Here is a 72,089-nt window from a genome sequence, read left to right on the forward strand (position 1 = left end):
ACCATAATTGTGTTTTATCAAAGTGCGTTTATTGCAGTGCTCTGAAGAAGAGGGGGTAGTACAATGGGCTGGGGTGATGATGGAGGAAAGTCCAGGTTAGAGTACAGTCTATTTGTATCACATGTGCATTGTCCAAGGGGGCATAGGAAGGGGAGCAATGGCAGTTCAAGGTGGACAGGGTGGGACACAAGGACGACAGTCAGGAGAGTCTTATTTCCTGGCGGGGTCTTGGCAATAGTCTCTGGCTTCTGCCTGGATCGCAGGGAACATTTGCGGGGTGGTTCTCCTTCTGCAGGGGGAAGGGTGCTGTTGGCCTGTTAGTCCTGTGGTGGGGCCTCCTGTCCACTAGCGGCAGCGGAGGTTGAGGGCTGTTCAGTGGTTTGGCTAGTGTCAGGGGCCCAGTGGTGTGCCACTGCCTCCCTCATATTGTTGACCATGTCTGCCAGCACCCCTGCAATAGAGACCAGGGTGGTGTTGATGGCCTTCAAGTCCTCCCTGATCCCCAGGTACTGTCCCTCCTGCAGATGCATGTTCTCCTGCAACTTGTCCAGAATCTGGCCCAGTGTATCCTGGGAATGTTGGTGTGCTCCCAGGATCGCGATGAGTGCCTCCTGGAGGGTCGGTTCCTTGGCCCTGTCCTCCACCTGTTGCACAGCAGTCCTCCCACCTTCCCTGTTGCCCTGTGCCTCTGTCCCCTGAACCGTGTGCCCACTGCCACTGACCCCAGGTCCCTGAATGTCCTGTGTTTGTGGAGTGGCCTGGAATCCCTGTAGTGGGGGGCACACTGCTGATTGACGTGTCCTGGAGACAGAGGTATGGGCCCGCTGGATGGGTGCTGCAGTGGTGTTTCTTAATGGGGGAGGCCTTGTGGTGATGTGAGAGTGTGTCTGGATAACCGACTGTCCGGAGGTCCCACATGGGCCAGGTTTGTCATCCAGATCCTGGCGACCAGAGCTGCTGTCATCACTGTGGGACTCTTCTGTGGGGGAACTGGATGTTGCTGGAACCTCTTCGCTGGTGACACTGGCTGGGTTACCTGTGGGGATGTAAATGCAGTGTTATTGTTTCTGTGTGTGACATATTGTGCATGGGTGTGTTGCCCTCTTTGGTTGGATATGCCCTAGCAGCTTTTCCTTGTGTGAGTTGTTATTTGGTGGGCTAGGTGTTTCTCTCTAGTGTGCATGCTGTGGTGATAGGTGTCCATGCCGGTCTGTGAGGTGTGTCCATGCATTGGTGTTGCATGCAGTGCTTGGTATTGGGATGGGTGGGTTGTGATGGTGGGGTGTGTGGGAGGTGGTGGAGTGATGGTAGTGAGGGTGAGGGTAGGGTAGGGTACGTGATGGCATGCAGGTAGGAGGATGGTAGTAATAAGGAATTGACTTACCAGAGTCCAGTCCTCCTGCTACTACTGCCAGGCCCTCAGGATGCAGTATTGCCAAGACTTGCTCCTCCCATGTTGTTAGTTGTGGGGGAGGGGGTTAGGGACCACCGCCAGCCCTCTGTACAGCGAATTGGTGTCTTGCTGCTAAGGAACGTACCTGCCCCATATGCCGTTCCACCTCTTCCCAATGTCATCCCTTGTTCTGGGGTGCTATCCCACGGCGTTAACCCTGTCCTCGATTCTGCGCCATAGCTCCATCTTCCTAGCAATGGATATCTGCTGCACCTGTGATCCAAATAGCTGTGGCTCGACCCGGATGATTTCCTCCACCATGACCCTTAGCTCCTCCTCAGAGAACCTGGGGTGTCGTTGTGGTGCCATGAGTGTGGTGTGAGTGGTGTGTGTGAGGGTGTGTAGGGTGTTATGTTGGGGTGTGTGTTGTGAGGTGTGTGGGTCGTGTATAGGTGATGGTGGTATGTGGCTCTGGTTGTGTGGGTGCTCTTGCTGTCTCTCTCTCTCTCTCTGTTGGCAACGGTTTGTAGTCGTAAAGGGTCGTGGATAATGTGGGGTTGTTTTTTATAGTTGTGTGGATGTGTGGGTGTGGTATGTGTATAGGTGTCAGGTGTGTGTTATTTAAATTGACCAATGTGGTGTTGTTTTGTATGTGTGTGTGTATTTTGAGCGCGGCGGTATGTAACCCCAATGGTTTACTGCCAATTAATGTCCGCCGCAGTGAGTTGTGGGTCATAATGTTGTGGGCGTTGTTCTGTTGGTGTAACGTGTGGGTTTGGAGACCGCCAGTTTATCACTGACCTTTGGGCTGGCGGGCATGTGTGTGTGGCTGTATAGTGATGGATTGGTATGTGTGTGTCATAATATGGTTGGCGGATATCTGCCGCACCGGCGGTATGTTGGTGGCAGTCAGCATGGCAGTAAGTGGGATTTACCGCCAATGTCATAATGAGGGCCTAAATGAGAAGGTAATATTTGACCAGGACAAACCTTCTTAGTTTATCTGGCCTGTGCTCTATCGGATCTGCCTCAGATTGCACTCAGATCCCAGTCTTTCATGACCATTGATTATTATTGGTGTTTTCTGGCACTATGGTGGTCATTACAACACTGGCGGACGGTGTTAAAGCAGCGGAAATACCGCAAACAGGCCGGCAGACAAAAAAAGGGAATTATGACCCTGGCGGAAACTGCCAACAAAGACAGCCACTTTAGCACTTCGCCTGCCACGGCAGAACAGACAAGCAGCGCAGCGGTCACCGCCAACAGACAGGCGGAAGACAATGTACCGCCCACAGTATTACAACCTGCCAATCCGCCACCTTTTCCGGGGCGGATTCACCGTGGATAAAAACACGGCGGAAACAGCTTTTGCTATGGGAAAACGCTCACCTGAACATATCCCACGAGGAACGAGGAATCCATGGAGCCGGAACTCCAAATACTCCCTGCCCTTGTGTTTCTGCTCTTCTACGACCAACAGCTACGTAGGCGCCACAGACAACGGTGAGTACTGCACCTACGACATGGGGGAGAGGGGAGGCAAAAGTTAGGGGGACACACACCAAACACCCCCACCCCAACCCTCGCATATTACAACATACACACCAATGCATTCACAAAAATCACAGTAACAACCCACAATCCCCCCGGAAGAATGAATACACAAAGCGAAAATCGGTCAAACAATGTAATGTGCCAATATACATGTCATACAAAAATATACAGATATATATTTGAAAATCAGTCATAATTATATACAATACGAGAAGTAGTGCATTTATGTACATAACAATGTCCATGCACCATCAGTCCAAAAATGCATGGGCGAGGCCCACAAATGATACCTGACCACAATCGGAGAGAACACTGCCGGGGCATCAGATAGAAATACTACAGGCACCTCAGGGGGAAGGGAAGGCGGGGCACCTCAGCCGGATGACTACAAAGCCAGATCCACAATGGGGCTCCATGCCCATTTATGCCCTCCTGGGGAGTGCAAAGCCACAGTCTCTCAAATCTCTACACTGGGTGGTTTGCCCACTGTGCCATCCTGGGGAGTGCAAATCCACAGTCTCTCAAGTCTCTACAGTGGGTGGTTTGCCCAGTGTGCCATCCTGGGGAGTGCAAAGCCACAGTCTCTCAAGTCTCTGCAGTGGGTGGGTTGCCCACTGTGCCATCCTGGGGAGTGCAAAGCCACAGTCTCTCAAGTCTCTACAGTGGGTGGTTTGCCCACTGTGCCATCCTGGGGAGTGCAAAGCCACAGTCTCTCAAGTCTCTACAGTGGGTGGTTTGCCCACTGTGCCATCCTGGAGAGTGCAAAGCCACAGTCTCTCAAGTCTATACAGTGGGTGGTTTGCCCACTGTGCCATCCTGGGAAGTGCAAAGCCACAGTCTCTCAAGTCTCTACAGTGGGTGGTTTGCCCACTCTGCCATCCTGGGGAGTGCAAAGCCACAGTCTCTCAAGTTGATGCAGGTCTCTACTGGTACTGGGTGGGACTGGTGCCCAGACTGGATGAGTCTCTCCGTGAAAGGTCGTGTCCTGTCACTGTCCCAGCTGCACATGGGATAAGGATGCCTGATGTGGCGGGCCATTCATTCCTACCCGGTGCATTGCCCTGTTCAGCGGTGCTTTGCCATGGCGGTCTTTGCCCTGTTCAGCGGTGCTTTGCCATGGCGGTCTTTGCCCTGTTCAGCGGTGCTTTGCCATGGCGGTCTTTGCCCTGTTCAGCGGTGCTTTGCCATGGCGGTCTTTGCCCTGTTCAGCGGTGCTTTGACATGGCGGTTCAGGACTGTTCAGTGGTGCTTTGCCATGGCGGTCTTTGCCCTGTTCAGCGGTGCTTTGCCATGGAGGTCTTTGCCCTGTTCAGCGGTGCTTTGCCATGGCGGTGCAGGACTGTTCAGCGGTGCTTTGACATGGCGGTCTGTGCCCTGTTCAGCGGTGCTTTGCCATGGCGGTCTTTGCCCTGTTCAGCGGTGCTTTGCCATGGCGGTCTTTGCCATGTTCAGCGGTGCTTTGCCATGGCGGTCTTTGCCCTGTTCAGCGGTGCTTTGACATGGCGGTCTTTGCTCTGTTCAGCGGTGCTTTGACAAGGCGGTCTTTGCCCTGTTCAGCGGTGCTTTGACATGGCGGTCTTTGCCCTGTTCAGCGGTGCTTTGCCATGGCGGTCTTTGCCATGTTCAGCGGTGCTTTGCCATGGCGGTCTTTGCCCTGTTCAGCGGTGCTTTGCCATGGCGGTATTTGCCCTGTTCAGCGGTGCTTTGACATGGCGGTCTTTGCCCTGTTCAGCGGTGCTTTGACATGGCGGTCTTTGCCCTGTTCAGCGGTGCTTTGACATGGCGGTTCAGCACTGTTCAGCAGTGCTTTGCCATGGCGGTCTTTGCCCTGTTCAGCGGTGCTTTGCCATGGCGGTCTTTGCCCTGTTCAGCGGTGCTTTACCATGGCGGTTCAGGACTGTTCAGCGGTGCTTTGCCATGGCGGTTCTGGACTGTTCAGCGGTGCTTTGCCATGGCGGTCTGTGCCCTGTTCAGCGGTGCTTTGCCATGGCGGTCTTTGCCCTGTTCAGCGGTGCTTTGACATGGCGGTCTTTGCCCTGTTCAGCGGTGCTTTGACATGGTGGTTCAGGACTGTTCAGCGGTGCTTTGACATGGTGGTTCTGATAAGGACATTGGTGTGTGGCATGACGTTTTCTATACACTGGACATTGGTGTGTGGCATGACGTCTTCTACACAGGACATTGGTGTGTGGCATGACGTTTCATCATTGCCCAGCGGGGCTGTGGCAGCCGGGGCCCTCCAGGGCACTGACTCCGGCGGTGGTGGTGGTCTCTGGACCAGTGACAATAGTGGGGCCCTCCAGGGCACTGACTCCGGCGGTGGTCTCCGGACCAGTGACAATAGTGGGGCCCTCCTGGGCTGTGACTATGGCGGTGGTCTCCTGACCAGTGAAGATACTTGGGCCCTCCTGGGCTGTGACTCTGGCGGTGGTATCCGGACCAGTGACGATAGTGGGGCCCTCCTGGGCTGTGACTCTGGCGGTGGTCTCCTGACCAGTGACAATACTTGGGCTCTCCTGGGCTGTGACTCTGGCGGTGGTCTCTGGACCAGTGACGATAGTGGGGCCCTCCTGGGCTGTGACTCTGGCGGTGGTCTCCTGACCAGTGAAGATAGTGGGGCCCTCCTGGGCACTGACTCCGGCGGTGGTCTCTGGACCAGTGACGATAGTGGGGCCCTCCTGGGCACTGACTCCGGCGGTGGTGGTGGTCTCTGGACCAGTGACGATAGTGGGGCCCTCCTGGGCTGTGACTCTGGCGGTGGTCTCCTGACCAGTGACGATAGTGGGGCCCTCCTGGGCACTGACTGCGGCGGTGGTGGTGGTCTCTGGACCAGTGACGACGGTGCTGGCGGTTGTGTCTCGACCGCCGGAAATGATGGCGTACTTCTCCGCCGTGACACTCACAACTGGCTGGGCAGACTTCCTCTGGCCCTTCCCCACCTTTGGTGGAGTCCCAGCTGACTCTCCAATCCCCTTGGAACCCATTTCAGTTGTTTTCCCACCAGGAGTCTTAACACGGTCCCGTAGTCCACTCTTCAATTTTAGAGCCTTTACAGGGGGTGGGCTGCCAGTGCCTTGGCTCCGGGTCCTACTGCCTGCCCTGGTGGCCGGTGCACTCCAAAAACCTTGAACAGGCACCATTGGTATTGGAGGCTTTCTGGCTGAGGCGCTACGACGGGACTGATGAATTGGAGGGGGTGGGGTGGGGGCAAAAATGTCAACTTTACAGAGGGACAGTTTCTGACGAACACTGGGATGGGTAGCTGGAAGGGGTCTGGGAGTGGAGGAAGAGGAGGTGGTTGTCGGAGGTGTCACTTTAGGTGTTTTGGGTGCAGGTGCAGGTACTAGAGGCTGTCGTGAGGTGGATGGATGTTGGGTGAGTGATTGCCGGCGTTTGTGTACTTTGGGAGGGGGCGTCACAGACACACTGGGAGAGGACACAGGGGACGTGTAAATGGCAGTGGAGGTGGTGAGTGCAGGTGAGCGGCTTGTGGTGCTGGGTGCCCTGGTGCGATTCATGGTGCCTGTAGATGTGGTGCATGCAGGTGTGTGTGTAGACGACACTGGGAGGGAGGAGGGAGAAGAGGAGGAGGGGGACACAGTGGAGGCAGTGGATGTTGTTGTGTTTGTATGTGGGTGAGGCTTGCGTGAGTGCTTGTGGGGTGTGCGGTGCCTATGTTTGCTTGAGCTACTTGTGTGTGTTGACTTGTGTGCATGCTGGTCTGTAGGTGTGCTTGGGATGGGCTGGGGTACAGGAGATTGGGTCTGGGTGGAGGAAGTTGGAGGGGGGAGGCTAGACACAGGGACAATTGCTGCCATCAGTGCTGAGGCCAAAGATTGCAGGGTTCGCTGAAGGACAGCCTGACCAGAATGAATGCCCTCCAGGAATGCATTACTGTGCTGCAACTCTCGTTCTACACCCTGGATGGCATTCACAATGGTAGACTGCCCAACAGTGAGTGACCTGAGGAGGTCAATGGCCTCCTCACTGAGGGCAGCAGGGGTGACTGGGGCAGGGCCTGAGGTGCCTGGGGCGAAGGTGATGCCCACCCTCCTGGGTGAGCGGGCACGGGCGAACGCTGAGGGGCTGCTTGGAGGGCGTTGCTGGTAGGGGAGGTGGCGGCTGTACCTGTAGAGGTGGGGGGCACAGATGGTGCTGCCGCCACAAGGGAGCCCACATCGTTGAATGAGTCCGTGTCGCTGCTTGGTGATCCGGTGGCCGACGTGAAGCTCCCCTCGCCCTCCGTCCCACTGGTGCATTCAGAGTCCGTGGTGTGGCCCTCCATGGCCATGTGGGATGCAGCTCCCTCGTGCTCCGGTGCCACTCTACCACCGCCTGTTGATGCTGATGTACAAAAGGACAGGGAGAGCAGACAAAGGGGGGGAGACAGAAGAAAGAGGGTTTTAGTGCATGGCATACCGCTACCGTTGGCGGACAAGACAAACGCAGATGCCCCCTGCATTACGCCGTGCTCCTGCCCTCTGCACATGCAATTTCTGGGATATGGCCTATATGGCAATGGTGGACATCGGCACACATGGATGCCACAGGGGCAACTATACCTCGACTTGGCACTCTGCTGAGGTGGGGTAGAGTGCCACATGGCCTACATTACGGAGGGGCCTTGCCTACCGAACTCACCCTGGCCTAGGGACACCCACAGCCCACCTCCACCACCCAGACACCTCCACTGCATGCAAAGTCTGCAGAATGAGGTTGTACTCACCCCCTTGTGTCTGCTGTGATGCCCTCAAGCGCCCATCCAACTCCGGGTAGGCCACCGCCAGGATCCGGAACATCAGGGGGGTCATAGTGTGACGGGCACCCCTCCCACATTGGGAGGCCATCCCCAGCTGAGCCTCCGCCGTCTTCTTGCTGCAGCGGCGAATGTCCTCCCATCTCTTACGGCAGTGGGTGCCCCGTCTCTGGTGGGCCCCCAGGGTCCGGATCTCCTTGGAGTTGGCACGCCAAATGTCCCTCTTCTGGTGGGCCCTGACCTACATGACATGCACAAGGAAAGAGGAACAGTCATTACCAACTGCACCGTCGTTGTGAGTGGCCCCCTCCCTACTCTGGCCATGTGGCCCATTCATTCCCATGCATTAATGTTCTATGAACTCTGCCCACTTCCCTCTCCACCCAGGCCTAGCCCATACAACGTGCTCCCTGTGTACTAATCTGTTGGTCTGGAGGACCGTAGAGTAGCGTGTACTGGGGGAGGACCCCGTCTACCAGTTTCTCCAACTCCTGTGCAGTGAAGGCAGGGGCCCTTTCCCCAGACGCAGCAGCCATCGTCGCTTCCAGACCGAGGTCACAGCAGCACTTGCAGTGTAGGTCCTCTCCTGTCGAAGGTCAGGTATCTAGTGATTGAACAGATAGAAAATGGCGGTGACGTCCGCGGTGGTGCGCATCATCACCGCCAGCGCACCTGTTCATTGGCTCCTGGGACCCATAGGGTCCAATGTTAACCAATGCAGCATTGCGCCGCGGTCTACGACCGCCTACCGCGATGGTGTGTAACGCCAGCGCTTTTACCCCACAATCCCATTGTCCCACTTTAGAGGTCAGGCAGCCGCCATTTCAGGGGCCCACATGGCTTCATTTACTACTGCGTCACACATAGCTAGGCCTACACTCAACACACATACAGGAAGGGTTTTGTGAGTGGTGTAGTCTTGTGTGTGACTGTGGGTACATACCTGGATGAATAATAACTGGTTCTTCGTTGTTGTCCTTCGTAGGCACCGTCTGCTGGGACATAAGATGGCGGAATCCTCCGGTGTACCGACCGCTGGTGGACCTGTTGACAATGGAAGATCGACATGTCATCGTAACCTACCGGTTTGACCGTGCCACAATCCAGGAACTATGTACCCAGTTGGAGCCAGACCTGATGTCACCAATCCGCCAACTGACTGGAATCCCCACTGACGTGCAGGTGCTGTCAGTGCTCCATTTCCTTGCAAGTGGGTCTTTTCAGACAACTGTGGCCATGGCATCAGGGATGTCCCAGCCTATGTTTTCCAACGTGTTGTCCAGAGTGTTGTCTGCCCTGCTGAAACACGTAAGGAGATACATCATTTTCCCTGAGGTGGAGGATTTGCCTACAGTGAAAGGTGACTTCTATGCCCTTGGACATATCCCCAACGTCATAGGTGCTATTGATGGTACCCATGTAGCTCTGGTCCCCCCCCACAGAAGTGAACAGGTGTACAGGAACAGGAAGAGTTATCATTCCATGAATGTCCAGATGGTCTGTTTGGCAGGCCAGTACATCTCGCAGGTAAATGTTATGTTCTCTGGCTCTGTGCATGACGCCTACATCCTGCGGAATAGCAGCATCGCTGATATGATGGGTCAACTCCAGAGGCACTGTGTATGGCTATTGGGGGACTCTGGTTACCCCAACCTTTTGTGGCTATTGACCCCAGTGAGGAATCCCAGGACCAGGGCAGAGGAACGGTACAATGAGGCCCATGGGCGGACTAGGGGGGTGATCGAACACACCTTCGGCCTCCTGAAGGCCAGGTTCAGGTGCCTCCATATGACAGGTGGATCCCTATTCTACTCACCGAAGAAGGTGTGCGACATCATCATCGCCTTCTCCATGCTCCATAATTTGGCTTTGCGACGCCAGGTGCCTTTTCTGCAGGAGGATGATCCAGATGTCGGTGTTGTAGCAGCTGTGGAGCCTGTGGAGCCTGTGGACAGTGATGAGGATGAAGCTGATGAAGAAGACAACGATAACAGGGAGTCAGTCATACAGCAATATTTCCAGTGAGACACAGGTGAGAACATTTTCTTTTTAGCATTACATTAACTTTCACACGTCTACCTCTTTCCTGTTTTTCGATTTAAGTCAACATTTGGTAACTGAGTTGTACCCTTCCATTACGGTTTCACAGGTGTGGTTACCTACGTGTCAACTGCTTGCATCCTTCAAGGGCTTGTGATGTGTGACGTAGGTATGTTAGCTTTAGAATGGTACACCCATTATGACACTGTCATTGATAATACATTTTTACTAAATCACAGACTGACTCCAGATTGTTTTGTGTTTCAAGGGTGTTTATTGAAGTGCTCAGAAATGGGAGGGGGTTGTAAAATGAGGATGGGTGATGATGGAGGAATGTCCATGGCAGTGTCCAGTCTATTAGTCTCACAGGTGCACTGCCTATCTGGGCATAGGAAGTGGAGCTGGGGCAGTTAAAGTATGGACAGGGTAACAAAGTGGGACGGTGGGGGGACAATCAGGGTGGTCTCATTTCCTGGCTGGGTCTTGCCATCTTGCTCTGTCCTGTTCCTGGATCTCAGGGACCGCTTGCGTGGTGGTTCTCAGTCTGCAGGGGGTGGGGTGCTGGTGTGTTGGTCCTGTGGCGGGGCGTCCTGTCCACTAGCGCCGGCGGAGGTGGTTGGCATTTCATCGTGCTGGCTAGTGTCAGGGGCCCCTTGGAGTGCCAAGGTGTCCCTCAAGGTCTGCTGTATGTCCTTCAGCACCTCTACGATGGTGCCCAGGGCGGAGCTGATGGTCCTGAGCTCCTCCCTGAACCCCAAATACAGTTCGTCCTGCAGGCGCAGGGTCTCCTGCAACTTGTCCAGGACCGTCGCCATCGTCTCCTGGGAGTGGTGGTATGCTCCCATGATGGAGGATAGGGCCTCGTGGAGAGTGAGTTCCCTTGGCCTGTCCGCCCCCTGTCGCACAGCAGCCCTCCCAGTTCCCCTGTGTTCCTGTGCCTCCGTCCCCTGGACCGTGTTCCCACTACCACTGCCCCCAGGTCCCTGTTGTTGTTGGGGTGGTGGGTTACCCTGGGTGCCCTGTAGTGGTGGACACACCGCTGATTGACCTGTCCTGGGTAGGGAGGCTGGGCCCGCTGGGTGGGTGCTGTGCTGGTGTTACCAGAGGGTGGAAGGTCGGTGTTGGGCTGTGCCTGTGCAAGGGGTACCGACTGTCCCGGGGCCCACAATGGTCCGGGCTGGTCATCAGGATCCAGTAGGGCAGAGCTGCTCTCGTCACTGTGGGCCTCTTCTGGGGGTAGAGTGGTGTTGTCTGGACCCTCTGGTGTGGTGACGGTCCTTCGGGTTCCTGCAGGGGCATAAGAGCATGATTATTGCATGTGTGTGTGTAATGGTGTGCAATGGGTGGGTGTTTGTGTACCCCAGTGCAAGCATTCCTGTGTGTGGGTTTGTGTGGTGATGGTTGGTGGGGGGTGTACTGGGTATGTGCAGTGGGCATGCTTTAGTGAGGGGTGTCCATGCTTAGTTGTGTCATGCAGGGCTTGGTGTTGGGATGGGTGGTTTGTGTCATGGGTACATTAGTGAGGAGTGTTAGTGATAGGGGAGGGGGTGAGGGAGGGGGAGTGTGGTAGCATGCAGGTAGGGTGGGGGATATGATAGTTAAGAATTGACTTACCAGTGTCCCATCCTCCACCGACTCCTGCGAGGCCCTCAGGATGCAAGATGGTCAAGACTTGTTCCTCCCATGTTGTTAGTTGTGGGGGAGGAGGTGGGGGTCCGCCGCCAGTCCGTTGTACCGCGATGTTGTGCCTGGAGACCGTTGAACGCACCTTCCCCCGTAGGTCGTTCCACCTCTTCCTGATGTCCTCCCTATTTCTTGGGTGCTGTCCCACGGCGTTGACCCTGTCCATTATTCTGCGCCATAACTCCATCTTCCTGGCTATTGATGTGTGCTGTACCTGTGAGCCAAATAGCTGTGGCTCTACCCGGACGATTTCCTCCACCATGACCCTGAGCTCCTCCTCGGAGAAGCGGGGGTGTCTTTGGCGTGCCATGGGGTGGTGTGGGTGATGTGTGGGGTGGTGTATGTGGTGATGGTTGTGGTGAGTGTAGTGGTGTGTGGTGTTTTGTGTGTGGATGTTGTGTGGGTGATGGTATTGTGTGCCTCTGTGTAGTGGGGTTGTCTATTCTGTGCTCTCTCTCTGTCCCCTTTGTGTCTAATTTTTGGTCTTAGGGGTTTGTGGGTGATGTGGGTGTGTGTTTTATATTGTATTGGGTGTGTGGGAGTGTTGTTTGTATGTGCATCAGGTGTGTGTATTTTGAATTGTCCAATGTGGCGGTGTTTTGGAGATGTGTGTGTATTTTGAGCGCAGCGGTGTGTACCGCCAATGGAATACCGCGTTTGAAAGACCGCCACGTGGATTCGTGGGTCGTAATATCATGGGCGTGTTTCTGTTGGCGTGGAGGTGGAGGATTTGTTTCCGCTAGTTTATCACTGACCTTTGGTGTGGCGGTGTTGTGTGGGTGTCTGAATTTAGGCGGATTCCAAGATGTGTGTCATAATAGCTGTGGCGGAATGCCGCGGCGGCGGCGGTGTATTGGGGGTCTTCTGCACGGCGGTAAGCGCCTTTTACCGCCAATGTTGTAATGACCCCCTATTTCTACTTAAAACTATAAGAATTCATATCTCTGGTTCCCCTTACTGTATTTTTGTCATTGTGGTGTAATTTTGTTTATAAAATGTTATTCTATTTTACTAATTCAGTTTGGGATTTTTGTATTTTGACTTTAATATTACACAAATACTTTACACAATATCCTAAGTTAAACCTGTCTGCTCTGTGCCATAGCTACCAGGTCATTGAAATCAGATTCATTTAGTGACTTTTAGGGTTCACTGTGACAAGGGTTGTGATTATACCTTGTGGTGAGTAGCTGGCCACACCAAATAATAGTCCGATTTCTTACAGATACTATAGTACCAAACTACTCATTTTGATATCTCAAAACTGCTCATTTAGATTTGCATATCTTATTCATCTGAATAATAACTGAGATTTATGTGGTAATTTTTACATATAACTTATCTTATTAGTATTTGTCCCTTCATTATGTAAACTTTATTTAAAAGAAATCTAAGCCTGTTTTCTTATGATTGCACTGAATAAAAAAAATCTTGTGTTACAAAAGCCTGAAACAAAAACAAAAAACAGAGGGAATATGACTATCCAAATTAAGTCAATTCCCCCAATGACAGTGAATGCAAGCAGTCTTGAAGCATCAAATTGTCTGACTGTGCTGCTCAAAGAGGCTAGAAATGCAGTGACTTCTTAGCTTACGCTCTGACTCATAATAATGTAATATGTCTTATACACATAAATATTCTTTGCATTCCTTGCCAATAATGTTATGTTCATACTGCTTATCTGATAATCAGATACATTAAAACATTCCTAAACATATTATGCTTCTCACAATTATCCAGAAGGTAAATGTTAGAATTGATCAATTGTTTCATGTTATTTCCCCAGGTTTTTGCCTTCATTACCCTATTGCTTTGTTGAACCCATTTTGTGTTGCCATTAGGACACTTTACTGCTGCTTTTCAGTTGCAAATTGCTCCCTTCTAAACATGGTACCTATTTGGCACATTTAATTTACTTATAAGTCCACACTAAATTGAACTGCATGTAGCCAGGGCATGTAAGTTAAATGCTAGAAGTGGGCTGCAGCACTCATTGTGCAACTCACTAAGTAGCACTGTAAAACATGCCTCAGGCCTTCCATAGAAGCATGCAGGACAGTTTAAAACTGCCATTTTGACCTTGGAAACACCTTTTGCCAGGCCAAAATCCTCCTTTCAATATTCATGAGTCATCCCTAATTTAGGCCCTAATAGACCACAATGCAGAATACATGGTGTTTGAAAGGTAGGACATGTGTACTTACGTTTTACATGTTCTGGCAGTGAAAGAAAAACAAATTGTTTTTCACTGCAGCAAGGCTAGAACTTCCATAGACTAACACTGGGTAACCTTATTACACTTAATAAGGAATAACTTCAGTTTGGAGCAGATATAGAATTATTTGTTCCACTCATTTGATTTGTAATTTAAAATCCTCTTTAATGGTAAAGTTGGATTTTAACATTTATTCTCAAAATACCACTTTTAAAAAGTTGGCATGTTCCTGCCTACACTAAATGTGCCTTTCTGTCAGTGCCCAGGATTACATGGCTGTTAATGGCTTTGCTGTGATGTGATGTGTATTCCTTCCAAACAGGCGACAAAAGGACCTTTGCTGTGGCAAAGGGTGTTCCTCTTCTAAGCACAATGGCCTGGTAGGTTATACTCAGTCATTTCTTAGCTTCTAAAGATACCTTGATGGCTATGCCCAACCCCTTCCTGACATCTGAAGCTGCCTACCTTATCACTGGCAAATGCCACTCACAAATGGCCCTGCCTGCCTTTTTCCCTCCTGGACAGATTGGAGCAAACCTCAGGGGAAAAGGAAAAAACTAACCAGAACTGGGTTAGGGTTCGACCAAGAGAGTGACCCCCACACACAGACTGGCACAGAGGGTACCTTCAGAACCTCTCATCAGATCATTCCTGGACATGAGAAGATTCAGAAAAAAGACTAACCTGCTGTCTGAAGAAGGAAGACTGGAACTGCTTGCTTTGAACCCATGATCCCAGAAGTGACACCAATGGTCAGTTAGCTGACCTCCTGTTTGAGCATCAGGGACACAACTGGCTTCTGGAGGGATCCCTTGCAAATGTTCAACTGACCAGCACCAATTGGCCCTTCCTAAACCCTGCTGCTTGCCTCTGCTGGAGTGAGTCCTGGCCCCGATGAGGTGCTTCTCCAGGTTCTAGACCCTTGGATGGTGTCAAAACATACAAACTGGGCTCCAGGTGAAAATCTGGAGGTTCCCCAGTCTCCTTGTGACCATGAGTGGACTTCACCGCCTCAGAACCTGCATCCGACTGCTTACATGATCTTCCCATTTCAAGTGGAATCTCCTGAATGAAAGAAGGGAGTTTCTATCCATTGGCAGTTTCTATCTGAAGGCAGTTTCTATCTGTTGATACACCTCTGTTGTGAGTTTGCCTTCCGTGGGCTTGATTTCCAAATCCAGGAATGGCAAGGCTTCCTTGGTTATTGTCAAGTTGAAATGCAAAAATGGGTTTTGACGATTCACCCACTCCAAGAATGCTTGGGCTGACTCCTTATCACTTTGCCAAATCACGAGCACATCATGACGCCACAGTTTTATTGATTCATGGAAGGGATTCATTTGGGAATAAATGTGTTCCCTCTCAAACTCTGAGATGTACAAACCAGCCAAACTTGGGGCAAATGTGCTTCCCATTGAAGTGCCATGGCACTGTAAATATGATGTGTCTTTAAACTAGAAGTAGTTCCTCATGGGAGCCAGTTCCGTCAATCTCAATAGGACACCCAGGTGGGAGTCTTGTGGGTTTGTGCACCTTCTGTAAGGTATAAAATTAAAGAATGACTGAGTTTTCTTGCCTCAAAAAGATGCTTCTCTCTCCACAATCCACTCACTATTCAGGGCTTCCTCAACCAAAAACACAATCTTCTTCTTCAGGTCTGATGTGGGATCTTTTGCCAAAACCTGATAGTTATGTCCGTCACTCAATAAATGGAGGCATTCTGCCTCAAATGACTCCTTCGCCTGAATGACTGTGGTGCCCCCTTTGTCTGCTGGCTTAATCACTAACGTGGAGTCTTCACTTCTGCTATGGCTTGTCTCTGCCCTGGTCACATTCATAAATGGTCCCCGCCTTCCTTACTTCATTCCACCCACTTAGGCCATGAATTACAGCTTGTTCAAATGTCCCTGTCTCTAGGGGAAGTTGGGAAAGGGCTGGTGTGAATTTCGATTTTTGGGTAGTAACCTGTATCTCTAATGCCAATTTCTTCACTCTCACAGCACTCACAAGTACTCTCAGTCTGATCTTTCTAAAAAATTCACTTCGTTCGCACTTCAATTTGAACATGTTCACTTCGTCGGCAGGCACATACCCCAGGCTCATTCAGCACACTCACTTGTGCCTCTATCAACTGTATATCTGTCAATTTCTTCACTAGATTCTCTCCTTGCTGTTCCCTTGTAGGAAATCCAGACTCATACTTCTGGTGACTCTTTGGTTTAAATCCTCCTACTGCACCATTGATCCTTTTTGCTTCCCCCGTTCCTTCGCTAAAAAAGTATTCAGGTTTTGCTGCAAGGACTAATTAAATGGTTGTAGCGGGGGTATACTGGTGGTGACACAAATCCAGATCATGGCATTGATGGGAAAAATTGGGGCTGTCCCTGAAGGTAACCTCTGCCTATGATCCTCGGTCTGTATTCGTAGTCATTAATCTCACTGCCACTACTCAATGTCTCTGTTTCCTTTCTGCTTGGAGTGTTCCTTTTGGTGTTCAGAGTTTCTTTTTGTTTAATGTAGTCTTTCATTTGTGTTTTTATATTCCCTCACTTCCCTATTAGCTTCCTCCAGTTTCTTTTTAAACATAGTTATTTGCATGTGGGTCTTCATGGCGTTCTCACTAGTTTGAATTTGAATTAGGAGGGAGTCTGATAGTCTCTTAGCTGTGTTTATTATCAAAATGAGCCAGTCTCTGGTACATTTTCAGGCTATTAAAGACCTGTCCCTTCTAAAAGAGGCATCTTTAAAAAAGATAAGTGGTTTGTAAGTCACTGGAAGGCGTCTCAGTGCTGTATTAGCCCTAAAGGCCCTAAGGTATTCTCTTAGGATTGCTCCATGTAATATTGCTTATTACATGGAGCAATCCTGACACTCACTGAGCCGGTTTTCTTCAGCTGAATGAGTGTGTCCCATCCTTCACCTTTTGTGAACACTTAGTTGACGGTGGTCCCCCTTAGAAGGGGTGGACCTGGTAGGATTGAGGCTGCTGTCTCTTCCCCATAGGATATCCCCTGTTTCTCCAACATGTTTGTTTAGGGTACTCTGGCATCCTTACTGCTTCTAATCCACTAGGGTGTCCATGTTTTGGACTAGTTGTTCTTGACTGCCCCTGCAGCTCAACAGCCGTTCTCACACTACCATCACAGAAAATTCTGAGTACTGTGTAGGATCCTAATTGTGAATTCTTTTTCACAGGTATTACCAATGTTTTACAGGGCTCATTAAGGCCATAGGTACAAGACCCACCTCTATGAAGTAGGTAGAGGGCTGAGAAGGGGGTACTGCAAACAAGGGATCAAACATCCATTGACCTGTAAGGGGCAGCAAGGGGGCTGAAACATGTTGATGAACAGAGTGGGGACAGGGTGATAACTTCCCAGAGGCCACCCTAACTTCAAGTGTTTTTAATGCCACCGGGGGAGGGCCATAAGTAAGGGTAGGTGGACATACCATTAGACAGTTTTCTTAAAGAAGCTGCATAGAGGATACCTTCATAGTTTAGTGCAATCACCCTCACTAGCCATCCTTTTGCACCACTCTGAAGTGTTGGTCAGCACCACGGTGTTCTGGCATTCCTTTGATAAAGCATACCACTAATCAGTGGATGAGGGCACTTTTAATAACCCACAAGGGGATCTGAATCTATGGGCAAGGAAGAACTACTTCCATGCCACCTCTCTCCTTTCTTTTGCCTCAGTAATTGTGTTTCTTCATCTTGTCAGACCGGTTCAGCCCAGTGGTCGAAGTGGGCGGGATCTGAAGGGCATGAAGTGCCCATACCTTTCAAATATAAGAAAAATAGTTCTTCTTCATTTTGTGAAGAGAGAACCCTCCTGGGATGGTTATTTCGAAGAGTTGGAATGCTTCCGCTAAAATGTAAGGCCGGGAGTCTCCTGTGCTGTGAAGCCAAGGGAGGGGTAGACAGCTAAGTAAGCCTTCTTTCCAGGCTGCCTACTTGCCTGAAGGAAAGGTAAACGTGCACAACTGGTCAATCTGCAAATGTAAAGGGTTATTGGAAGCCGTATTGGCTTTTAATTAATGAAATCACTTGAATCTTCCTTATGCAACAGATTTGTTCTTTTTGAGTGGTACTGTAAGGGAGTTGTCAGCTGAGCTGTGAAGTGTGTGCTTTTAGAGGTGAGTTATAAAAAAAATACTCTATACCGTCTTGATATTACTAAAATATATATTTTGGGAACACTTTATCTTAAACTTTTTTGCACATTTTGTAGCAGCCTATCTTATATTGTGTGTAATGTAAGTTTAAAACAAAGACTTACATATTCACCAGGCTTTCTGTTACAGACTGGGACCTCATAGCACTAAACATACACAAGTCTCTATTCTACATAGCATCTACCAGGATTCAATTGTGTGGCTCTCTGATTACAACAAAGACCTCTGCATTACATTAACTAATAGAGGTTTCATAAGGTACCACAGCACATTTCCCACTGATTAACTTAACTTTTCATTTAAGCTGTGCCTTATTTTATAAGCTTAAACTTTTCATTTATGCTGTGCCTTATTTTATATGTAGTTACTCGAAGGTAAAAGACCAAAAAAGTTACAGAATACCAATTGTTTAAGGCACGCTTTTGACCCCTGCACCACACTCACTTACCACACCCCTTTGCGAACAGCATCAAAATTCCCATACTTTTTTATGCACTTCGACCACTGGTTCAGCTGCTCCTTCTATGCAGACTGAGCACCGGAGAGATGGGTATTGCAGGCATCACTGAGTCGCAGGACCAACATTCCATGTGGCTCTTACATTGACGGGCAGTAAAGATTTTAGCAGGTACATTGTTTTAGAGGACTGTGAATGTATGGCTACTAGTAGTGGAATTCACATTTAAACAATGTCCTTTTATGCAGATGGATAGAGTTTCGCTATAAATCCCTTCATATAGTACACTATGCCGATTGGCCAGTTGGAATAAAAGCAATTCTAGCACTCGCATCAAGAATTTGCAGTTCTATCAAGGAACAGAGGCAAGGATTATGCTTTCCCATTTTTTGCTACAAACACAGCAACCAATGAGAAAACAAATAACACAATACTGCATTTTCCATGAGGCATGAATACCTTGTAAATGACCAACCAGTCAGGGTCCACCATATACTATATAGCTCTTTACACACATAGTCCATCCTATTTCTTTGCTCATCACAAAGCACATGTCCAAAAACTTGGAAACTTGAAACAAATCCAACCGACCAACTCGATGTCCAAATCTTGCTTTGATCCCCTTCTGAAGAAAGGCAACAAACAAGCACAACCGGTGTATCCTTAACCTCCTTAATGCATCGAACACCAGGCAGGATTCAACTGGGATTCCTTAGTCGGTTTGTCATCTGCAAAAAGTAGAATGTCGTAACAACCACCTCCTAAGATCAAAGCATCAAATACAGGGTGGGAAAAACAAATATCATAACTTTATATTATAATAACAAGTTATACTAATTGCCCTTGCCCTGGACGGGATAATCCTTTGCTCCGTGTCCTTAACAGCATTTAAGATTCATGATACGAATACTAGTAATTTTTTGAATCTATGTCAGGACCGGCAGTTTCGGATTATGCTAGTTTAAAGCTAAGCAAAAACCCCAGAAGCAACATTCACAATACGTTTGTGATAAAATAAGTTGAAAGTAGAATCTGATGACCAATAGGCTGCTGTCATGATGCCCTTCAAGCTAGACCCTGAGGTAAAAGCTTTTGAAGCCATAGCTTCCCTCACCGAGTGAGCCCCAAAAATGGAGGCATCAATCCCCGCCTCGTACAACAGCCACCTCACCCATCTTGCCAGACTAGCCGATGTGAGATCAACAATTGACCAGCCTAATCCCTGCGCAATTCATGCGTAACATCTTCGTATACTTTTATGCAGTTTACCACACATAATTCAGCATTATCTCTGCAACTTGGATAACTAAAACATTTAGAATTAGATTTACTGTGTTTAGAAATATGAAAAAAGACCCCAGTTGGGGTAAAAAACCCACCTGCAATGTACAGTGGTTCCACTCGTCGAAAATAAACCATGCAAAGCAAGAGTGTTAACTTCACAGATTACTGTTTACTAGAAAGATGTTCATTCGCTGGCCAACCTTGCAAAGATTTTAAAACCACAGTGACATCCCACAGAGATGAATATTTCAGAAGGGGTGGACGTACCATACGGACACCTCAAAGGAGCTTACTGTAGGAAAGTGACCCTTTTGGCATGGTTATTCCCCCACTTTGCGGCTGGTATAGATGCTTACTTGACTGAGAGTGTGCCGGAATCCTGTTAACCAGGCCCCAGCACCAGTGTTCTTTCCCTTAAAACTGTACCATTGTTCCCACAATTGGCACACCCCTTGCACAGCTAATTCCCTTGTAAAACGTACCAGTGATACCAAGGGCTCTGTGACCAGGGAGGGTTTCTAGGGGCTGCAACATGTATTATGCCACCCTAATGGACCCCTCCCCAAGAACATGCACACTGCCATTGCAGCTTGTGTGTGCTGGTGTGGAGAAAAAGGTTAAATCAACATGGCACCCCTCTCAGGATGCCATACCAACCAGCCACTGCCTGTGGCATAGATAAGTCACACCTCTAGCAGGCCTTACAGCCCTAAGGCAGTGTTCACTATACCACAGGTGAGGGCATAGCTGCATGAGCAATTTACCCCTACAGTGTCTAGGTCCGTTTTTAGACATTGTAAGTGCAGTGTGGCCATATAAAGTACATGGGCTGGGAGTTTGTCATTATGAACTCCACAACTCCATGAAGGCTTCACTGAACTTCTCAGCACAATAAACCCACACTGATGTCAGTGTTGGATTTATTGCAAAATGGACCCAGAGAGCATCTTAGAGATGCCTCGTGTATTTTTAACCAAACTTTTAGTCCAGAACTGACCGGTCTGTGTAGGAAAGGACCATTTTGCCTGGCATGTTACCCCCATATTTCACTGTATATATGTTGTTTTAGTCTATGTGTCACTGGGGCCCTGCTAGGCAGGGCCCCAGTGCTCATAAGTATGTGCCCTGTATGGGTTCCCTGTGTGATGCCTAACTGTCTCACTGAGGCTCTGCTAACAAGAACATAAGTGGTTATGCTCTCTCTGCTTTCCAAATTTGTCACGAACAGGCTAGTGACTAAATTTACCAATTCAAATTGGCATACTGGTACACCCATATAATTCCCAGTATATGGTACTGAGGTACTCAGGGTATTGGGGTTCCAGGAGATCCCTATGGGCTGCAGCATTTCTTTTGCCACCCATAGGGAGCTCTGACAATTCTTACACAGGCCTGCCAGTGCAGCCTGAGTGAAATAACGTCCATGTTATTTCACAGCCATTTACCACTGCACATAAGCAATTTATAAGTCATCTATATGTCTAACCTTCACCTAGTGAAGGTTGGGTGCAAAGTTACTTAGTGTGTGGGCACCCTGGCACTAGCCAAGGTGCCCCCACATCGTTCAGGGCAAATTCCCCGGACTTTGTGAGTGCGGGGACACCATTACACGCGTGCACTGTACATAGGTCACTACCTATGTACAGCGTCACAATGGTAACTCCGAACACGGCCATGTAACATGTCTAAGGTCATGTAATTGTCACCCCAATGCCATTCTGGCATTGGGGGAACAATTCCATGATCCCCCGGGTCTCTAGCACAGAACCCGGGTACTGCCAAACTGCCTTTCCGGGGTCTCCACTGCAGCTGCTGCCAACCCCTCAGACAGGTTTCTGCCCCCCTGGGTCCATGCAGCCCTGGCCCAGGAAGGCAGAACAAAGAACTTCCTCTGAGAGAGGGTGTAACACCCTCTCCCTTTGGAAATAGGTGTGAAGGCTGGGGAGGAGTAGCCTCCCCCATCCTCTGGAAATGCTTTGATGGGCACAGATGGTGCCCATCTCTGCATAAGCCAGTCTACACTGGTTCAGGGATCCCCCAGCCCTGCTCTGGCGCGAAACTGGACAAAGGAAAGGGGAGTGACCACTCCCCTGACCTGCACCTCCCAGGGGAGGTGCCCAGAGCTCATCCAGTGTGTCCCAGACCTCTGCCATCTTGAAAACAGAAGTGTCTGTGGCACACTGGACTGCTCTGACTGGCCAGTGCCAGCAGGTGACGTCAGAGGCTCCTTCTGATAGGCTCTTACCTCTCTTGGTAGCCAATCCTCCTTCCTAGGTAGCCAAACCTCCTTTTCTGGCTATTTAGGGTCTCTGCTTTGGGGAATTCTTCAGATAACAATTGCAAGAGCTCATCAGAGTTCCTCTGCATCTCCCTCTTCACCTTCTACCAAAGGATCGACCGCTGACTGCTCAGGACACCTGCAAAACTGCAACAAAGTAGCAAGACGACTACTAGCAACCTTGTATCGCTTCATCCTGCCGGCTTTCTTGACTGTTTCCAGGTGGTGCATGCTCTGGGGGTAACCTGCCTCTTTCCTGCACCAGGAGCTCTGAAGAAATCTCCTGTGGGTCGACAGAATCTTCCCCCAGCAAGTGCAGGCACCAAAAGTCTGCATCACTGGTCCTCTGGGTCCCCTCTCAGCATGACGAGCGTGGTCCCTGGAACTCAGCAACTCTGTCCAAGTGATTCCCACAGTCCAGTGACTCTTCAGTCCAAGTTTGGTGGAGGTAAGTCGTTGCCTTCCCACGCTAGACTGCATTGTTGGGTACCACGTGATTTGCAGCTGCTCCGGCTCCTGTGCACTCTTCCAGGATTTCCTTCGTGCACAACCAAGCCTGGGTCCCCGACACTCCTTCCTGCAGTGCACAACCTTCTGAGTTGTCCTCCGGCGTCATGGGAGTCCCTTTTGTGACTTCGGGTGGACTCCGGTTCACTTTTCTTCCAAGTGCCTCTTCAGGTACTTCTGCAGGTGCTACCTGCTTCTGTGAGGGCTCCCTGAGTTGCTGGGCGCCCCTCTGTCTCCTCCTCCAAGTGGCGATATCCTGGGCTGTCCTGGGCCACAGCAGCACCCAAAAACCTCTACCGTGACCCTTGCAGCAAGCAAGTCTTTTTTGCTGTCTTTCTGCGTGGAACACCTCTGCACGCTTCATCGCGACGTGGAACATCTATCCTCCAAAGGAGAAGTTCCTAGTCCTCTTCTTTCTTGCAGAACTCCAAGCTTCTTCCAACAGGTGGCAGCTTCCTTGCACCCTCAGCTGGCATTTCTTGGGCTCCTGCCCACTCTCAACACTGTCGTGACTATTGGACTTGGTCCCCTTGTCTTACAGGTACTCAGGTCCGGAAATCCACTGTTGTTGCATTGCTGGTGTTTGTTCTTCCTGCAGAATCCCCCTATCACGACTTCTGTGCTCTCTGGGGGTAGTAGGTGCACTTTACACCTACCTTTCAGGGTCTTGGGGTGGGCTATTTTTCTAACCCTCACTGTTTTCTTACAGTCCCAGCGACCCTCTACAAGCTCACATAGATTTGGGGTCCATTCGTGGTTCGCATTCCACTTTTGTAGTATATGGTTTGTGTTGCCCCTATACCTATGTGCTCCTATTGCAATCTACTGTAACCTTACATTGCTTGCATTACATTTCTTGCTATTACCTGCATAATTTTGGTTTGTGTACATATATCTTGTGTATATATCTTATCCTCATACTGAGGGTACTCACTGAGATACTTTGGGCATATTGTCATAAAAAATAAAGTACCTTTATTTTTAGTACTTCTGTGTATTGTGTTTTCTTATGATATTGTGCATATGACACCAGTGGTATAGTAGGAGCTTTACATGTCTCCTAGTTCAGCCTAAGCTGCTTTGCCATAGCTACCTTCTGTCAGCCTAAGCTTCTAGAAACACCTCTTCTACACTAAAAAGGGATAACTGGACCTGGACAAGGTGTCAGTACCTCTGGTACCCACTACAAGCCAGGCCAGCCTCCTACAGTCTGTGCCAGCCTGTCACTTCCTGACAAGTTTCTGACCTCATTGAGTAAGAGCGTTTGTGCTCTCTGAGGCCAGAAACAAAGCCTGCACTGGGTGGAGGTGCTTCACACCTCTTCACTGCAGGAACTGTAACACCTGGCAGTGAGCCTCAAAGGCTGAAGCCTTCTGTTACAGTGACCCAGGGCACTCCAGCTAGTGGCGATGCCCGCCCTCTGGACAAAGCCCCACTTTTGATCGCAAGTCCGGTGGTAAAATTATGGAAAACAAGGAGGGTGACCACTTCAGCTAGTACGACCTATAAGGTGTCCAACTGAAGTGACCCTCCCTGCAGAATCCTCCATCTTGGTTTGGAGGACAGGGACCAGTAGGGTTAGGTCTGTGTCCCCCTCCCCAAAGGGAGTGGGCGCAGGAAGGGTGTATCCCCCCCTCAGGGACAATAGCTATTGGCTACTACCCTCTGACCCCTGTAACGCCCCTAAATCTAGTATTTAGGGGCATCCCTGAACCTAGCTTACCAGATCCCTGGCAACCTCAAGAAGACAATGAGAAGAAAGAAGAAAGACTGCTAAGCTGACCCCCATCAGGTAAGACTGCAGACACCAACTGATTAGGGAACTGTCCTACTGGCCTGGTTACAGATTCGGAAGCCCCTGCTACAAAAAGGAGAAGCATCCTGCAGGACCAGGGACCTCTTCAAAACCCCAAGAGGACTGCCTGCCCACAGAGGACCAAGATCTCCCAAGGACAGTGGCCCTGTCCACAAAGAAACTCCAACAAAGGGTTCTAGTACCTCCCCGGATCCGCAAATCCTGCCCACTCTGCATCTGACGCACACAGCCCATGTCCAGATGGCCTACTGGTCTAGAGCAGGTCCCCAGGTGATTCATACATAGTGTCCATCCTGGGTTGACCCCTCCTGACCAACACAATGACGCCTGCAGACTAAATCCAGAGGACCCCCTTGCTCATGAAGGATCCGGACGAAGATACCTGACACCAAAAGGTACCCTGCACCTGAGCCCCCTGACCTTGGGGAACCCGACCTCTAGTGCAGCAATGTGCATGCAGCAGGCCCTCCTCCCTATCCAGCCTGTGGTTTCCCTGAACCAACCCCCTGGACCCAGCCTGCAACCTACTTATGACCCCTGGGATCCCCCTATTCAAAAACAATGGGAGCCTGACGCTGAGTTTGCACCCTGCACCTTGCCGCCCCTGTGCCGTTAAGGGTGTGTGTTTGGTGCTGACCTGCGGCCCCTCCGGTCCTCACCTATACCCCTCAGGTCTGCCCTCTGAAGGCGCATGTACTGGCCTGCTGTCAGATCCAATTCCAAGTGCCTCAGTCTCCATAGGAGCCCATTTAAATCTTGCAGCAACTTTGACCTCTGCACCCAGTCGGCCCGTGTTGCTGGTGGTAGGTATTTGGGGTTAACCTGAACCCCAGCCTGTGGACATCCTAACCCCCGGAGACTGGAACTGTAAGTCTTGTACTTACCTTGAAACTGTACTATCTTTTCTTCCCCCTCTAGAACTGTGTTAGAAAATTGCACTGTCACAGATTATTGCTATTTATTTGAAAACCTTTTAACTTCCATATAAACAAAGTGGTGTTGATACATATGCTTGCTACTTACTTGCAAATGTACTTACCTGTAATCAGAATCTTGTGGTTTTAGAAACAAAGTAACAAAATATATTTTTGCCATATAAAAACCATTGGGTTGGAGTTAGTCATTGAGTGTGTTTCCATTATTGTCTGTGTGTGTACAGCAAATGGTTTGCACTACCCTCTGATAAGCCTAACTGCTCGACCACAGTACCACAAAAGAGAGCATTAGTATGACCTACTTTGGCCTCTGTTAAGCCTCTGGGTAACCACTGGATTCTGTGCACACCATACTTCATTTTGATATAGTGTATAAAGAGCCAGCTTCTTACACTTACTTATTAAATGATGCTCCCCAATAGCCTTGCCATCAACGTGGGGCTGCCTTGTCGAGATGGCAGTGTGAAAATTGTTAATCGTTCTGTAATCCATCCCCTGTGCTGCTAAATGAGAGAGAAAATTTGCAATCATCCACACTGTTGACCCAAAGGGATCCACATCCTTCTGACTGCACCAATCCATCCATCGTCTCCAAGCAGAGGCGTATCTCTTATGCATACTAGGTGTCAGGTTCTGAGAGAGAAATAATCTAACATTGTCCTAAAATTCTGAGAATCGTTCAAGACCCCTGTGATCTTCCATGCCATGAGACAACTGCTTTTCCTGAATTAGCGAATGAAGATAACACATCAGATCCAGCAATAGATCCCATTATGGCAAGACCCGAACTGGTGGACCACAATACAGCTCCATTGTCACCAGAAACCACGATTGAGCTCTCCAAAACGGGCTTATGAGAATCAACTCCGCCAACTGGCGACAAGCTTAAGAGAGCATTCTGTGAATCATGGAAAAAGGAGTAAAGGCATAACTCAGCTCACCCTTCCATGAATGAAGCAATGCATCCAAACTGACTGACAATGGATCTGGTCTCCAACCGAAAAATCATGGCAGATGGGGATTCAGATGAGACGCAAAAAGGTCCACTAAGCACGAGCCCCACAGATGATTCAGAAACTGGAACACCCATGGATTCAACCGACAATTGCTGGGATCCCGGAGTTACAGAGAATTCTAGTCCACCACTACGTTCACTTTTCCTGGAATATATTCTGCTGTTACTGAAATCTGGTGCTCCAGACAGAAATGCCAAAAATCTTTCCCAATTTATGCTAGCATGTGTGATCGAGGTCCCCCAACTTATTGATATACCCAACGGCCAAAATGTTGTTGATCTTCAGAAGGATACAACATTTCACCTTGAGAGGAGATAGCGTCTTTATTGCAAACAAACCCACCAATAGCTCCAGGAAATTGGTATGAAACTGTAGCTCCTCTGGGGACCACTGAACACCTGTTTCCAATGGGCTGCACCTGGCCCCTCAACCCCATCTTCTGGCATCTGACTCTATGATCATCTCTGGAACCGAAGCGAAAATCGCTCTGCCATTCCAGGCATCAGTATGAGTCAACCACCACTGAATCTCCGTTCTGGCTTCCTGTGACAATTAAATCTGTTCCGAGTACGAGAGTCCCCTGGGAAGATGAGGAATTTTCAATCTCTGTAAGAAACCAGGAGGCCCACTAATCGGGCAAGTACCTTCAAGGAAATCGAAGGGGCAGACAATGCTCTCCTCAGTTCCTCTTGATAACCAATCTCTTGGTCAGGGGAAGATTGAGCTGTGCTGAGACAAAATCGACCTGGAAGCCCAGAAAGTCCATGGTCTGGGACAGAGTCAGTTGGGGTTTTTCCTTGTTGATAATGAAACCCAAGTCCTGAAGCAGTTGGATTGTCCAGGACAGATGAAGGACTAGATGTTGGTCCTGTGCCATGATGAGGATGTTGTCTAGATAAACTATCAGACGATCACCCTTCTCCAAGAACCATTGGACTATTGAGTGCGTGACCTTGGTGAAACAATAAGGGGCGGAAGAGAGTCCAAATGGTAGGGCCGAGAACTCATAGCAGTTGCCTCACCAAATAAATTGGAGGAATCTGCGATGACAAGCAAAAATAGAAATGGTTAGATAGGCATCTTTGAGGTCCAGACGCACCATCCAGTCTCTTTTTTGTAAAAGATCTTGCAGGAAGTGTATGCCTTCCATCTTGAAATGTCGGTAGACAATCCAAGAGTTAAACGGGCAGAGATTCAGCACTAACTGAGAACCCCTGCCTTTCTTTTGAACCAGGAAAATTGTGCTGATGAACCCCTGGGGTGAAGTTGTGTGGGAATAATTGCCCCTTTTTGATGAAGGGTTGCCACTTCCTGATCTATAAAAATGTGCTCTTGATGGGAAGAAATGAGTGGAGGCAGAGCTAAAGTTTACGAGGTTGCATAAAACTCTAGATGATATCCAGTTATCGTCTCCAAGATGCATGCATCTTGCATAATCAGTTGCCAGTTTGGCACAAATAGACACACTCTGCCCCCCCAGCACGACCTCCCCCAAAGGAATAATTGTTACCTGTTTGAGTGGTGCCTTGACCGTATTGTCCTCCTCATTGATACACTCTGGAATTGTGGCCTCTGTTGCCACGGCCTTGAGATGGGTAGAAGCTAGCATTTCCTGTGTAGTTAGGGTCCCCTCTGCCCCTGTAGTGAGGCCTGGAGGCTGCCACATGCCGTTGCTCGACCTCTGTAGCATCTGGCCCTGTGAAAAAGGCCACTATGGAAACCTTTTTAATCAAAGTTTGGGCTTTATCTAAAGCCAAGAAAGTAGCCACATATTTGGCCAAGTCTTTGACAAACTTATCACCAAACAAAGCCAGTTGGCTGAGAGACCAGTGTCAGAAGGTACCAACTCTGCTAACTTAGAGTCACACCAGTCAATGTCCTTTTTGGGATCCCTTAAATATTTTTTTAGATTAGTAACCATATGTGGATCCAGCTCCGGGGGTTCAGCCACCTTCCCGGGTAGAGAAGGGCGAGGGCATTCTGAGCACAATATATTGCATTTATTTTTCTCAAAGCTCTTCCTGATATGTGACTGGATGTACGATGCCACCCCTTGACAGTGGGTCCACTCCATGATCCTAGGATGTACAATATTGTCAGGATTAAATTGAAGGTTTTTGCTAGGGGTTGGAGATGAAGATCGTTCATCATGGTGTGGCTTTCGTTTGCATTTAGCCCTTGATGCTCAGAAGGAGCCTTGTCATTTGACTCAGAAGAGGTGGATTCATCTGTTGTCTGCTGAGAGACCTGGTAGGAGAAAGAAGGGGTTTTCTGGCTCCAGGAAGAGCCATAGCAATGATCCCGCAGGAGCGATGTAATGGTTTGTTTGAACTGGTCTGTACTTGACAGCCACGCTCATTCTTATTAACTTCTCCTGGGGTGGGAGACCCCGCGCCTGCGCCAAAGTGCCTCAGTCAAAAATTAAATGTAGGTTATGCAAATGGTCGCAAGGTTTTCACCAATGCCTTATTAACAGAGTCTTGTACATGAAAGTCTAAAGCTTCCACTAGGTACTCTCCCATGTGCTGATCATGTTGCCTCTCAGCATATTCCCCATACTGTTCATCTTCTGGGAATTGTTGGCCCATTTTCTGTTTTTTTAAGTCTTTTTTGGCCGATATGTCAATCCCAATCCTTAATGTAGAGGATCTGCATCAGAATTAAAAGAGGGGGAAACCCAGGTGCTACAGGACACTAGCACAGGCCCTTGCTGGCAGATTAATCAAACTAGCAGGAGGAGGGAGCACCACATTTTCCTAGACCACCACTCTGCTGTATTATTGCAGCCCCTCCGTGGGTAGTATTGAGATGAGTGGAGGCAGAGCATCTTCCAAACTGCTGGAAATTTGCGCGCAACCACTGCACCAAAAACAGGGCTGTGAGCATGCGCGTGGTCCGTGGCAGAAAGAGGACTGCTTCTCTTGGCCACGGGACCTCCAGAAAACCGAGCATGTGCGCCTCCAACCGCATGCACGCAATTAGGTGCCTGTAGGCAATAAGCTGCGCAGCAAGTGTCAAACTTCACCAAAAAAACAGCAATAGAAAGTTGTGTGAAAGCAGCAAAGAAAGAGGATCAGACTATTATGGTCATTACGACTTCAGCAGTCTTTTTCCAAGACCGCCAAAGCTGCTGCTGCCAACAGACTGCCAGTGCTGGCGGTCCGAAGACTGACATATTTTGGCTTAGGAATATTTTCTGCCCGTTTATGGGCAGAAATCGCACCCCGTCGGCCTAGCTGATGGAGGAAGAGAGGTGGTACCATCACCAGCGCTGCCACACCACCAAGACTCCACCTGCCATATACCGATATGTAATACGGCGTGGCGGAATCCTGTCGACGGTGCGGTGCTAGCGGTGGAAAACGCCAGGACCCATCTGCTCCCGGATGACCACCTCACCGGAAAAGGTACGTTGATTGTCTGAAAAGTGGGGGGTGGTAGCATGGGGGTGTGTGTGCTTGTATGTGTGCAAATGGGGGTGTCTGGGTGTGTGTATGTGTGCGAATGGGGGTGTCTGGGTGCGTAAATGGATGCAGTGTCTGGGTGTGTGCATGAATGCAGAGATGGGGAGTGCATGAATGGATGTGGTGCTGGAGTGCGTGAATGGATATGTTGGGGGAATGTGTGAATGGATGTGGTGTGGTGGGGGTGCACATTATTGCAGAGGGGATGCGTATGTGGGTGTGTGAGTGGGGTGTGTGTATTGTTGTGTGCAGTCAGGTGGGGAGGGTGCTTGCATGTGCGTGGAAGTGGGTGGGAGGGTGTTTGCATATGTGTGAAAGAAGGGGGGAGGGTGTTTGCATGTACATGGAAGTGGGGAGTGGGTGCTGGCAACAAGAATGGAGATTCCTGTTGCCGGGTGCATTACCACCAGGGTTTTTATGGTGGTGTGACCGCCATGGAAAGACTGGCGTTCTGCCGGGTCATTATACCGCAAGCAGTCACACGGCTGTCTCGGGCCAGAGGTGCCCACCTCCGGCCCGGCTGTCGACCACGTTAGCAGCACTGGCGGAGATGTGGATGTGTTTGGGGCGGTTTACCACCGCAGTCGTAATATGGTGGTCTTCACCTCCGGCCTAGCAGTGGACCGACCGTCACCACCGCCATGGCGATCAGGTGACCACCTAAGCATAAGGAACACCTATGTGTGTAGGGGGCTATATAGTATATGGTGGGCCCTGATTGGTGGGTCATTTGGAGGGTATTCATGCCTCATGGGAAATGCAGTATTGTGTTATTTGTTTTCTCATTAGCTGCTGTGTTTGTAGTAAAGAAGGGGAAAGCATAATCTGAAGCCTCCAGTCCTGACATAGAATCTCTGCAAACGTCTGTGTTTTTTAATGCGCAGTCAGGTTTGATGAAGTTGTGGCTTTTATTTAAAATTTCCATTCAGTGGTGCTGCAAGGCAAAAAAACGATTAGGCCCAGGTACTTGCTTTACTGTAACATGGAGAATTTTGAGGAGTTTTTGAAATCTTACTTTTGCCTCCGTTTATTAAATCAGGGTCTAAAACTTTGACTGAGGCTTTAAACATCTTCCACAGCTTCTCTTGGGAGATGTTTGAACAGTGTGCATGCGCGTATCAGTGGGTATGAAAAAGACAATGCACAGCGCAGAGCAACTTATACTTTTTTTAGCGCCGCATTTGCGTCATGTTTTAACGCAAAAGCGGCGCAAACTCACAAAATACAATTGTATTTTGTGAGTTTGCGCCGCTTTTGCATCAAAAAGCGGCGCAAATGCGCTGCTAAAAAAGTATAAATACGGGCCTTGGTGTTTTAGTATTATGTACATGAAATATACAACAGAATGTCCGGATTAGCCTTTGATTGCATCGAACACCGAAAATCAGAAACTGACACTTGATTTTTTTTAAATCTATTTATTAGCATTTTCCAGTTATTCAACCGTAATGGCAATACATTAAAAAAGAACTGCCTATACATGGTATGGATATAAGGACAAATATCTGCATGCGTAATATATGGTGCATTCAACGTCAGTTATGACATTACGGCGTTGTGTGCAACAACCACTGGTAAATTGGAAATAGTCCACATACATACATACATATCAGTTGTCTTAGTCTGGCATTCGTAGAGCATCCCCTATGGTAAGAGGCAAGTGGGAGCATATCTCAGTTGAAAAAGTAGATTAGCACATAACTCAGATTCGAAAGAGCAAAATACAGTAATATGTAACATCGATCAACAAAACCCCAACCCTCCCTCGCTCCCCTACATGAAACATCTATCAGGTGACTCATCCCTGAATCGTCCGCACTAGTTGCTCTCCCGTTTGTTTAACAAACCCTGCTCCTGCATTTGATTGTGAGTGGTCCCACTTGATGTAACCTGACATACTGTAGGTTGAAAACACCATCTGTGGAGTCATGTCAGCCATGAGAGAAGTGTTAACCCTCTACAAGCATGCCTACAGGTTCTGATAACGAGTCTTCGCCACTGTCTACCTCTTGCACACTGCTGTTCTGCAGGTCTAATAAGATGGTATCCCACTGTGCAGCAATAGTGTACTTTCTTAGGCCCAGTATGTCCTCCCAGTGTAGTGCTACGCTTTCAGTTTGCGCACAGTTAACTATTGATTGCACCCAGGCTTAGAGTTTTGTTGGTGTGGGTGATTTCCATCTACAGTAATACATTGTTTGGCACCAATAAAACCTAAATCCAAAAATCTGGATGTTACTCTGTATCTTTTGTGTCTACGGCATAAACCCAGGAGGCAGGTTTCCCATTTTATGTAAATTAAACGCAATGTGATGCCTATCCAGTATGTCTGCAGGTTCGGAATTACCATAGCAAGTGTAGGAGAGTAGCATCTATCTGTATTAGGATGACCACCCGTCCCTAAATTTCACAGACTGTCCGTAATTTCGCCCTGCCGCCCGTTGTCCGTGATGAAAGCCTTGATGAACGCCTTAATGGACGGCATTTGTCGGTAATGTTAGCCTTTCACCTAAGGGCAACAGAGACAGGGCGAAGTTACAGGCAGATCAGTTTCCCCAGCTGGGCTGGAAGGCAGGGAGTCTCCTGTGCTCTGAGGGAGGGGCAGACATAGAAGAATCAGACCTTCTTGACAGGGGGTCTCCTTCCCTAAAGACATGCAAATGTGCCCAACTGGTAAATCTGCAAATACAAAGAGGCCTGAAAACCTGCATTGACTTTACTAAAAGGAGTCACTTGAAGTTTTCTGGTGGCAAAGATATTTCTTTTAGAGAGGTATTGTAATGGTGTTCCAAGGTGAGCTGTGGAGTGTGTGGTTTTAATTGAGTGTTATACATTTTTTAAGTACTAGGTATAAACTGTATATTATTCAAATCTGTATCTGAGAAGCACTTTTTTTTAATTTAACCGAAATGTATGTGTGCATTTTGTATCAGCCTTTATTATGATGTAATTGTATTTTTCACAGTTCTTACAGGTACCTCAGTACCTCATAGTACTAACAAACATTGGCAAAGCCAATAGGTCTCATCTACGAAAGAGTTACTGCCTTGCTAATGTGTTTTAGCCATTAGCCATGTTATGCACCAGAGTAGCTGCTGTTCAGCATGGCTTAAAGTTAGTGGCATAGTTGTGTGGAGTGGAGTAGAGTGGCATAGGAGCAGTGGCGTAGAGCCCAGTGGTGCAAAGTACAGTGCAGTGGGGTACGGTGCAGTTGTTTAGAGTGCGTTAGCGTAGAGTGCAGTGGTTTAGAGTGCAGTGGCATGGAGTGGCGTGGGACAGAGTAGAGTGGCATAGAGTGCAGTGGCGTAGAGTGGCATACAATGGAGTAGCAGAGAGAGCAGTAGTGTAGAGTGGTGCAGAGGCATAGATTGCAGAGTAGACTCACATTGCCGGGAGTGCAGTGGCGTAGTGTAGAGTGGTGCAGAGTAGAGCAAAGTGATGTAGAGTGGAGTGATGCAGAGTAGAGTGGCATAGAGTGCAGTGGCATAGAATACAGTAGTACATAGTACAAGGTGAATAGTACAGTGGTGGAGAGTGCAATGCTGTAGAGTAGAGTGTCAGTGCAGTGACGTAGAGTGGAGTAAAGTGGCACAGAGAGCAGTGGTGTAGAGTATAGTGGTACAGAGTAGAGGGCAGTGGCGTACAGTGAAGTTGTTTAGAGTGCAGTGGCGTAGAGTGGCATGGGTATAGTTACATAGAGTGCAGTGGAGTAGTGTGGCATACAATAGAGTAGCAGAGAGTGCAGTAATGCAGAGTGGTGCAGTGTCAGAGTGCAGAGTAGACTCATGTGGCATAGAATGCAGTGGTGTAGAGTGGTGCAGAGTGGAGTATTGTAGAGTGGTTTAGAGTATAGTGCCTAGAGTGCAGTGGCATCGAGTAGAGTGGTGTAGAGTGCAGAGTTGCAGAGTAGAGTGTCAGTGCAGTGGTGTAGAGCGGTGCAGAGAACAGTGGCATAGAGTATAGTGGTGCAGAGTAAAGGGCAGTGGCATACAGTGCAGTTGTTTGGAGTGCACTGGTGTAGAGTGCAGTTGCATAGAGTGGCATTGGGCAGAGTAGAGCGGCATAGAATGCAGTGGAATAGAGTATATTGGTGCAGAGTGCAGTAGTACAGAGCAGAGTGGTGTAGAGTATAGTGGCGACCAGTGCAGTGTTGCAGAGTGTCAGCTTGCAGTGGTGTAGAGTGCATTGAACTAGAGTGCAGTGGTCAGAGTGGTATAGAGTACAGTGGCGTAGAATAGATTGTTTCACAGTAGAGTGCAGTGGCATAGAGTAGAGAGGTGCTGGGTAGATGCAGTGGCATAGAATGCAGTGGCACAGAGTGCAGTGGCATAAAGTAGATTATTTCACAGTAGAGTGAGGTGGCTTAGAGTGGAGAGGTGCAGGGTAGAGTGGAGTTGCAGAAAGTGGCATAGAGTGTGATGGCATAGAGTAAAGTAGTGTAGAGTGTCGTGGCATAGAGTGCAGAGGTGCAGAGTAGATTATAGTGATGTACAGTGTATTACTGTAGAGTGCAGGGGCATAGAGTTGAGTGTTACAGAGTAAAGTGCATTAGCATAGAGTGTATTAGCTTAGAGTACAGTGGCGTACAGTGCTGTGTTGCAGAGTAGAGTAGAGAGGCATAGTGTGAAGTAGCATAGAGTGCAGTGGCATAATGTGGAGTGGTTCCGAATGGAGAAGAGTGCAGTGGCATGGAGTGGAGTAAAGTAGAGTGATACAGAGTAGGGTGCAGTGGCGTGTAGTGGTGCAGAGCAGAGTGGAGTGTAGTATGGATGGTATGCTAACACACTGCCATTACAGACAACACATTTTTTATTGAAATTACCATTATATTTGCACAGATATACAGTTTTTCAAATCAAACTAAACTGTGCACAGACGATGATGTGTGGAAATTGCATCACCTAATGCAATGATTTGTTTTAATCATGTAAAGGTATTTGTTTCCAGCACAGTTCAGAATTAACAAAAATGTGCTTGATTTGTACTTCTAATTCTGATATATTCTGAAGTGTATTTAAATCTTGTCATGTGATAGAAAAAACTATTTCTAAACCCCTGTATCCAGCAAGATTGTTGCATAAATCCTCTCACTTTGAAGTCAGAGAAAGGAAAGTAAATACTAAGTTCCCACAGAAGACAGAGCCTGACATTTGATTTTGTTCTTTGAATGCACAGCAAATATGATAAGATAAGAACAAGATTTATAGGCCTGTTTACAGAAAGGGAGCACTCGGCAGGATACTGTAAATAAGGTTTTGGCAAGGGAAGGGATGAATTCAAGCTGCATAGCCTAAAACAAATAAAGCCAGCAAACTGAAAGCAACTAATTGTGAGTTACAAACCACAAGTCCAATGGCAAGCAACGGGCAGAATGCATTCACAAGGAAGCACTATGAATTTACTTAAAGTGACAGCTGTGGGATACTTTGTGGGGAAAGTCCAGTATTTTAGTCCATATCTTGCAGAGGTTTAGCCACATCAATCACCCAGGTAGTATGACGAGAAGACCTTGAGTGGTTTCCATGTTGCAGGATAGGTCTGTACACCCATTGTATCAGTTTGCCACCATTTCCTATGGTGCAGAGTTTCTGGCACAACTCTTGTAGGGTTAGTGTTAGGTGGCAGACATGAAATAGGGCATTTGATGATTATTTAAGGTGGTTGTAAGTAAGGAGTTGACCGGGGTGAAGATGGTAGTCTGCCACAAAGGTTTGGAAATTTAGTAGCTCACTGTTCAGAAACAAAGTCCCCAATTTTAAGACACCTGCAACATGCCAATGATGGAGTTGCTCTGAGCACAGCCATCCTGTGCGAGTGGGAAGGCTTAGAAAAGGTAGTGCAGGAGCATAGGGTTTCTTTGTGTCAGTGAGTTTACAGGTTCTGGCAAGGCAAGAAAAAGCCAGGCATGATAACCCCAGGTGGTGATCCGTAGAATGGTCAGTAGGAAACAATGAGCAGTGCATTAGGCCTTTCTTAAAAGTCTTTACTGGTAAACCCCATCTCATGCAGGGAGGTGGGCAGAAAGCCAGCGAGCCACCTATTGGACCTGTGCAGCTGAATAATAGCATTCTAAGTCCAGAAGACCTAATCCACCCGCAGTCACAGTTAGCTTTAGAGTGGAAAGAGCTCCGGATGGCGCCGCAGTGACCAAATCAGATGTGTGGCCTATCGGAAGAAGGAATGAAGGACTAACAGGGGAAGGTTTGCAAAATAATACTACCATTGGGGTAGCACACCATCTTCACTAGTGCCACATGGCCTCTACAGAAAGCAGAAGAGAAGACCAAAAAGCAAACTGGGCTTGGAGGGACCGTTCGCTCGCCGTGATTTTCATCCTGGAAATCAGTGGTATCAAAAGGTAACTGGTTCCCAGTTCAATCTGAGATCTAACTGTATATAAAGGCAAAAACAGTGCCATATGTTAAAGAAACACTATTTTAAATTTTGTTTGTGCAATTTACATCCCAAATATTTTGAAGATTCTGGGGGTGATTCTCATTCGCCGCCCGCCTTGCGGGAACCGCCATATGGCCGCTCCGCGGTCGAAAGACCGCGGAGGCCATTCAGGCTTTCCCGCTGGGCTGGCGGGCGACCGCCAGGAGGCCGCCCGCCAGCCCAGCGGGAAACCCCAACCCACGAGGAAGCCGGCTCCGAATGGAGCCGGCGGAGTGGGTATGTGCGACGGGTGCAGTTTGCACCCGTCGCGTATTTCAGTGTCTGCATTGCAGACACTGAAATACACAGTGGGGACCTCTTACGGGGGCCCCGCGGCACCCCCTACCGCCATCCTGTTCCTGGCGAGAGACCCGCCAGGAACAGGATGGCGGTAGGGGGTGTCAGAATCCCCATGGCGGCGGAGCGCGCTCCGCCGCCATGGAGGATTCCCCCGAGCAGCGTAAAGTCGGCGGGAGACCGCCGACTTTCCGCTTCTGACCGCGGCTGAACCGCCGCGGTCAGAATGCTCGTGGGAGCACCGCCAGCCTGTTGGCGGTGCTCCCGTGGTCGGTGGCCCTGGCGGCCACCGGCCGCCAGGGTCAGAATGACCCCCTCTATGTGTACTTGACACTTAGGGATAACCCATAGAAAGACATGGACAAAGCGGGCAATTGCCTTGCACAACCTTGCAAGGGGTCTGGCCCCTGCTCACCCTTCAAAAGCACCAACATCGGACCATTGCACCAGAAGAGTTTGCCAAGGTGGATGGGTGTTGCTTGTTCAACCACTTGACAGTGCTCCTTCTGTTTCTCACCTGTGTGCAGAGACAACTCCCCAGGTACCCAATACCTTCGAATAGTCTTGGTGGACCCATCTTGTCTGATTTTAGGAATTGTTCCACCTTGTTCTTCTCTTCTTTATTTATCCAGTTTTTAGCAACAGCACCTTTGAATTACTTGCTGTGGATCTCCCATTTGCTCTTGATTTCATCCTCCTCTTTTATTATCTTTGATTGGTAGTCCGGGCTCGCATTTCTGAGATAAATGTAGCGTCCCAGACATACACTCTAGTGCAGTGAGACTACAGACAAGTTATGGGCACATCATATCCTGACATTAGGTGTGAGACTGTCGCACACACCATCTGCCCTGCCTCTTTAAAAAAAATTAGGTTGAAAGTCCATGGGCGGTTGGGGTAAGCCAGATGTTTTTGTTCAATTTGTTTAAACTAGCATAAGCTTAATTACCTTAATGTTTCCCAAACTGTTTGCCACGGGTTTTAAAATGTTCAGAAACATAATCAAAATGTTGCTGTTACTTTCTCTTCAGGAAAGATCGGGTAGATTTGGGTAGAGGTGATGACCTTGCCGCAGTACTGAAGGGCATTAATTTACTACTGAACAAGGACTTAATGTAACACCTGAATGTAGCATACCAGGAGGCAATCACAAAAAGACCACAGTGAATAAATAGTGCTATGTTAAAAAAGAGTAATTAAATGCACTGACAACATAGTGAGGCATGGCCTCTCTTGCGTGCGTCTGTAAAACTGACATTTGTTCTTGAATTTTTGTCCTGAATTTTGACCCTTTGTCCTGAATTTTTGTCTTGAATTTTTGTCCTGAATTTTGACCCTTTGTCCTGAAATTTTTACAGTCCTGTCCAGAATTTGCCTCAATGCCAGGTGGTCACCCTAATCTGGGTACATATTGGACAGGCCACATCTAATCTATTGTAAATCTGATTAATGTTGGCAACTGTACGATAGGCTGCGTGTACAATATACATCTGTAGAAGCTTAAAGCCGGCCTTGCATGGTACGTGTCTTGGGCTTTCAAGGAGAGCCGCCCATTCCTTGTCTGTGGAAAAGTGCACTAAGTCTGCCGGAAAGTTTGTAGATCTGGTGTAGTGTGGATGCGCAGTGATTGAGCGAACCTGCATACGAGGGGCCAGATGTAGCAAAGTGTTTGCGCCTCGCAAACGGCGAAAATCGCCGTTTGCGAGGCGCAAAAGCCACTTTGCTATTCAGAAATGCATTTTGCAAGTCGGCTCCGACTCGCAAAATGCATTTCCGACTCCAAATAGGAAGGGGTGTTCCCTGCCTATTTGCGACTCGCAGTGGGATGCAATTCCATTTGCGACCGCGTACGCGGTCGCAAATGGAGTCGCAGTTACCATCCACTTCAAGTGGATGGTAACCCACTCGCAAATTGGAAGGGGTCCCTGTGGGACCCCTTCCACTTTGTGAATGGACCCAAAAATATTTTTTCAGGGCAGGGAGTGGTCCAAGGGACCACTCCCTGCCCTGAAAAAATACCGAAACTAAAGGTTTCGTTTTTTTTTTAAGTGCAGCTCGTTTTCCTTTAAGGAAAACGGGCTACACTTAAAAAAAAAAACTGCTTTATTTAAAAAGCAGTCACGAACATGGAGGTCTGCTGACGTCAGCAGGCCTCCATGTTAGCGAGTGCCTATACTCGCAATGGGGCCGCAATTTGCGACCCACCTCATGAATATTGATGAGGTGGGTCATTGCGACCCCATTGCGAGTCGCAGTCGGTGTCTGAGACACCGTACTGCATAGCAGTTTGCGACTTGCAAATTGCGAGTCGCAGGGACTCGCAATTTGCAAGTCGCAAATTGCCAAGTTGCTACATCTGGCCCGAGATGTTGATCCCCACCCATAACAGGCAAGTATTGTACCGTAAGGTAGATCGGCAGGGCTCCCTAGTGGTTTGCTAATGTCGTAAGTATCGAGTTATGTAACAAAAATCGACCTTGGGGAAGGCCATCCTCCTCCATTAGTATCTCATACATCGCTAGTGCGCCATCCCGATAAAGCTCACCCAGCGTTTGTATGCCAGCAGAATGTCATGTCGTTAGTTCAGCTAGTGATGTGGGTCCCCCTGTTTTTGGGATGCCCAGTAGCGCCAACCCTGGGGCATAAGGGATCACATAGTGAGGCGAAAAAATCTGCAGTAGCAGTGATGTGCCACTCTCACTAATAATATATTTGGTACTCGTATGCATGTGCAAGGATGAAAGGTGTGCAGTATGGCGGGCAGGTTTAAGGTCAGAGATTATGTGGCTGTGTCCAATAGGTGTAAGCCTGCCATCCAGCGTGCGATCCATTAGATCTGGGTTGCGAGGTAATATTGCTCAAAATCCAGTGCAGCCGGCCCCGCTCTGTCCACTGGTGAGCAAAGCTTTGTCGACGCTACCCTAAATCATAGCGTACCTCACATGAACAGCCTAACCTGACTGTTATATGTGTGAAAAAATGTAGCCGGTATGTAAACAGGGAGATTAGTAAAAAAGTATAAAAGACGAGGCAATGCTACCATTTTCAGTAACACTACTCTACCCGGGACCATCAGTTGGATTGTGCACCAGAACGCCATCTGTGATCGCAGAGAAGTAACTGCTCTCGTGACATTGCCTTCAAAGATATCGGGTATGGAATGATACATTCGTACACCCAGATATCTAAAAGTGTTTTGTTGCCATTCCAGATGTACACCCCGAGTGTCAAATAAGGGCCCGGTATTCCTGGGAGAAAGGGGAACAAGCATGACTTAGTCCAGTTTACATGTAAACTAGAGATAGTAGCGAAGGGGGCAAGTGTTGAAACTGAAGTTTCAGGGACATTGTGCAGGTCCTTGAGGTAGATTAAAATATCATCAGCATATAATGAAATTGCATGAGTCCCATCCCCTGGGAGAAAGCCCCAGATCCTTCTGCCACGACGCATTCTCCAGTGCCAACGGGTCCATCGCTATGGCAAGCAGTATATCAATGGAATCCGACACAAGGGGCCTTGTCACCCTTATGTGAGGGTTGGTGTATAGTAGTTTAGCTAAACGGATACAGCAGTGTCCTAAGCCATATCAGGATAATACGTCAAAAAGATGCCTCCATTCCAGGGAGTCAAAGGCCCTTTCTAAATCTAAAACTAAACATTGAGCATGTGGGTGTGCTTGGTAGCCTATGTCATGATGCTGAAAAAAATGACACAAATTGAGTGTGGTATTTCATGCAGGTACAACCCCATTCTGATCTGGGTGGGCCAACATTGGAACCAGGGGTGCTCACCGTACTGCCAGTATTTTCCTTATATTTTATAATCCGCTTTACGTGGCGCTGAAGGTCTATAGGAACCAATAAGTTCCGGGTTTTTGTTTGGTTTAGGCAGGAAATTCAGTTGTCTCCTGCTGGGAGGCAGGCAAGGGGCTCAACTCAGCGGCCCCCTCATATACTCTCAACAGAGTTCCACCGGTAATCCATCAGGTCCTGGTGTTCTACCTGTGGCCAGTGATTGGATAGATGGAGTAATATCAACCAGGGTGATTGGCTCTTCTAACCCTAGTCTCTGTTCCAAGGAGATATGAGGCAGGACCTGATTGGTAAAAAAGGCATCATGAATACTCGCGCTGTCCTCTATAAGGGATTGATATATCCCTACGTAATGTCTTGTAAGTTTGGCATGAATGGCATGTTGTGTGTAAAGTATAGGTCCCGCCGCAGATCGCAGCACCATTATGGGTTGCTGGGGCCTGTCTTGTCTTATGAGCCATTTCAGAAGGTGACCCATGCTGACCGCCATAGAATAAGTGCGGGCTGAATATGCAGTAAAAGTGAGGCACCGCAGTCTGTTCAGCAGTGCAACATGTTCCTGACACACCCTTGCTAGTTCCCCAATGGCAGCAGGGTGCCCAGCCAATATTGTCTCCAATCCCATAAGCTCGAGCACTATCTTGGTGATGTCTCTGGTGAGTTGGTGTTTCATGTTACCCTGAATACCCAGGCAGTGACTCCTTATTGTTATCTTAAATGCATCTCATTCTATCAATTTGGTAGAAGCTGTGCCCGCATTAGTTTTGGAGTAAGGGGTGATAGCAGAGCCAAGGGAAGTTCCAAACAGAGGATCTTTCAATAAGGTAGGCTTTAATCTCCAGGTGGGTATGGGTGGTGCACCAAACAGAAACCAGTGACAACTGCTGGAGCCAGTCTGTTAACATTTGAGCGTTAGTTGACACGACTGTGCGGGGCAGTGGAGGAAAAGGCTGATCCATAGTAGTGTCTAAAACACTGTTGTTGTTGCCGCCAATCAGCCACGGTATACCGCTCCGTGGAGACAGTATTGTTGACAACACATGAAAAAAAACAATCTGATCTGTGTTTGGGGCATCAATAGATCCTAGGAGCTCTGGGCGGCTATCCAGCCTACCCACTATTATGGCATATCAGCCATCTGGAAAACACAAATTGTCAGTGATTACAAATGGGGTCCCAGGACTTATCCGTACCAGAGCGCTCTAGCATTAGTAGAATAATTAATAGCAAATACTTGGAAATACATCCACCTTTTCTGTCATCTATTGCTTTCCATGTATATGAGGTGTGTTTCCTGTAACAGTGCCATATGTGTAGAATGTAATTTCAAATAGAAGTAAGCCAAGTAGCGGCGAGTGGGTGTGTGCATGCCTCTCACATTCCACGTCAGTATGTTAAAGTGGGACATAATTGTAGCGGCATTACTTCTAGTATATGAGGCACATGCATGCAGGAGTGACAGCACAATAGTGCACACATCATGGCAGGATAAGTACTAGTGAGTCTCATTTACAGAGATGGGAGTGGGTTAAAAATACAAACAATCTACATAAGCACTAAACAACATGAATACCAAAAGAGCAGAGAGGCACACAGCATCCACCAAAATATCTAGGCAACCAATACCCATAAGAGATAATCAGCAATAAGACTGATATGGGGGAAGAATGGACTGGGCAGCCAAGGAGTAGAACACCCCATCTGTTGAAGGAGGATTAGTTTGTGATCCAGTTATGTCACGGCAACGATGCCACGTGAGGTACATAGCAGATGTGTGTGGCACCAGAGCACTTGCATGTAATGTGACCATCGTTACAGTACCTGCCATCTGTAGACCCTGTAAGGGAAGAAGGTTAAACCATGAGAGCAGCTCAGATGAAGGACCACAACATTAGATAATAACAGATGATGTTTGTGGAGTAACCTCTGGAAGGAGAAGTGACTCTGCCATGGAGGGCCAGGTAGCCGAGGAGCCAGCTTCGCTACCCGATTTGTCAGATTCATCTTCTGGGCCCGAGCCCTACCTCTTGTTGTGTATAGCTGCAGCACTTTGTAATGCCCTACACCTTTCCGTTATGACTTGTTCCAAGTCTGGGGCGGCTGGCAGCCACACAGGGTGACGCAATCCATGTCCGTCGCCACAACGTCGCAGTCCATGTTTTGTAGGTTTTGCAGGGACCCAGGGACCCAGTCCCATGCATCTTTAGGAGTATCAAAGAAGTGTGTCTTGCCCCCAGAGGTCACTCTCAGTCGGGCCAGGAACAGCAGCGCATACCAGATACCTAGATCACAGAGCTGCTGCTTCACAGCAAGAAATGAACTCCTTTGTTTCTACACCAGTATCATACAGTCTGTGAAAAACATCTCTATCCCTATAGTGGAGCAATCGAATTAAAAATGTTCTGGAGCTGGCACCACGAGGCTGTTGGCACTAGATTGGCACGTTCCACAGAGAAACACTGAGATAGGGAATCTTTGGGCAACAACTATCACAACCAGTGCTCCAAACAAGACACAGCATCTTGGCCCTCCAACCCCTCTGTGAGGCCCACCACATGTACTATGTTGCTGCGTGAGTGGCCTTCTGCCTCATCAACATGCCGCTCGAGGGTCATGACACGTTCCATCAGCCTGAGCATGTTAGAGTCAAAGTCAATTAACTTTGGTCAAAATTCCGAAATGGCTAGGTTGCTTGAGTGCACCTTGTCCGCAAGCTTCCAATGATCTGCATGCAGCAGAGTCAAGTCTGATGTCACAGCATCAATTCTGTTCTCTAGGGAGGATCAGGTGGTCTCCAGGGTTGCACTAATTTTCTCCACTGCAACTAGTACAGAATCAAGTTTATTGCTTAAGGAATGAGTTGAGTTGCTAGTGACCAGTACATCAGCACTTCCTCGTTCATAGCCCGCAGATGTCTTGGAGAGTGTTCCCTGCCCCGTTGTGCGTTTTTATCCATTTTTATCTATTCTGTCAGTGGCTGGGTGGATAGGGGAGTGTGATTCAGCCTTACCACATATAATGCACTAGTCAGTTCCCTACAGTGTCAGCAGCTCCGGTACGATATGCAACACTGATGTTCACAGTGTTTATGGATAGTCGTTGTTCACACTAATTAGGCCTGAGGCAACGTAGACCTCAGTAGAACACATAATATTATGGCGGTATGCCAGGGAAGCGGGACCCCAGCCTGGTCACCGCCTCCAGTAGTGCTCAGGGCGCTTGAGATAGAAGGGACCTGCTCATCAATGTTAGGGAGACTCCCCTGAGAAAGCAGCAAAAGCAGCCCATTGTTGTAAGAAAGAGTCACTCGCAATTAATTGTGTGCGGCTACATGTGAAAAAGCCACAGTCTTCTTGTGTGGTACGTGTCACTGCTATAATGAGTCTGTGTATAAACAATTGTAGTGGGAAATATGTAGCTGCCTACATTCAGTTCGTATATGCATGCGTCAGGCAATAATTGCAGACCTTACTGAATTTCACAAACACACCTTAGGAGGAGTAGATGGTCTTTTTAACATTTCATGGCACTGAGCCCAGTGCCACAAGGTCATTAGCAACAGAGCACATAGTACCTTCTACAATCCCCCGTAGCGGTCCAGGTCAAAGGTAATCAACGGTAGGTGTGTTCTCTACCGCCACGTCACATTTGTGCGCAGCAGTGCACCTATGATGGGAAATATAGCAATTAGGAGAGGCGGCGTGACAAGCAATGTTGCAAGATTCTGGCCGATAAGCCGCTCGCCTGTCCAGTCCCCGGAAAGGCTGAGTGTCTCAAGGCACCCACCAATATGCAGAAGTCCAATGCACAAGCCCACGGCTGCACAATGCAGTCACTGCCAGGTTCACTGTAGTGTGGGCCGCTCCTCCGTGATGCTCATTCGTGGTGTGCTGCCCATCATTCTTCAGGGCACCATCACTGCCGCCTTGCACCATGGTGCCAATGCCACACAGGGTCTCTTTGTGTCTCTGTCATCTTTCAGTGCGGAGCTCACACCGCATAAGCCATTCAGATCCACCAGGTGAGATACCCCAAGTGCCTATCATCGTGGTGTCTACTCCGTGCAAGTCGTCATGTCAGGCCCCATAGTTGGCCACCACGGAGTACCCAATAGTCTCCTGTAGGCTCTGTTTCTCTTCATGGGGCAGCTGAAGTTTCACTAAATGCAGCACTGATGCTGGGTTGTGAGGATGACGGTTCACCAGCAGGATGACAGTGGATAAGCAGGGTTATCGGCAGAGCTTGCTTCGGATGAGGCCTCCATGTTGGCTGCCCAAGACACACCCCAGTATCAGAAACTGACACTTGATACTTTTTAACTTTTCACATAGCTGCCGAGTGGCCCATTGTTCAGCTTGACACCTTCTGTGAGTTCTGTCTCTGCCTCATGTCTTGCACACACCATCCTCTCTAACCACTCTTTATTATTCACCTTCCTTTCACCTCACACACATGCGCTGCATATTTGTCAACCCCACACTCCTCTCTTCTATCTCATATACCCTTTTCTAATAAACATTCACTCAGGCAGATAACTTACTTGAACCCCCTGTAAGATACCACACTGAATGCCACTGCACTGGTCATCACTGAATTCGGCAAATCATCATTGACATCTCATGACCTGAGTGAAACTGACATGCCAAATACCATGTAGGCTGCATGTTCGCTGGTGACTCAGTTCCTTTTTTAAATGTCTCCTCGATGCAGATCATGAGCTTTTCAATTGTTTTGTTAATGTTCACTGATTTGTGGACATAATTCACCTACAAAGTCTTCATGGTTTAGATAAGGAGGCGGCAGATGTCCATAACTGAGCCATCTCATTTATGTTAATGATGTCTTAATTAGGATCATGACCCTTCAGATTGTGATCTCTGTATGAGAAAGCACCCTAAGATACCTGGGGAGTTACAGTCCAAGGTGATGTTGACTCTCCATAAACAATCTCAGGGAGCAGCACATTTAAATCAAAGACGAGATCAAGAAGGTTGAGATGGGCTTCTCCTTGTCAATCTACAATAAACAACCCTCAAAGAAGAGAAAGAAGGGAGAACTTGATTCTTCTAAGTCCTCATCAGAGCCAATGATTCACTACAGCATATTCCTCAGATTAGTTTCCTTGGATGCTAGTGCTTCTGCTGAGCAGATCAAGGAATTTAAAAAGCTATGATAAAAATATGTATTTGCCTTATCTCCTTTAGGTGTCACTTTATTGGCTCTCAATGATTTAGTTCAGAGAAATTTCATTGTTGGTTGACTGGGGTGTGTGCTTCTGCTAAGCAGATCAAGGAATTTAAAGAGCTGTTATAAAAATATGTATTTGCCTTTCTTCCTTCAGATGTCCCTTTATTGCCTCTCAAGGATTTAGTTTTGAGAAATTGCATTGTTGGTTGGATGGGGTGTGAGACCTGGTCAAGCAGCAACCACAATACTTGTAAGGCTGAGGCACAAACCAACCCTAAATCAACCTATGCTAAATCCTCTAGTAGCTTCACACAGATCAGTCAGGCTTAACTATGTGGCAATGTATAAAGTATTTGTGCAATACTTCAAAGAGCAGTAAAGAGAAAACACCACACAAAAAGGATCACACAGCAAGTTAGAAAAATAGTACATTCTTTAAAAAATAAAACAAGACCAAAATGACAAAAATTAAATCAATAGAACCAGAGAAATGCAATTTCAAAGATTTAAGTGACAATAGCGCCAAAATGAACAAAGCGCCAACTGTGGCTATCTGGTTGCACCGGACCGGGACAATGTTGCAAGTTCAGGTTGACTGCAATGGAGCATGGTCTGGCTACTGGGACCCAGTTAGGGCTGTTGCACAAAGTACTTCAAATCCTGGTTTGCAGAGCATTGCACTCCTGTTGTGTCCCTGCGGCTTCAGATCAGAAGGCCAGCCAACTAGCCTTTAGAGTTACTCTACATCCTAGGTTCAAGATATGCAGGTCCAGTCCTTCTCTCACAGGCAAGAGGGCAGCACAGCAGAGCTGCAACCCTTCAGAGCAGCAGTCCAGCAGAGTGATAGTCATTTCAGAAGCACAGCAGCCCTTCTGCCTGGCAGAGTATCCACAGGTCCAGAAGTGTACTGAACAGTTGGTGTCTGAGGTCCAGTATTTATTCGCAGTTGTGCCTTTGAGGTGAAGAGATGTTAGAGGCATGCCTTTGAAGTGCACAGGTACCCTGTCCTCCTCGCTCCAGACTAACTCCAACGGCTACGCATCCCTTTGTGAGGAGGCAGGAAATAGTCTATTAAAGTGTAACTGAGGCTGGGCTTGTCTCCTCCCTCCCATCCTGCCAGTGATGGCCCATCCAGTCACATCTAAGCTCCCCACTGTGTGTGACTGTCTACGAGGAATTCACAAAAGCCCAACTGTCAACTACACCCAGTCCTGTGACCCAGAGACAGGCTGCAGGCACTAAATGGCTAAGGCAATAAACTACCAACTTCTAAAAGTGGCCTTTTCAAACTTGTAATTTAAAGCTGACTTCGGCACAAGTTGGAATTTTTCATTACAATTCCAGAGACATCAAACATGAATTGTTAGCCCGTTCTCATTTGGAAATTACATTTATAGAATGTAATAAGGCAACTCCAAAACGGTATCCTGTGAGAGAGGTAAGCCTTGCATTGGTGAAAATGAATTAAAGAGTTTTTCACTACCAGGACAGTGAAACTTAAAAGTGCATGTCCTACTTTTTTAATACATTACACCCTGCTCTCTTGGCTACCTAGGGCCTACCGTTGGGGTGACTTATATGTATGAAAAAGGAAGGTTTGGGCCTGGCAAAAGGTTTACTTTGCCGCATCAAAATGACAATTTAAAACTGCACACACACAGGTTGCAATGGCAGGACTGAAACATGTTTAAAATGCTACTTAACTGGTTGGCACATGGGTGCTGCATGCCCACTAGTAGCATTCAATTTACAGGCCATGGGCACAGGTAGTGTCACTTTACTAGGGAGGTACAAGTTACTGAAATATGTCGATTGGGTATCAGCCAATCTAACATGTTTTAAGGAGAGAACACAAGTAATTTAGTACTCGTTAGCAGTGGTGAAGTGTGCAGAGTGCTAAGGCCAGCAAAACCGAAGTCCGCAAATCAGGAGGTCAGAAAGAAAAAGGTTAGGTGGGAAAATCACTCCATGGATACCAGGTATAATAGTAGTTATGACACACATTAAGACAATGAGCAATACTTTGGTATAAATAGTTCCAGTTGCATTGTCGTCTTTGTCATCAAAAGACAAAGGGGCTGATTTACAATTTGACGGGTAGAGGGAACTATGTTGGTATGGCGGAGTACTTTATAGCTGTCATATATATAGTTGGCCACCAGCACTGTGGCCAACTTTTAGAAATATTCTTGTAAAGGTTAAATCCAAGGCTCTCTCAGACATGATTTGCCACATGTCACACATTTACATTTGACTTTTCCATAAACAAACTCTCAAAGCGGGAGTTAGTTTTTGGAAAAAGTGAAACTAATGGCCCCACACCATGGGAGATATTTCCCATGGTGTTGGGGGTCATTATTATTTTTTACTGTGTTATATGTTTTCTTTGCTAGTTGATGGTGATGAATAGCAAAAATATATATAACGCCATCCACTCTAAGTCAGGCAGACAGTACTATATGTAAACCTCTGATATCCCATAGTCTGTTGGCTATTGGAGGAGTATGTCGGCGACTGAGCTGGAGTAGACTCTGTCACTGATCTCCTTAAGGTTGACCTCCCTGTAAGTCAGACGGGTGGACCTTCAGTTTGGCAGAGAGGGTACTCCATCTTCATTGTGATGGAGTACCTTTGCTGTCAAATTCTAAAATAGCCCAAAGTCAATTTGGGTCTAAAGTCAGTGGTGATGCCTACCCTCGATACAAAGGGCTTCACTTACTACAGAGCCAGTGGTTTTGTCCTTGGTGCCCATAAGGATTCTTCCTTGGGCATGAAGATTTTAGCTGCTGTTAGAAAAAGAACTGAGGAAATATTTAAGGAAACAGAATGCCCAAAAATTAAGTCAGAGACAGTATTTCACTGAATGCAGGAGCTTTTTGACTCTTCTTCTGATGCATTAGAATTTCCAAAATGATGTCTAGTATTCCAGAGGATTTAGATCCCTCAAATGAGGGGTTTTTAACACTATTTGACTCAGACTCTAGAATGCCAGTGGCCCTGATGAATGGTAGTGGACTGGATACAATTTCTCAGACTGACCTTTCAGATCCTAAGGGTCCTGTATGCTTGGAACAAAACAATTATCCCTTTCACTGCCGGGCCTTTTGCCCCTCCTGTGCCAAGCCTTTTTTTGGCTATTTGGGGCAGTTCACACTTAGACCCTCATAACTTTTTGTTCACATAAGCTACCCACGCCAAATTTGCGTCCTTTTTTTCCAACATACTAGGGATTCTAGAGGTACCCAGACTTTGTGGGTTCCCCAGAAGGAGGCCAGGAAATAAGCCAAAATACAGTGAAATTCTTTTTTTTTTTTTTTTTAATTTGAAAAAGGGGCTGCAGAAGAAGGCTTGCGGTCTTTCCCCTGAAAATGGCATCAACAAAGGGTTTGCGGTGCAAAAATCACCAGCTTCCCAGCTTTCAGGAACAGGCAGACTTGAATCGGAAAACCCAATTTTCAACCCAATTTTGGCATTTTACTGGGACATACCCCATTTTTACGATTTTTTGTGCTTTCAGCCTCCTTCCAGTCAGTGATGACAGAAATGGGTGTGAAACCAATGCTGGATCCCAGAAACCGAAACATTTCTGAAAAGTAGACAAAATTCTGAATTCGGCAAGGGGTAATTTGTGTAGATCCTACAAGGGTTTTGTACAGAAAATAACAACTGAAAAACAAAAATATTGAAATTGAGGTGAAAAAACTGCCTACATTTTACTCTGTAACTTTTTCCTGCAATGTCATATTTTTTAAAGCAATATACCGTTACATCTGCTGGACTCTTCTGGTTGCGGGGATATATAGGACTTGTAGGTTCATCAAGAACTCTAGGTACCCAGAGCCAATAAATGAGCTGCACCCTGCAGTGGGTTTTCATTATATACCGGGTATACAGCAATTATTTGCTGAAATATAAAGAGTAAAAGATAGCTATCAAGAAAACTTAGTATTCCCAAAATGGGCACAAGATAAGGTGTTGAGGAGCAGTGGTTATTTGCACATCTCTGAATTCCGGGGTGCCCATACTAGCATGTGAATTACAGGGCATTTCTCAAATAGACATCTGTTTTACACACTCTCTTATATTTGGAGGGAAAAAATGTAGAAAAAGACAAAGGGAAATAACACTTGTTTTGCTATTCTATGTTCCCCCAAGTCTCCTGATACAAATGGTAACTCACTTGTGTGGGTAGGCCTAGCGCCCACGACAGAAAATGCCCCAAAACACAACGTGGACACATCCCATTTTTTCACTGAAAACAGAGGTGTTTTTTGCAAAGTGCCTGCCTGTAGATTTTGGCCTCTAGCTCAGCCGGCACCTAGAGACACCTACCAAACCTGTGCATTTTTGAAAACTAGAGACCTAGGGGAATCCAAGATGGGGTAACTTATGGGGCTCTGACCAGGTTCTGTTACCCAGAATCCTTTGCAAACCTCAAAATTTGGCTAAAAAAACACATTTTCTCACATTTCGGTGACAGAAAGTTATGGAATCTGACAGGAGCCACAAATTTCCTTCCACCCAGCGTTCCCCAAAGTCTCCCGATAAAAATGATACCTCACTTGTGTGGGTAGGCCTAGCGCCCGTGACAGGAAATGCCCCAAAACACAACGTGGACACATCCCATTTTTTCACAGAAAACAGAGGTGTTTTTTGCAAAGTGCTTACCTGTAGATTTTGGCCTCTAGCTCAGCCTGCACCTAGGGAAACCTACCAAACCTGTGCATTTTTGAAAATTAGAGACCTAGGGGAATCCAAGATGGGGTGACTTGTGGGGCTCTGACCAGGTTCTGTTACCCAGAATCCTTTGCAAACCTCACAATTTGGCAAAAAAAAACACATTTTCCTCACATTTCGGTGACAGAAAGTTCTGGAATCTGAGAGGAGCCACAAATTTCCTTCCACCCAGCGTTCCCCCAAGTCTCCCGATAAAAATGATACCTCACTTGTGTGGGTAGGCCTAGCACCCGCGACAGGAAATGCCCCAAAGCACAACGTGGACACATCTCATTTTTTGAGAGAAAACAGAGGTGTTTTTTACAAAGTGCCTACCTGTAGATTTTGGCCTCTAGCTCAGCCGGCACCTAGGGAAACCTACCAAACCTGTGCATTTTTGAAAATTAGAGACCTAGGGGAATCCAAGATGGGGTGACTTGTGGGGCTCTGACCAGGTTCTGTTACCCAGAATCCTTTGCAAACCTCACAATTTGGCAAAAAAAAACACATTTTCCTCACATTTCGGTGACAGAAAGTTCTGGAATCTGAGAGGAGCCACAAATTTCCTTCCACCCAGCGTTCCCCCAAGTCTCCCGATAAAAATGATACCTCACTTGTGTGGGTAGGCCTAGCACCCGCGACAGGAAATGTCCCAAAGCACAATGTGGACACATCCCATTTTTTGGCAGAAAACAGAGGTTTTTTTGCAAAGTGCCTACCTGTAGATTTTGGCATCTAGCTCAGCCGGCAACCAGGAAAACCTACCAAACCTGTGCATTTTTGAAAACTAGAGACCTAGGGGAATCCAAGATGGGGTGACTTGTGGGGCTCTGACCAGGTTCTGTTACCCAGAATCCTTTGCAAGCCTCACAATTTGGCTAAAAAACACATTTTCCTCACATTTTGGTGACAGAAAGTTCCTGAATCTGAGAGGAGCCACAAATGTCCTTCCACCCAGCGTTCCCCCAAGTCTCCCGGTAAAAATGATACCTCACTTGTGTGGGTGGGCCAGGTGCCTGCAACAGAATAAGGACCAAAACTTGTAGAGATAGAGGGGATAGCACAGCGAGTTGATAAGGACATATTCTTCTTTTATACATCTTTAGGCTGACTCTGCTTTGGGGACCCACACAAGTGAGGTGTCATTTTACTTGGGTGACTGAGGGGAACGCTGGGGAGTAGGAATTTGGTGCTGGAGCGGTGATCGTACAAACGAAAGTCAGGAAAATATGCTTTTTTAAGCACATTTTGAGGTTTGCAGAGGAGTCTGGGTAAGAAAATGTTGGGGGATCCACGCAAGCCACACCTCCCTGGACTCCTTGGGGTGTCTAGTTTTAAAAAATGTCTGGGTTTGGTAGGTTTCTCTAGATAAAGGCGGCACCCAGGACCAAAAACACAGGTGCCCCCTCCCCCCCAAACACAGGTAGTTTTGTAATATAACATTTTGATGTGTCCACATACGTCTGTGATGTGCCAAACACTAAAATTGTGAAAAGAAACGCACTTAGGTTATGTGAAAAAGACCCCTCACCCACCAACCAAGTTGGTGGCATGCTTCATCATCGGGGTCCCACCCGAGGCACCTAGCGTGTCACAGGTGTGCTGTGACGCCTGATTACAGCGGAGCAGGTTTTGTCATTTTTACCGCACATACTGGTTGGATTTGGCACGAGGGTGAGTGATGGTTCAGTGGATCAAATTTTATTAACAAGAGATTTCACAAAAATGAAATGCACTGTTAATAACTGAAAGGCAAAAAACTGAACCAATGACTCACAGCTCGTGAGCTGTAAAGCCGCGACAAGGCACCAACCGCTTTACAGCCCATTCACACACCTTTCATACATGACACGCATAAGACCATTCACACCGTCAGCCACGGGCCCAGCACATTACAACACTCACATCGACAGACAGCGCCACTCAAGGACCCATCACTTACATATGCCCACATGCCTGATACAACAATCACACCAGCTGATGGCAATGTGTTTGACTGGTGTTTGGATGGCAGTGTGTTGCAGTAGCCAACAGCAAGTCAATATGTACACTCTGTACACCCTCAGCCAAGCCCCACTCCACACACAATGGCATCCCCTTTTTTTTTTTTTTTTTTAAACAAAGAAACCCCTAACTAATTAGAAATCATTACAAAACTAAAAACACAAAAGCTCTAACTAAGTACATGACAGAAATGCTAACCATGGAACTGAACACATGAAAATACAAAATAGACATGAGTTTACACTCATGGTTGTTCCCAGTAATTCTTCTGGGTGTGGTAATTCTTAAAACAATCACCCACACACAGCCCAGGCTTTGAAGGACAATCTGGGCAGTACATTCGAGTCTCCCTCCGGATACCTCTTCGAAGACACACTCTACATTTCTTAGCTGGAAAGTATTTTTTGGGTGTGGGAGGAATGTGCTCAGGAAAGTGGCGATCTTTCAATCTAGCCACATCCTCCTCCACTGCTTCTCTAGGAACTCTGGCCTGTTCCACCACAATAAGGCTCTCTATCACTGACTCCTGAAATTTCACAAATGTCATCTTTGACTCTGGAGACCTATCCTTAAACACAATAAAAGCATTAAAAGTTGCTAAGTAGAAGAGGTGAATTGCTAACTTCTTATACCAAACGTAAGACTTACAAATAACAGTATAAGGTTCCAACCTCTGATCAACTCTATCTGCACCTCCCATGTGCTTATTATAACCTAAAATGCACACAGGTTTGCGCACTTCAGCAACCTGGCCCCAAGCAGTCACGGGGGAAGTACTCTCATCATGGATGGTACTTAACATGTAGACATCCCTCCTGTCTGAAAACTTCAAAGCTAGCAGCTCATCATTCCGCAAGGCACTGCACTGTCCCCATTCAGGTTTTTTACAGACAAGCTCCCTTGGATAGTCTTTCCGGTTAAAACGAATTGTGCCACAAGCAACAGTGTCCACTCTAAACAATTCCTTGAACAAATGTACTCCAGTGTAAAAGTTATCTACATATAAATGGTGACCTTTGTTGAACAGTCGTCTACCAAGTTCCCACACAATTTTCTCAGTAACTCCAAAAGTGGGAGGACAACCAGGGGGGTCAATACTGGAATCCCTACCAGTGTAGAAACGGAAATTATATACATATCCTGTACTACTTTTAGACAGCATATACAGTTTAATTCCACATCGTGCCCTCTTGCTAGGAATGTACTGCCTAAAAACCAAATGACCCTTGAAGAGGACCAAAGACTCGTCCACAGCTATTTCTTTGCCTGGAACATAGACCTCTGAAAACCGATATACAAAATGATCAAGGACAGGCCTAATCTTAAAAAGACGGTCAGAATCAGGGTGATCTCGTGGCAAGGCTAATGCATTGTCAATAAAATGCAGCATCCTAAGAAGAAGCAAATACCGATTACGACTCATTGTTGCAGAAAATATAGCTGTTGCCTTCAAGGGACTAGTAGACCAATAAGAAGCCAGTGACGGCTTCCTTATCAACCCCATCAAAAGAGTCAAACCTAAAAACCTTTTCATCTCCTCCAAATTTGTGGGAATCCACTGGGCAGCTCTAGAGTGCGGCCTAAGTCTAGCAGCGTTGTCCCTCAAATACTGCTCCGCATACAAATTAGTCTGCTCAACAATCTCTTCCAAAAACACATCATCCACAAATAACTCAAAGAAATTGACAGGCAAAAAGTTCTCAGTATTGACTCTACACCCCGTGAGACCAGTAAAGGCAGGCAACTCTGGCTGCTCCATTTTTGGGGCAACCCAGAGTTCAGGTCTTCTAACGGGAAACCTTTCAGCCCCAGGTTGCTGCACTAATGGCACATCAGTGTCCTCCTCTGAAACAGGCCCTTCATCCTCACTGAGTGTGGCTTCCTCATCAGAAGATTCCTGTCTGGCAGAAACTTCACTGCCAGAATCCCTCACTTCCTCCTCTGCCTCAGATGCAGAGTCCGTCTCATAATCATGATCAGACAATGACTCAAAAAGCATACCAACCACCTGCTGAGCGGTCATCCTGCGGCTAGCCATGATCGTTCCTACTAAAATTAACTGGACAAATGCACCACCAACAACCAGCACTGTGTAAGATAAGTAATAAAGTGTAGCTTTTTTAGTAAGAGTTATAAACTCAAAAACTATACCGCTCACTTGCCTGAAAAAGCTTGAATCACCAGCAACTACTCTGCACAGACACAGCAATCACCAATGATATCCCACTAAAAAGAAAGAAAGAAAAGCAAATTAGAAATAAGACAACACAAACATCATTGTGCACAAATCTAAGGACAATTTCACACAAACCTTCATTTAGTACACCACCTACAAACATGTCATTCATGCATGGCAACAATACTCCATTGGAGTAAATTGTTTTTACTTACCTAAAACATGCAACTATGCAAACCGCAGGTCAACCACCGCCAAAACTGCAAGGAGCCACAGCAAAGAAAGCAAAAGCTTTGAACTAGAACAAAAAGGAGGAAAAAAATTAGCACAAATGCAAATACTTTGTCAGTTGACAAACATCCCACCATCAAGCATTTAGAAATTGGTGCCTAAGTGGATTCTGTCATAGGGGCAGATGGGCCTACTAAAAAATAGGCCTATCTGCCCCAAGGAAGGCAGAAAATACCTTTAGTAGTGTGTCCCCAAGGGCCAACCCCCAAGCAAAAAACAAACCACACACACACACTATCCCTGGTGCCTACGTGGCTTCTGCCCCCCTTGGGGGCAAATGGACCTAAAAGAAATAGGCCCATCTGACCCCAATGGGGGCAGAAATGGCTAACAGTTCAATGCCCCCCTTGGGGGGGGGGAGGCCTTGCCCAAGGGGATGCCCCCACATAAATAAACATATTTTTTTAAAAAACTGGCGTTCTAGTGGTTTCTGCCCCCCTTGGGGGCAGATCAGCCTAAAAATAATAGGCTGATCTGTCCCTAAAGGGGGCAGAAATGGCCATGGTACACGTGCCCCCAAAGGGGGGGCTACCCTTGCCCAAGGGCCCCCCCCCCACTAACACACACACTATCCCTGGTGTCTAAGTGGCTTCTGCCCCCCTTGGGGGCAGATGGGCCTAAAAAAAATAGGCTCATTTGCCCACAAGGGGGCCAGAAATGGCCAACAGTTCAATGCCTCCCCTTGGGGGGGTGCCCCTTGCCCAAGGGGACACCCACCCACATAAATAAACATATTTTAAAAAATCCCTGGCGTTCTAGTGTTTTCTGCCCACCTTGGGGGCAGATGAGCCTTAAAATAGTAGGCCGATCTGTCCCCAAGGGGGGCAGAAATGGCCTTGGTACATGTGCCCCCAAAGGGGGGCGACCCTTGCCCAAGGGGACGCCCCCCCTCCAATAACACACACACACACACTATCCCTGGTGTCTAAGTGGCTTCTGCCCCCCTTGGGGGAAGATCAGCTTAGAAATAATAGGCCGATCTGCCCCCAAGGGGGGCATAAATGGCCACAATAAACATGCCCCCAAAAGGGAGCGACCCTTGCCCAAGGGGCCGCTCCCACTCCCAAATACAAACATTTTCAAAATAGTAAAACAAAAAAAAATCCCTGCTCTCTAGTGGATTTCGGCCCAAAAATAATAGGCCAATTTGGCCCCAAGAGGGGCAGAAAAGGGCACAATAAAGATGCCCCCAAAAGGGAGCGACCCTTGCCCAAGGGGCTGCTCCCAAATACAAGCATTTACAAAATAGTTTAAAAAAAAAAATCCCTGGTGTCTAGTGGATTCTGCCCACCTTGGGGGCAGATCAGCCTAAAAATAATAGGCTGATCTGCCCCCAAGGGGGCAGAAATGGCCACAATAAAGATGCCCCCAAAAGGGAGCGACCCTTGCCCTAGGGGCAACTTCTAAATACAAGCATTTAAAAATAGTTTTAAAAAAAATAATCCCTGGTGTCTAGTGGATTCTGCCCCCCTTGGGGGCAGATCGGCCTAAAAATAATAGGCCGATCTGCCCCCAAGGGGGCAGAAATACCCACAATAAAGATGCCCCCAAAAGGGAGCGACCCTTGCCCAAGGGGCCGCTCCCCGATTCAAAAGTTTACAAATACACAAACAAACAAAAAATCCCTGGCGTCTAGTGGGCATTCCTGCTGCCCAATTGCAATGCGATCGGGCAGCAGGAATGCTTAAAGAGACACCTGAAAAGCCTTTCCTTTCCCCTGGTGCCTCTTTGGCCCAAACCCCCCACCCGCCGGAGGAGAAACTCACCTGTTTCTCCGTGAATCACACTGGAAGCAAATGGCTTCCAGTGCGACCAGCACTGGGTAATGAGGTCAGCGCACGATCGCGCGCTGATGTCATTACGGGGCGTGGGGGTGGGTGGAAGGGGAAGGTCTTCCCCTTCCATTGCCGCCTTGGGGGGTGGGGGGAACCCCACGGAGGGAGCGCTAGCTCTCCCTCCTGGCTCCGTGCCGAGGATGTAATGGTTACGTCCTCGGCACAGGAGCACTGTGCTGCGGGACGTAACCGTTCCGTCCGCGGCACAGAAGGGGTTATGCAGCAGTTATAAGTAAGGCAGCTGAAACTTTGAATGTTAGTCTGTTTCAGCTGTAGCTGAAGTCATCTCTTTTCATGGAAACACTGAGCTGAGTAGATCCTGCCTTCTAATGAAGCCCTGACAAATCAGATAAAGATCTGATGAATCAGGCCTGTGCCTTTTTTAGCTCCTTCAGTTCAAAGAACAGCTTCAAGGAAATATAAGACAGCTTCTTCTGATCTACGTCCAGAGAGCATTATTGTGCAGGCTTCAATGAGTAAACTGAGGCAGAACACCATCGCAGCAAATACCCCGAATAGAGAGCCAAAAAATTAATATGTCTGGCTTTGCTCTGAAGAAATGTGACTTGTCTTTTGTCTCCTTACACTCATGACCATGTGTAGTTTTGATGATACCTTCAATTCTCAAGCACGTGAAAAAGCTTTATAAGGAACTCAGAGAAGATGGCATGAATGGGACCTGGCAAACTTTGCATACAGGTTTTGATATGGTAAATGCTGTGGCCTATTTTTATTATTTTTTAATTTTCATTCTCTATAGACCTACAGAAACATGCATGGTTGCATACTACTGGCTTTACATCAGGTGTACAGGCTTCGTTGTCCGATATGCCTTTTGGTGGAGAATGTCTCTTTGTTGTGGAAGCTCATTCTACCCTGGAGTATTTTAAATAATTGTTGTAAACTCTGAAAGTCTGAGATCTTTCTTCACCTTCCTTAATGTTTCATAATCACTATTGATGCAATCATTGCTATGAACATCTGTTTGGTGGGTTGCAGGCCTAGCAACAGTCTCAGTTGTTCCAGAAGTTCTTTAGGGGCTAAAGAGGATGCAGTATAGAGAAAAGCTGTGAATCACACCAGTCTTTTTCAGCAACTCTGGCCCCTGCATCAGCAAAACCCCTTTGACTCCATATTGGATTTTGTTTAACCTTTTTCTGTAGTGGATAAGTGGCTTTTTTTCTTCAGAAATGGTGGGGAACTTACTGAGACCATCGGGTCCTGTAGTTGATTCAAGGAGGTTACAGTATGTTTTTTATGGAGAGATATCCCGCAGTGGCCCCTCACACACTATCTTTCTCCATCACTCTCTCCCTTCTTGGACATAAACATCTTGATGAACAAAGGACTGCTTTACTGGAGAAAGGCACTAAATAGTAATAGTTCCACCTTCTGAAATAGGGAAGGGCTTTTTTAACTTTAAATGTGATAAAAGGATGTTTGAGACCTCAATTGGATCCTAAGTTGCCTAAGAAATATTTAAAGAAGTTGTTCAATATATTGACTTTCATTGAGGTACTTTTGCACCGCAGAAGCAGAATTCAAAAGTATCTCTAGACCTTCAAAGTTGTCCATTCATGCAGACAACTTCTGTCTGTATACTCTGCAAGGACAAAATAATCAAATGTATTCAACTCTGAAAGGCAGTGGTGATCAGCCCTCAAGCGTAGAGGCAGCCTCAGGGGCAGATACAGGAGCACTGTCTACATAAGGGAGAATTGTATCTGATAGAGATTTCCAGCTGCAGATTCCTTACCTCAGAATTATCCCTAGTCGTCAGAGGGGACCCAGAAGAATTTTTCATGTCCAGTGGCACTGCACAACAGTAGGTGGCATTGTTCAACTCCATGCAGCACTGTCGGTGTCAATTGCACCAGAAGTGATGTGTGTGGTGCCTATATAGGTGCCACCCCACCACGCTAACATCAGTTCTTTTCTTCACCACGCCTGTAAGCGCAGATCAGAAGAAGAGCTGCCCTGATCTTTTTTGGCTGACCGTTTTTTTTACTTTTTGTCAAGAAGTTTTTTGAAAGTTTGTCTCTTGATGTGTCAAGGATGTCTGCTAGGAAGGCTTGATCCATGCCCTGTGTTGCCTATGACCAACAGATGTCAGTGACAGACAGCATTTGGTGTACCTCTGATGCTTGGAGTGCGACAACAATTCCAAGACCTGCATTAATTAAGGTGCCATGCTCCCCAAGGCCTTGAGGGAGTAGTTCCTCAAGCTGCTCACCACTCTATGTGCTATGCCACAATGTTCACAATCTCGAGAGGAATGTCCTGGGATCAGTCATAGAGCCACTCTATGTGGTCGTTGTTGCAGTTGAGGTCGTCAGGAAAATCAGCTGAGTCTCACAAGCATAAAAGGAGCAAGAAGTTGAAGAGATCTTTGACTTCGCCAAGTCTGTCAAAGTCATCTGACGAGACGAGGGAGCATTAACACTCAAAGCCTAGCTTTGTGGTGGAGCCTGGGCGTGGGCCGTCTTTGCACCTCGCAGAGTTTCCAGGAGCAGGAGCAACCTCCGCCCAGCTATGCCAATTTATGAGGCCATGCATCTCATATTTGGGTGGTCCTTCTGCCTTGGAGTGCCTTTGGGCTCCAAGGCTTTGGAGTGGCGTTACTGATCTTCCGCCAGTGGGTTCACCCCGGGCGCCAGTGGAGTCCCTTTGATCCATTGATTCAAGCCCCATGGCAGCAACAGCCCCAACACCAACATGGAGCCGGATGTGCGTCATTCCACGCTGGCTCCAGCACACACCAGGGGGAAGGCAGCTCATGGCAGAGTCAGTGTCTTATTTTTAAGATAGGCCTGGATTGGGGGATGAATGGGAGGAGTATGCAGATCCTTAGGATTACCAGTTAGAAGAGAAAGAGGACAACTGGTATGAAGATCTGGAGGATACCAGTAGACTGGACACCTTCCCAGACACTAGCCTAGTCTCTCCTCCTACTGTGACTACAGAGAATAGTTCCTCTTTTGCAATGTGGTGCGAATGGCAGCTGAGGTCCTGGACCTCATGATGTCTTCAGTGGCAGTCAAGAAAAATGTTTTAACAGAGGTGCTTCAACCATTAGTTGCCCTTACAGAACCTTCACTCCCATTAAAAGAAGTCTTCACGTGTGTCCTACTCGGGGCCTGGTCCAAGCCCTGCTCAAGGACTCCCATCCATAGGACAATTGCCTGAAGTCATCGCCCCACCCAAAGAGACTCAGTTTTGCCACCCAGTACCTCACCCCAGAGAACTTTGTGGTCCAGGCCTCCACCTCCAAAATCAACCCGGGCACATTTTCTACCACTCCACCAGATTGGGAATTCAAAAGACTGGATATCTTCAGAAAGAGAAAGTTTTCTTCCACCATCCCGGCCCTGCTGTTGACCACCGTGTGCCTCATAGGCTGATACTTCTATACCATCTGGGACTCGTTGCGCAAGTGCTGCCCAAAGGCCTCGGTGGAAGCCTGAGCCATACTCCATGCAATTGCTGACGGGAGGGACACATCCAAGTTCATTATATGATGTGGGCTGGACTCAGTGGGCAGAGCGATTTCATCATTCGTGGCCCTTCGGCGCCAAGCCTGCCTGAGAACCACTGGGTTTTTGGGGGATGTCCATGCTTCGCTCATGGACATGCTTTTTGATGCACTCAGTTGTTTGTAGAGAAGGCAGACTCTGTGCTCAAACGCTTTAAGGACAGAAGAGCTACGGCCAGGTCCTTGGGCCTTTCCATGGCCCCACTGCAACCTCAGCCCACCTTCTGCCAATTTCCTGGCCACAGAAGGGGCTTCCAACTGTGTCTGTATACAACCTACCTACCTACCCACCCACCCCAGACAGCAATCCATACAATCTTTTTTATGCCCGAAAATATGGTTCCTACAGAGTACATTTTCGACAAGCAGTCTGAAGTCGACTGGCTGCCATTACCCCCCAGCAGTCTTAGCCTCTAAACCCCTTTAGTCTGACCATCATAGGCATCCAGCAGACAGCAGAATATGTTATCACCTGCACCGCTGGAGGTCAATAACATTCGACTGTTGTGTTTTGAAGCTCTTGCAAAAGGACTGACCACTCCCTAAAATAGTTGCCCCAACTGGAGCCACCTCTGAAATAAATTCACAGGACATAAGTAAAAGAAGAAAGGAGCAGGAATCTTCTGAGATTAAAACGATTAAAACGATTGTTAGAAATGGGGTCTCTAGTTGGCAGTCGGTTTGCACCCTGTCCAAATAGAGACCCATATTCTAGTCAGGATAAGGGAGCTACCCATTCAGATAACCCCTATTCAGCCCCTTGGTAGCAAAGCATTTGCACATAACACCCAGTAACAAAGTAAAAACACTACAAAAGAACACCACACCAGTTTTAGAAAAAAAGCCAATATTTATCTATATAAAACAAGACCCAATACGATAAAAATCCAACATACAGTAATAAATAAATGAATTCTGCAAGAATTACTCAAAAATACAGTTCCTTGAAGTCAATAGCTCTACCTGGGGCTATCACAGTATTGTGATCAACAAAACCAACAGTTCAGACCGGCAGCGACGTTGCGGGCCAGCTAGGATGTCAGGAAGTACCTTGTGATTTTCAGGGCATCGTGATCCTTGTGGTGAGCTACGGAGAGCGGCGTCGCAGTATCGGTTCCCGGAGTCAATGCAGGAGTCATCGAGCCCTTGAATTCACATGCGTTGCAGATCAAACACTGGGCTGATGAAGTCAGGAGCGTTGGCGTGGATGGCGTAGGGGCTGCGGTGCGAAGCGGGACGAGGCGACATGTGGTGCCCACAGGTCATGGTGCAGGCAGCAGCTCGGTGACGGTGTTCAGTGGGGTTGGTGTGACCAGGGCTGCGGTGTGAAGCGGGGTGGTCGATGTGCGGTGCCACCAGGTCACAGTGCAGACAGCGGCATTGTTGTTGCTGAATCGCTGTTGTCGGTAGGCCCAAGCAGGCGGTGCTGGATGGGGCAGTGCTTCGTGACCCTCATTAGCGGTGTCCACAGGCCACTGTGCAGGCAGGGATGCCTGGTGATGACACTGGAGTCGATGGGGCTGGTGTAGGTGGACGGGGGCTGCGGTGCGGGACGGTGCTTCGTCCTCCTCACGAGCTGTGTCCACAGGCCACAGTGCAGGCAGTGGCGCCGGTGTCAGCAGGAGTGGCGATGGCGGGGATGTCCAGGCTGTGGTGTGAGCAGGCGATACCGGAGTGTGGGGCCTACAGGTCACGGTGGGAGCAGCGGCTCAGTGAAGTCATCCAATGATGGCGTTGGTGAGACCAGGGCTGCGGTGAGAAGCGGGGCAGTGCGGCTCCTTGCAGCATTGGCAGATCACGGTGCAGGCCAGCAGTATTGTTGGCAGAGTTGCAGCGTTTTTTCCTCTTGAACAGCCAAAACACACAGTTCCCAGTGCTGCAGATCAAGGAAACTGAAGTCTTTGGTGTCCCTGAGACTTCCAACGGAGGCAAGCTCTACTCAAGCCCCTGGAGAACTTTCTCAAACAGGATACACAGCAAAGTTCACCCGTTGCTCTCTTTTAAGGCAGAAACAGCAACTGCACGCCAACCGAGCAAAGCAACACAGCAAAGGGGCAGTATTCGCCCTCCAGCTCCTTCTCCTTGGCAGAGGTTCCTCTTGATTCTAGACATAGAGGGTCATTCTGACCCTGGCGGGCGGCGGACGCCGCCCGCCTAGAGGGAACCGCCAAATGGCCGCTCCGCGGTCAGAAGACCGCGGAGGCAATTCTGACTTTCCCGCTGGGCCGGCGGGCGCACGCCAAGGGAGCGCCCACCGGCCCAGCGGGTAAGGCCCTGCAACACAGAGGCCGGCTCCGAATGGAGCCGGCGGTGTTGCAGGGGTGCGACGGGTGCAGTTGCACCCATCGCGATTTTCACTGTCTGCAATGCAGACAGTGAAAATCTCCCTGGGGCCCTGTTAGGGGGCCCCTGCACTGCCCATGCCACTGGCATGGGCAGTGCAGGGGCCCCCAGGGGCCCCACGACACCCGTTCCCGCCATCCTGTTCCTGGTGGTGAAAACCGCCAGGAACAGGATGGCGGGAAGGGGGTCGGAATCTCCATGGCGGCGCTGCATGGAGGTTCTGCCCAAGCAGGGGAAATCCGGCGGGAAACCGCCGGATTCCCTTTTCTGACCGCGGCTTTAACGCCGCGGTCAGAATGGGCAATGAAGCACCGCCAGCCTGTTGGCGGTGCTTCCGTTGCCCCCGGCCCTGGCGGTCTTGTACCGCCAGGGTCGGAATGAGGCCCATATTCTCTAAGTCTGGGGTTTTGGGTCCAATACTTATACTCCTTTCTGCCTTTGAAGTTGGCTAACTTCAAGGGGAAGTCTCTCTTGTTTGCAAGATCCTGTCTTGCCCAGGCCAGGCCCCAGACACACACCAGGGGGTTGGAGATTGCATAGTGTGAGGGCAGGCACAGTTTTTTCAGGTGTGAGTGACCACTCCATCCACCCACTCTAGCTCAGATGGCTCATCAGGATAGCTAGGCTAAACCCCAGCTCCCTTTGTGTCACTGTTTAGAGGAGAGGTGTAAACAGCCCAAGTAGTAGCATTCGATTTACAGGCCCTGGGCACCTTAGTGCACTTTCCTAGGGACTTACAAGTAAAACAAATATTCCAATCATGGATAAACCAATCACCAAAACAATTTATATAGGGAGCACTTGCACTTTAGCACTGATTAGCAGTGGTAAAGTGCGCAGGAACACTAAACCAGCAAAACAGACCTGAAAAAAATAGGAGGAAGAAGGCAAAATGTTTGGGGATAACCCTGCAAAAAGGGCCATTTCCAACAACCATGTATGTTTTTCTAAGCTAGCCTACAACCCACAGCTCTTATCTAATAGGTCTGCAACAAAACCACAAGTGCACCACCTTTCCAGCAGCCCACCACCTCTTCAGCAACAATTTCCAGAACTCTGACAAGGCCCTAGGGTGCAAAGATAGAGACTAAGGGCTGTTTCCGGACTGTTTTCTTACTAACTCTCTTACCCAAGCAAGACACACCGGTACTGCAGCCCCTGACCAGAGCAAAGATGTCCCTGATCGCCAGAAGACTGCAGATGTTTCCCCAGAACACCATCCCAAGACCTGCAAAATTCCAAACGTTATGTATCTGATAGAGACTTGTAGCTGCTGATTCCTAGATATAGTTTCTACCAAATAATGCATTACCAAAGGTAAGTACATTGTTCATTATTATACACTTATATCCATAGCCAGAAATCTGCCTAGTCACACGAACCCTACCTCGACATTGTTACAACACTTGCGTAGGGGCCTTTACCACATCACTTACAATTCCATTGAATCTAAAATTAGTATTCCACATTCACTACACAGCGCACTCTTACAATACACATGGTGTCAGCATATGATTGAGGTGGGCCCTCAGACATCGGCCAGACCGTGCTATGACTGTTTACTGATACAAACACACCGTAAGTGCAGATAGGCTTTATCTATCCCAGGAGGTAGCCTCTGAAAAAGCAAAATGTCTCATCCACCTGTACCTTTGTAGAATCAGGGCCAAGATACAACGCAGTACAGGAGAACCCCACAGTGAAGTAGCAAACATCACTCAATGTGAGACCAAACCCAATGCACTGTATCTTTACACCAAGCCTAGCGACAATCAAACTGAACTAGACAGGATGAGCAGGTTGGACACTGTAGGGGAGGACACTGTCTGACCCAAGACTTTCCAGAAAAGAGGTTCTTGGAAGTAGCAAAACCACTGCACCAGTGCACAAACACGTGCGCTCCAACCTCCATCTGTGGTCCCAGAGTGACCCTTAGTGTGTCTAGGGCAGCCTCCTTTAATAACAGTTAGACTCCAGACATGGAGTTCTAGTGAAGGGCCATCTACTTTAATGAAACAAAGGAAAATGAGCCTCAAAGGGGAGCTAAATGCCAGCATAGATATCCCATGCCAAGAAATCTGGGATACTGAAATAGGTACACATGGTTGGAGGGGAAGGGCAACCCCTAATTGTATCAAAACTTAACACTGTATTCATTATGTTTCAGAGGCAAAGGGATGATCCCTCTTGGCACAAATGAAAATTGTGGTGCAATACTGCCTGTACCAGACAACCAGACATGCACTGGGGCACCTCTGTACTGATGGACTACTACTGGCAGAGTGGAAAATGTGCTTATGCTCAGCTCGTCCTCATATGGCGGGGTCTCTGCTCCATCCTGGCTGTGCACACCATGACCCTGGGTATCCCTGGAGAAGACCTGTCCGAGTTGTTCCAATATCCGCTACAGAAGAAAACTATTCTGTTGCATCAGGCTCGAAAGGAAAGAACTGATGATTATTATGGTTGGGCGCAGTACAAGTACATCCCAGAAGAATTCTGTCTATTCACTGGCACCCAAGTAAACACGGAAGGGTCCATACCCTTCCTCACACTACAGACAACAGCGAACACCCGCTGGTTGCAGATAACCAGGTGGGAAATGCTAAAAATGATCAACACTCCTGAGCTCAGTCTAAACGCTATGCAACATCGGTAGGTTTTGGACTTGACAATCGCGATGGAGGGTGGGGTATGCACCAAGATTTGTACATCCTGTTGCACATTTATACCTGATAATGACCTGGACAATCGGACACTGACTTTCGCCCTCCAAGCACTTCATGGTCTACAAGCCGACCTGAAAAAGAGGGAGGTGCCACTGAGCAAGACTGGTTGTTTGATTGGTTTTCCTGGCTTACCCAGTGGATGGTCAGACTTTGCATGCCATTGCTGCTGCTTCTCATTTCTGTGCTGTTTTTGTATTGCTTCCTACAAATGGGGGTTTCCTGCTGTAAAAATGCAGTCCTCAAATTAGGAAGAGTTTAAGTGATTAGGGAAATGGTAGTAGACACAACAGAAACACATCAAACCTTGTATAATGTGACTGTTATGAAAAACGGGGAGGATAAAAGGAGTTGAAAATTCAACTAGAGGAAGGAATGTTGATATGCATAAAAACAGTGTCAATGTATGCCATGATTTGTGCCAGCATAACAATGAAACTTGCTTTGCCATTGTCGATTCCAACCATGACCTCCCCGTCAACCCTATGCAAGAAGTATGTGGTCAAGAAGGCCCGCGACTCAGGCCTGAAGCAACTGATTGACTGATCATAGATGGGGTGACACGTAGCCCACAGAAAAATGCGCAAAACAGGAACGACCTAGATTGATTCCCCTGATAGGCAGCAATGCCACAAAGGTCCTATGAAACTGGCGCCTAATAAAACACATTTGGCCAGAGGGGTACGCGTTCCTAAAACACCATAAAGTTAGATGCCACATGAGGTTAGGAACACACAGCCAGTCTGAACACAGCACACACACCACACGCAGTGATTATGTGCTCCCATTCTGGACAGCAGGACATGTTACCCGCTGGCCAACACTATGGGCCAGATTACAACTTCGGAGGACGGTGTTAATCTGTCCCAAATGTGACGGATATACCACCTACCGTATTACAAGTTCCATAGGATATAATGGACTCGTAATACGGTAGGTGGTATATCCGTCACATTTGGGACGGATTAACACCGTCCTCCAAAGTTGTAATCAGACCCTATGTCCTCACAAAGGCGAGACCAACCTGCACACTTTATCAGATGGTCAGATTTATAACCTTGTGACTGGGCCCGAATTCCTTTTTCAAAGAATTCATTCAATCATTTTATTGCACCTCAAGACAGTGTATAAAAAGGCACACAAAACTCCGGATTCCACTTCAACTTGTTGGATCTCTAAGTGATGCGGCTGGCATTGAAAGCCTTTCTAGCCTTCATCAAGGGAAAGCTAGTACAGGTGTTTAGAGACACCACCATTGTCATATGGTGCTGCACCAAACAGAGTGGAGTGGGGTTGTGAACCCTTTACCAAGAGGCCCTGCATCTTTGAACATGGCTAGAACATCAGGGCATTTCCCTGATGGTTCAATACCTGGCAAGTTCTCTGAATGCCAGAGCGGACGAATTCAGGGAAGATGCTTAGCACATAACAAATCGCATCTTCATCCAGAGGTGGTGCAAGGTCCCTTTTAGCAGTTGGGAGAACCTTAGTTAGATCTTTTCGCCACTGCTAAGAATGTGCAATGTCAGCAGTTCTGCGCGCTGGAGTTCCAAGGAGGCTCTTGCTCGAAGATGCTTTTCATCTCAAGTGGCATTCAGGACTCCTGTACCCTGTGACCAACTCTTCGTGGGGTATGTTGGAGCCCAGAAAGGGAAGGCGGTACAGAAATTGACCATCTACTGATGGGTTGTGCTCTGTATCAAAATCTGCTACTCTTTGGCCAAGAAGCAACCCCCTGAGGGCTTGCATGCTCATTCCATAAGAGTCAATGCTGCGACCACTGCATTAGTATGTGAAGTCCCATCCTGGACATCTGCCAGGCTGCAGCGTGGGCATCTCTGCACACATTTACCAAGTACTACTGCATGGAGAGACAGGTCTGTAGGGATAGGCGCTTTGCCCGTTTGGTCCTGCAGGACTTTTTAGTGTGAATTCACTTCAAAGACCCACCTCCATGGAGATGTTGCTTGGGTATCTATCTTAAGGTGAGGAGTCTGCGGCTAGAAGTCTCTATCAGAAGACCAAGGGCCTGATTCTAACTTTGGAGGACGGTGTTAAACCGTCCCAAAAGTGGCGGATATACCACCTACCGTATTACGAGTCCATTATATCCTATGGAACTCGTAATACGGTAGGTGGTATATCCGCCACTTTTGGGACGGTTTAACACCGTCCTCCAAAGTTAGAATCAGGCCCCAAGTTGCTTATCTTACTTACTAACATCATATCTGGTAGGGACTCTATCTAGCCACAGATTGTTTACCAACCCAACCATCCTCCCCGCTCTGGGAATGGAATAGAGACTTAGGGTTGTGACCCCTTTCAGTGCCTACTTTCACACCCCAGTTGTAAGTGTTCGTGGCTCCGCGCTCTGGTGTAGAAAGTTGCAAAAAGAAACTGATGACAGCATGCTGGGATAGTGCCTAAATAAGCACAGTGCATGTCACTTCCGGCACAGTCAATGCTGATGGCGCCACGCAGAGCCGAACCATGCCACCTACCGGCATGCATGGAGTACTGCTCACTAAACATTTCCTGATCCAGTCTGATGCCTGGGGATAATTCTAAAGTAGGGAATCTGGGGTTAGATAGAGTTTCTACTAGATACGGTATTACTGAAGGTAAGTAACTTGTTCAATTTGCTTCCACTCAAGGAGTAGTTGTATGGGTACAGATTCGCTATTTTTGTTTTAGTAAACCACTCACTATTTACAAAGAAATGGTGCAACTCAGTGCAGCAAGCAAAGGTGCTGCACTCCATTGCCTTAACTCAAGAGAGCAGAATTGTGCCATAATTTTAAAGAAATGGCACAGTTCTGCTTTGCTGGTGCACGAAGGGCTTCATAGCTCCAGGGAAGACACTCTTGCGCCTTAGGGCAAGAAACGTTTTTGTGCATGAAGGGGTACTTGTACTCCAGTTCCACCTGCAAATATTCCTGAGTTTGTGAACCTCACCCTCCCGTTAGGAGGCAGGACATACATGCACAGTATATCAGCTCTTTAAGTGTTCATCTAGATCATGCTTGATGTCTTCTCTGATTAATATTTAGGTATTAGCCTAAATGATTGAACTGAATATGAAGAAAATTCACGAGACTTAACATTACATATGTAACATAGTATGTTTTCAAGGGAAGATGCAGTGTTGAAAATAAAAAAAAAGCATACCTCCATAGCGAAACAGATGTACATAGTAAATGTATTTCAACACTTTTCCCTTACTAGGATATATTGCTAATTAACCTTCATAAAAAAGTTGCAGAAGTGTACCAGAGTGCTATTGGTGACATTCATGCAGCATTAAGTACACTCCAGATGCTAGCCGTGATTGAGACTCGACTTGAGCAGCTGCAAGATTCACTTGAGTCTGTTCCAAGATCTAAAGTGATAGCTGCTGAGAAGATAAAACAGAAAGAACGAAGAATGAGGTAAACATTTGATAGCTTTTTAAGGTATGCCCGTTACCTTCTGGGAACCTGCATTCCAGTCATGTGGGGACATCTACATCATATGTGAATACATTTCCCTTGCAATGCCACTTTTCCAGTAAATCTTACCAGCTGCTACCTTTAACAGTCTACGTGCCTATTTTTGTGTAAATGATGTATATGGCTTTTTAAGTTTTTAAGTTCATAAAAGTCAGCAGTGGCCTTCCTCTGTGAATACAGAGATAGCTTGGTGAATCTAGTGCACTGAATTTTCTAATGGATACAACTACCTGTGGATTCCTCACCTTATGAATTTTCCCAATTCGCCAGCATTCAATGGAAATTTCTTCTTATCTCCCCATGTCGACGAGGACGTCACAATTGCACAGCTTTGCACGCGGCTCCGTCTGACGTCATTTTGGCAATAAGAAGTCCTCACTGGCATGCTGACGTCAGTTCCCTTTTTTCTGCATCTTCAATGCTAATGGTTTTTTCCTACCTCTTGAACAGTTACTGTTTCGAGGAATTGTTGTTGAGCTTTACAATGTCTCCTCTGAAAAAATCGGGATCTAAGCTTTATTATGAGTGCAGGGGTCGCATGTCGGTGATGGATCCCCAGGAGAATTGCTTGTGGTGCCTGGGTTCGGACCATGACATGGAGGGATGCGTGTCATGCCAGCGGATGAACTCGAAGGCCTTGAAGGAGAGAGAGACTAACCTCTTCTTGGAAAAAGCTAAGAAGGAAAAAAGGGGTAATCGAAGATCAAAGGCTAGGGATACTTCTTCGCACAAGTCCTCGAGGTTGCATAAGAAGTGACACCGGCATGAATCTCTGCTCTCGGTCCCCTCCGAGACAGTGCCGTACGGCATGGGAGATTAGTCCTACGGTGACTCCTCAGCCTCAGAGTCCAAAGGCTTCTCCGGCGCTGACTTTGATAGAGATCTCCAAGACCCCGGCGAGCCCTACGGCTCAGTTTTCTCCTGTGTCCGCTCATGGTCAGGAGTCGGGTGTGCAATATCGGATTCGGTTCAGACGCCTCAGGAGGAGCAGAGGTTTCCTGCTTTTCCGACTCTGGGAGCTGATCCACCAGCATTGCTCCATGGTATGTTTATAATTTTTAACTGAGCTATGGACCCCACTGGTGTGCCTGCTGGTCTCATGGGTCCGTTAGCATTCACGCTGGGTTTGCCGGCGCCGTACAAGTTGGCTCCGTTTGTACCCTTCTATCTGGGTGAAGGTGCTGGTTCGGCGCTAATGACTTCACCACCCCGGACAGCAACAATGGATTTGATGCTGGCGCCGGATGGATCCTGTTCGACCCACAATGTCTCTCCACCCTCTCCTCCGCCGGAGCGTCCATCTGCTTTGAAACCGGCGTCGTCACGTCGGCTAATTCTCTGTCAACGCCACGTTTGGAGTTTAGACTGAGGTCGAGGGCCTTGAGGCTATTGGAGGAGCAGGAGTATCGTCAACAGCTGTTGGAGGAAGGATAAACTCCGGAGCCTATGGGTGAATTTCAGGGCCTAGACTCTGCAAGTGGCTTGGATACATCCCCTGAGTGGGATTTCTCATCCCCTGGTGAACTCACAGTAGAGGCAGCTTCTCACCACAATGTAATAAGAAAGGCTGCGGAGTTTTTGGTCCTTCCTTTGCTGGCATCAGAGACGAAGACAAACATTTTAACTGAGGTATTGCATCCATCGGCTATGTCTTCTGAGCCTCTCCTCTCTTTTAATGATGCCCTTACTGAGCCCATTTTGGACATTTGGAGGAAGCCTGTCATGACTCCAGCGGTTTCCAGGACTGTGGCTAGGAGGTACAGAGTTGTTCCAAGGGATCCCGAGTTTCTGTCACAGCATCCAACGCCTGAGAGCTTGTTGGTGCAAGCCTTTTGTTCTGCACGGTCTGCTCTTGGTTCATTCCCTGTGACTACTCCAGATAGGGAGTCTAAGTGTATGGAGCAAACAGCTAAAAAGGTCTTCTCCTCGTGCAGTATGGCCTTGAAGTCTCTCAATGCTACGTGTGTGCTGGGAAGGTATGTCCATGCCCTGATGGACTCGGCAAGATTATTCAATCTGGCTTGGACACAGCAGATTCGGTTGCCAGGGTGATGGGCACTTTAGTGTCAACCAGGAGGCATGCCTGTCTCAGGGCTTCTGGTTTCTCTACTGATGTTCAAGCTACTCTGATGGGCCTTCCTTTTGATGGCGAGAAGTTGTTTTGGTCCAAAGCCGACTCTGCTTTGGAACAATTTAAAGACAGCAGGGCTACTGCAAGGTCTTTGGGACTCCAAGCTTTATTGTCTACACCCTTTAGGTCCTTTGAAAAGTTCAGGGGTTTTGGCCGGGGGTCCTCTTTCCGTTGAAGTCCACAAACAAACGTTCAGCAGCCTGCCAACCCTCTCTACTGGACTTATATTGGTCGGGGGAGGGTTAGAATGCAAGAAGCCACTCAGGAGCCTTCCGCTTCGTCCTATTCCTCTGGGGGAGCCCATCAAGGAAAGCAGCCCTAGTTTTCTCTCCATTTTACATCATGTTTCTCCCATAGGGGGAAGTTTATTTCATTTTCTCCACAAGTGATAGTTCATTACATTGGACTCTTGGGTGCTGAATATTGGGGGGAAAGGTTATGCCCTTCCTTTTCGGGAGTTTCCCCCTCTCATCCCTCCTTGTCGTTCGTTTTGCATGGAAGTTCATCTCCTGTTTCTTCAACAGGAGGTGCAGGTTCTTTTGTTAAAGGGTGCAGTGAAGATGCTTCCAGGAGAAGGGGCAGGGATGCTATTCGAGGTATTTCCTGATTCCCAAGAAGGATGGTCGATTGACACCTATCCTGGATCTGAGGATTTTGAATTGGATCCTCAAACAGGAGAAGTTCAAAATGCTGACCCTAGTGCAGGTGCTTCATGCGTTGATCAAGGAAGACTAGATAGTGTCTATCAACTTGCAGGATGCTTATTTTCATATCCCTATTCTGAAGTCGCACAGGAAGTATCTTCGGTTTGTGGTAGGGTCGCAGCACTACCAGTTTGCGGTCCTTCTTTTTGGTCTTACTTCCGCACCTTGTGTCTTCACGAAGGTGATGGCAGTGGTTGCAGTGGCCCTCAGAAGGAAAGGAATATCTGTATTTTCTTACCTGGACGATTGGCTGATCAAAGCTGGGTCCCCAGAGCTGCATGCCTAATGACAACCCAGTTGTTTTTCAACCTGGGTTTTTCTGTAAATATGCCCAAATCTCACCTGGAGCCCTCTCAGCGCCGCATGTTTATAGGGGCAGTACTGGACACTTCATTGGATCGGGCCTTCCCTCCTCCTGAGAGGGTACAGGACATTCAGGTATTGATTCCAATGTTTCAGAATGGAGCGGCTGTTCCAGTCCTCAAGGTCCTATGTCTGCTCGGTCTATTTGCTTCCTGCATTCTGTTGGTCACTCATGCACTTTGGCACATGAGGGCTCTCCAGTGGTGCCTCCGCAGGCAGTGGTTTCAACACAAAGGGGATCTTGAGGAGTCGATAACAATCTCCAGAGACGCTGCAGTGGATCTATAATGGTGGGCTGTGGACGGCAACCTTTCCCAAGGAAGTCCGTTTTGTCTACCTCCACCAGTGGCCACTGTCATAACGGATGCTTCCACTCTAGGGTGGGGACCTCATCTGGGGGACCTACAGATCAAAGGTCAGTGGTCTCCAGTGGAACAGATGTTTCACATCAATCTGTTAGAATTGCAGGCAA

The sequence above is a fragment of the Pleurodeles waltl genome, chromosome 4_1 (genome assembly GCF_031143425.1).
Source record: "Pleurodeles waltl isolate 20211129_DDA chromosome 4_1, aPleWal1.hap1.20221129, whole genome shotgun sequence".
NCBI lineage: Eukaryota > Metazoa > Chordata > Amphibia > Caudata > Salamandridae > Pleurodeles > Pleurodeles waltl.